This window comes from Channa argus, chromosome 19 (genome assembly GCF_033026475.1).
Source record: "Channa argus isolate prfri chromosome 19, Channa argus male v1.0, whole genome shotgun sequence".
NCBI lineage: Eukaryota > Metazoa > Chordata > Actinopteri > Anabantiformes > Channidae > Channa > Channa argus.
In genome coordinates this window covers 7,885,913-7,958,001 of record NC_090215.1, presented here as the reverse complement: position 1 = coordinate 7,958,001, position 72,089 = coordinate 7,885,913, and the positions used below count along the sequence as shown (strand labels likewise).

At 39.4% G+C, this 72,089-nt stretch overlaps 1 protein-coding gene and 1 long non-coding RNA gene across 3 annotated transcripts; one reads left to right on the top strand and one right to left on the bottom strand.

The window, feature by feature from the left end:
• Positions 1 to 31,146: 31,146 nt before the first annotated feature.
• LOC137104872 (uncharacterized) lies at positions 31,147 to 52,442 on the bottom strand. Its single transcript, XR_010911750.1, has 3 exons — positions 52,339 to 52,442; positions 41,330 to 41,433; positions 31,147 to 31,523 (listed from the first exon to the last, which is right to left on the bottom strand). It is a non-coding gene; the product is annotated as an uncharacterized lncRNA (long non-coding RNA).
• slc35b3 (solute carrier family 35 member B3) lies at positions 51,641 to 58,536 on the top strand. 2 transcript variants are annotated; one of them, XM_067486663.1, is made up of 11 exons: positions 51,641 to 51,782; positions 52,093 to 52,214; positions 53,381 to 53,617; positions 53,739 to 53,860; positions 54,104 to 54,258; positions 54,851 to 54,958; positions 55,404 to 55,501; positions 55,699 to 55,791; positions 55,981 to 56,092; positions 56,660 to 56,729; positions 57,610 to 58,536. In XM_067486663.1, exons 1-11 carry the CDS (start codon positions 51,656 to 51,658, stop codon positions 57,758 to 57,760), a joined length of 1,395 nt encoding a protein of 464 aa, XP_067342764.1. In that variant the 5' UTR covers positions 51,641 to 51,655; the 3' UTR covers positions 57,761 to 58,536. The 2 variants fall into 2 exon arrangements, with proteins under 2 accessions (XP_067342764.1, XP_067342765.1); XM_067486664.1 differs by lacking the exons at positions 51,641 to 51,782; positions 52,093 to 52,214 and adding an exon at positions 52,425 to 52,616.
• Positions 58,537 to 72,089: the final 13,553 nt, after the last annotated feature.

Sequence of the window (72,089 nt, the reverse complement as noted above, 5' to 3'; positions counted from 1 at the left end):
TTGTATATATATACTCAAAGTACTTTGAGTATATTTTTTAAATCAACATTTCTCACCGAGACAAAAGCGGTTTTGTCTCTTTTGTTCGGTTGCAGGTAAATGTTTCATTTCTTTGCGAGGTGACCAAGTAGCTGTCATTTAGTTCTGGCCCTTACAATAAATAAGTAAAAAGTTATTAAGAAAATAACAAAAAAGTCTAGTCTACTTTATTTTTTGTGTGTATTTTTTGTTGTTAATAATCGTGGTATTAAAAAGAAATACAAAGTCCATGTCAGGAGTATTTTGGTGTGGGTGAGTTGTAAAAATATATCAATAGCACTTTGTTACACGCTGATTTGCTCTCAATAATAGAAAGATTAGATCCCGCCATTCTGAATATTCAACCCAACACATTGTGCAGGCACTGGTCATATCTCGTCTCTACTACTGCCCTTCTGACGGCCCTAACACACTTTCACAAATCCCTTCAGATCTTAACACTGGCTTCTGCTAGCATCAGATTCAAAGCTTTGACTCTCACATATATCTTCCTACCTGATCTCCTTCATCCAGGTCCAATATCCCTCCCACCCTCCAACGAATGGTGGACCCTACATTGCACAGCAAAACATCCCAAGCAAAATTCTGCAGCTCAGTAGTCCCACGATGGTGGAAAGAACTTCCAAACTCTGCGTGGCCAGCAGCCTCACTCCCAATATTTAAAAAGTTGTTTTTTCTGCAACCTCCTATTTATCCTATCTTGCACTTGTGTCTCATGAAACAGAGACATTTCCTCTTATAGCTCTGTGCTTGAATGTTTTCTCCTTGACATAGATTTTTTGCTTGCTTTGGATTTCACTTGTAAGTTGTCTGAAACAAAAAGCTTCTGCCAAATGACTAAATGTAAATGTTAATGTGAAAACTGCAAAGTAGACAATATTTTTTCCCATGTTGACATGCTTTTACATGCTGATGATGGAGATAGCTGGCAGGTATCAAATGTCACATACTGTAGTGTAATATTTAAGTAAACCAATCCAATCAAAGCCTCTCCAGCCTGTATATATATGCTTTACTTCCATGTGTTTGATATGACCATATAAACTGTGTAGAAAACAAAGTCTTATAAGCCTTTATTCTGTGTGTGTGTGTGTATTCTGCATATAGCCTATGATACTGGCAGATTGTAGTTGAGCTTAAGTGTATTAGTGTGATTCTCCTCCGCTGTATCCCTGGATCTAGATGAAATCCTAGGTGTTGAGTGAACACTTGAGATGACATTAGCAGTTTATTCCATTGTATGATGCAAAAAAAAAGGCACCTTACATTGTAACTACTGCTGTCATCTGCATCCAATAGGGTTCATCATTTTTTTTCGAAATACAGAACGTTCACAAAAACTGGAAGCTTTGATGCTTCTATTGCTGCAGCTTACACATAAATTGTCTCTCCTCCAATGTAAACAAAATGCTTTTCAGTTCTCGTAAACAAGCACATAGCATGCTATTACGTTTCTTTTAACATGCTGCCACTTACAATGCTATGTTCAATGACAGGAGCCCAAGGCAAAGTGAAGAAGCACTAAATATATGCCACCGTGCTTAACAGATCGAACGAAATCCAAGACACTCAGAGATTATCTATTGAGACGCTGTCAAACCAAGACAATGCATGCCAGTGTGGTTCCCGTGCACTCTGCATTACTACAAACCTATAAACGCCCCTGTTGTGGGGGAAAAGGAAACATAGGGAACCAGGGAAAATGGGATAAATAAATAATAAATATAGGATAATGATAATCTGAGCGCAAGGTGAGTGGATGTAAGCGATCATTTGGCTCAGTTTCCTGCACTGTACTGCTCCACTTTTACTCTGCATCTGAATCCTAAAGTATGATGAAGTATGTGTGTGTGTGTCTGTGTATAAGATTCTGTTGGACCTTTAATAGCTTTGCAGGAAAGCTTGTTGGTTTCTTCTTAATAAAACCAAGATAATCTCCACTTTGAGTGGAGATAACTGGTATCGTGCAATGCGATCTCAATGACAGGAGTCAGTGGATGGACCATAGTAGAAACAATTTAATTGTTGGAAAAAGCACAATTGAAGGAAAGAGTATTGGAATAAATATCAGCTCTGCCTAGACAACAGCAGGCTTACTCCTCTTTCAGATGTGGTACAGTTGCCTCTCGGTGTTTTCATTGTTTAGGGAAGCCCATTGGTTGGCTAACATAACAGTAATTTGCTGTTCTTAATACATTGCAAAAATTGCAATAAGCCCTATGATTTTAGCTTTGGAGTAATTTAGTGCTTTGCTGCACTGTTAATATCTCATTGTATGTGCTTCATTAGACACCGACTGACTAATTGATTTTTTAAAAGTTTGAGCTCATGTCTTCTCCCCTATATGTAAGTATTCATGGCTTTCCACTGAAAAAAAACTGGACATGACATATTCATTTATAAACCTGCCCTGAACAGCTCTGCAGTCTGCTGCTAGTTGCCAAACTTAACATGTTTAACCTTTTGCTCAGGATTGGCCATTGTGGCTTTCAACTCAGCAACACAATGCCAGCCTAGTAGTAATGAAGACAGGAAAATCAATTGATTGATGAATGAAAGATTAGTCTATGGACAGAAAGCTAATTAGCGCTGTTAGGCCAGAATGATCCCAGATGGATGGATCGCAGCTCCATAATCAGGATATACGTCATTTGACACCTCAGGGATCATAATTGAAACAATGACAGTTTATCGATATTTTGGATATCTGTTTATTTGTAAGAAGAAGATATATTTGTGGACCATCTACTGGTCATTGTGGCCTTCTCACCGAGTTTGAATCACCAGTATGTGTGCATTGCACCAATCCCTTTAACACCACCTCTCGCATGCACACAGTAAACACTTAATACAGTAATGTTGATTATCACACCCACATACTGAATGACTGAGTTCATGCATTTCATTGAAAGTGTATGATTAACTATATTATAGTTGATCTGCAAAACAGGCCTCCTTAGCATGAGTAATTGATTTGTGAGAATTATGGCTGTACACTGTCTTTCGCCTATTCATTAATCACACAGGCGCTGCTTGAGTAAAACAATGTAGTGAGTAATTATATTGATGAAGTCTTGTCTGCACACAGTTGTCTGGGGAAATGGAAATATAAAGCTTAACAGAGCAGATGTCTCATAATACCGGAATTAAGTGATTAGAATAATCGCTTTTGTGCAAATAATCTCAAACAGCAACATTCCCTCTGCCACAGCTGATTGTGCGCCCGTGTGATGCTGAGAAAAGGCAGGAACATGCCTGTTTTGTTGCTGCTTCAGCTAATTTCCCATAATCCCCTCTGATAAGGCCCCGTGGTCCTCATCTACCTATGCTGCATAGCGATGTGATGCACATTAGTCAATTAATAGTGTGTTAAATGACAGAGGTTCCAGTCAATTGAGTTTCTCTCGGGAACAGGCTTGCCATTGTCCTACAACTCAAGAAAGAAAGAGATGAAGACAAAGACAGTGATGCTGGAAAAACCTTTGCTACTTTAGATGTCACTGCACCCATAAGATGTATGTTATGTACCAGATATTTTAGGTTGTACTGATTTAACTAATGTTATAGTTTTCTGGTGCGATAATTATATTTTACTTCTACTTTGACCACCGGTATTTGTACCTGTATATTCAAATGCATCTCTAATAAGTTGGCACTATGAATAATATGTAGAAGACTTTTTTTATATTCAGATATCCCATCCTCCCTAACCTCCATCCACCCACACGGTCTCAGTCAAGTGGGCTGTAGCCCACATATCAAGTAGAGATCTTTAGAACCCTGCATTCCCACTGGAGAAAACGGGGAAAATGGCCCTCTATTATGCGACCCTCAGTCAAAGCCCTACCTCCTGACAAGGGTATTAAAATGAAATAAATCAGCCATTAAGAAGCGGGCGCTGGCAATTGAAACCCTGTTAATGCAGCAGGCAGTGAGAGGGAGCCCCAGTGTGATGTGACAATGGAGGGCAACAGTGCCCCTTTAATTGCATTTTGGCCAGGTTTTTATTCTCTCAGAATGGCTGAGGATGACAGGTATATGCACAAGATGAGTGTGTGTGTGTGTGGACACACAGGCAGATGCAGCTATCACTGTGATGCAGTTATGGACACACACATACTGTACAGTTTCAGCAAACTAATTATTATAGAGAGTTTTGAATGTTTTGAATGCCTTCAAAAAAAGAACAAAATGTGTATCCACAGCATTTCGTTGTCCATTTTATATTCTGCAAAGCTTTAATAGTGATGGTCACTACCTCAGTCAGACATCAATACCACTGCCCATGTGTTGTTGGTGGCCAGGCCCCATCAATGTTGCATAGGCTCCTTTCTCATTACCTTCGCTGTTAGACTAGACACTGGGTGATGGATCATGGCCGCGACTGGACCTCATTTGGGTGATGTATCGCTAGTGTTCCCCTGTGAAGTGTGTAGGTGATTATACACAGACACAAAGACAAACACAAACACAGGGTGAAAGACAACAAATTGGTCCCCAGCACTTTGACACTCCCACTCAGGGTGTCCTTGATATGAGCAAATGGTAACGTGAACTATCCTTTCCATGACGCACAAGTTTGGTGCTATCATAGCCTGTTTTATTAGTATCCACAGGGAGCTCTGAGTGTGCAGGATGAAAAGGTCCAACACTGGCAACATCAGACAGTCACCAAGAACAAAGACAAGCAGGCAATTTAGAGTTTAAATCTAAGAGTCACTAGTGGTAACTGGAAAAGTCTTTATACCACGACTCCTGCCACTAATTGTATTGTTCCCTTCGACACCTTGGCAGAATATGTAGCAAAACAAATGAGGGCAACCAGGAGCACTCACCTGTCACTGGTAATTGATATATTCATTAGAGAACCCTATTCTCTTTCTCTGGTATCAGTTTCTCTTGACAGTAGCAATGTTGACAACATCAGTCAATAAATCACTTTACAATTATGATTGTTGATGGCCCATAACACAAACTTGGACAGGATGTCATTATATGAACATTAAACTGATACACAGGGATGCTAGGATGGAAAACCAAGGTGCTGCAACTCCCCACCCCCCAGCCCTCACTCCTCTGATGCCTTCGTTAAAAAAAAAAAAGTCTCTTGTATGTCTTTATCCCTTGCAATAATGTCTTTCCACCTTTATTCGATTGACACTTTTTCTACCATTTAATCAGATTGTACTTCATGTAAAGTAAGTGTGTACATGCATTTCTTTATATTTACATATATTGTACATGTTAATGTCTACTGGCTGTGTGAGTGTTTTTTCTTTGCTCATGTTCGTGATAAAATTATTAAAACAAGGAGCATCTGTGTAGATGATTCACTTGTACAGTTTGCACAAGTTAATTTTACAACAGCAAATCAACAAGGTACATTATGTCCACTTTGGTGTCCTATTCATAGATGAAACATCTACTAAAACAAAAAATTATTTATTTATCTACATTTTTAAAATAGTTAATATCTACCTTCTAATCTTTGTTTCAATTTTGGGGAAAGATGTGAAATGGAAAATTGTAAATAAATCTTTACAGTGCACATGTAATTGTTTTAACAATGTAGCTAATTACTAAGTTTGCACACATCTGGCCTGTGGCCAGTCCTACGTTTTCACCTGCACCCGCAATGTCTTCACAAAAGACTTACACGAAAAAACTGCACACATGAGGTTTATTTGAGTACTTTTATGTGTTACCCCTTTCAAAGCCTGTCGTATCTACTTTTACTTCAGTTAGTGAATTCCTGCATTTTTTCCATAATTAAGCAACAGGCTTGGTCTTGTAACAATCATTATGTGTCAGTAAGATCTGTAAGAAAGTAGGGGTGGTCATGTTTTCCATTTGAGCCTTCTCCCTCATTCAGAGTAAAGTATTGTGGTATATGTTAAATGTACTATCAGTAAGGAAATTGTTCTTTCTTCCTCTTCTGTGATCTAAAAAAACCACAAAACGGTGAGTGAGTCTCGAACAAAGTTCTTTGATTCTGAAAGACCAACATTTGGCCAGTCATCATCATGCCGGGTTTCTGGTTTCTACTTTTACATAGGAAAGAAATGAGCAAACCAGGGTTGTTCTAACCAAAATTTTCAATGTGTTGACCCAAAATCGAGTTCAGAGGGGAAATCTCAGTGTATGTAAACATAATCAGTGCTGTTGAAATATTCCCAGGATGAAAAGTTGGGTTCATGTGTTCAACATGTGATCTCTGTGGTGCCTGTATATTTTGTCTCGCTATTGCTGCTAGTGTGTCCTCCTTTGAGAGATAGACTACCATCCCCTTTTCACATTTCCAAATACTCTAACTGCAGCAGTGCCCAACCACACACACACACACAGAGAAGCACATGTGGCTGGCCTTGTTGTCATAGCGGGCTAACGGGTTGCAGTAGCAGCAGACTTGATTGCCTGCCTGGCGCTGAAGTGAAGAAGAGGAGACAGGACTAAATGAAACTCCATCCATCTTAATGAAACACAATTATTTTCCACTTATTAATCATTGAAAAATCAATATGTCTCTTCGCGGCCCAGTGTCGGCTGGATTTGTCATTTGAGGCTGAGCTGTTATGTATCATCCTCTGACGCCAGGACAGTCATGGGTTCAGTCACCTGTGTCCTTTAGGAGGGAAGGGGGGGGGTAGTTAGAGAAAAACGAGAGAGAAAATATCATAGCAGGTGATAGATACAGACATTTGTAGTGTGAGAAGAATGGACTTTGAGAGGGAAAGTAAGCAGGAGAAAAAAAGAAGTGGAAAGAAGGGATAAATGAATAAAACAGAGACAACAGAGAGGGATGAATGGCTGCTCAACTCTCTGTCTCTTCTCCACTCTCTGAGACAAATGGGAACTCATTAGTGGCTGTTGGTGATTGCGTGTTTCTTCACAGATCAATTTACTAAACACATTGTTTAATGGCTCATTATTAAAGTCTAAGGCCTCCTATCGACTGGGAGAATGAGTGTGAGGGTGAAAAATGAGCTTTTGTGATTTAATATGATATGTTATATTAAAATGCAATTGATTTAAAATAAAGGCAACCTGATGTCTGGTGTTTATTTTCAAAGAAACTGTATAACCTTTATTAACCAAACCGAGCAGTGAACTAAGAAGACATGAAAATAATAAAATACACTAAATACTGTTTACATCTACTCAAACCTTGGCTCCGACAAATATACATATATAAAACGTAAAACGAATTAGCAAATATGTGTTGGGACTGACGTAAATATTTTACGAGTGTTTAATCAAAACCCTTTTTTTATCCTTGTCTAAATTGAGCCACACACAGGAGTCAGAATACAAACTAACCCTGGCAGTTTCTGTCTGTGCTTTTTATGCCCACCCTTCATTCTGCCACTGTTCCTGTTGGTTCTGCAAGGTACTAAATTGTAACACTTAATTCCCTGGGAAGCCCACTAACTGAAACAAAAACCCTGGTGGGAGTTAGAAGTATATTGAACAAGTTCTAGTATTCAGCGTTGATCTACTCATGCTACAGTACACACTGTTAAAGGTAACCAAACTGTCAGGAAGCTGTTTCTGTGATGATTAACTGGAAATTATTGACAATGTGCATCAAAGCTAGGCAACGTAGAAGAAGAGAGAACTGGGTAAGTGTACAGCTTCTTAGCCAATATGTTTCACATGTGCTTGAGAAAACCTTGATTGTCAACTACTCAGTGGAGTGAAATTATTTAGTAGCCTTTAACGTGTTAAGAGAAACCGCTCTGATTTGCTGTTCAGTTTAGTGAGACAGTGCAAGAGTTCCATTTTAGGATGATACAAAGTACAGCCTACCGCCACCTCCTGGTATGAGATCTCTTTTGGAAAACCTCCCATCAGGAATTATGTGAAGACACAACTTGACTGAAATAACCAAAGCGCAAAGGGAAACTCTGAGAGACAAAATAAAGAAATGTGATGTTCTACTTTAGTATGATAAGACGTTGTTATCAAGTAAGTCTAATGTAAAATTAAGATGTCCCAATCCGATAATAAGAATTGGTAATGGTCTCAAAAGATTGGTATCGACCAAGGTAAAGCTGATCCAATACAACACTGTTGTTCTCAGTTTAAAATAAAAGACAATTTTAAATGAAGAAAGGTTGTTTCAGGGAAATAAACATTGTCCACCTAATTCAAATTTCCACAAATATAAAATTAATGTCAATTAATAGTAATATTTATTCCAAACACTGTGGCTAGATTTTATTAAGATCTTATGCCAAAAGACGTTTACTTTTGGGCAGGGCCACAACAGGTGGTAGTGGTTGGCTCCTTGGGAGCAACACTTCCTTCAGCAATTCCAAAAGCCTGAGTGATCAGACTTCTGGAAATGTGTGATTAAATATCTGCCAAGGTTCTTCCAGCCAAACACTAGCCATTAGTTTTTTTTATGTCAGTGGTGCTTGGAATTTTCACCTCCAGAAGTATGGCACCTAATATAGTCTTGAGATTCCCTTTTGGTTTGTTAACATAGAGCTGTATATGTGGTGACAGATTCTAATAAATGTAAAAAGTCACAATTATTTAATCAATATAATCACAGTACTTATTTAAGTCCGCACACAAAGGCAGGGAGAGTGGACATATGTGCAGGAGCCTAATACAACTTCTGGAAGATGTGGATTCCGTAGTTGTAAATGTTTTTTTTTCACTATGTAGAGCCATAGTGCAACCTACCAAATATGAAAAAAAATAAAAATAAAAATAACTAATATGAAAAGACAACATGTGGATGAGAAGCTTTAGTTCACTGCACACGCATTTCATGTGATTGTTCACAAGGGGACTTATGCAAGACGGAAAGGTTTAAACATTGACCACAGGCTGATACTCATCTGGAGAACATCCAGTGGACATGAAGACACCCCTGAAGATGTACAGGTTGGGTGGAACAGCAGACACTACTGTAGGCAATGAAGATCTTATGTATCAAAAGTCACTTAGGACAACATTTAACTAGTAGCTTCTCATTTTGAATCAATGCTGGTATTGCATATACTGGTTAGAATAGTATGACATGACTCTGGTGGGTGTGTGGCAGTCAATAATATGCCTACAGCATAACCAGAATTTCTGATTTCACAAATCATGAAGATGAGTTATTGTAGCTATTTCCAAAATGTAGGTATAGCGAAAAGTCTATTCCACTAATTTCAGTACCACTGGTCAGAAGCACTGCATCCTGCCTTTCTGAATTTTCTACATATAAATAAAGATGTTATCATTAGGATGATGAAGAAGCTTTGCTTTGATGATTTCAAAAATTTTTCAGTTTGAAATTTTTTTCAAAAATACATTTAAAAAAACTAGTCACTAAGAAACTGCTACTCTGATCACTTGTCCACGGAAATGTTCAAGGAAGCATCTTCATCTGTTATAAGTAACTTTCTCAAACTCTCCCAACATAAAAAACCTTATGTGCATCTCTCTTGTTTTTCTCCTCAACAGAGGAATGAAATCCATCAATCTGCCATTCATCAATTTTATCGCCCGTTCTCTCCTCCTCAGCCACCACAAAACCCCAAAAGGAAAGCTTTTGGTGCTAGTGTGAAAAATCGTCCAGAGAAAAAATGATTCCAACCGGCTCAACCCTCTGTTTTCCCTCTCAATAAAGCAAGCGACAAGGCCGGCGCTTGATGTACGAGCGTCGTGGGCGCCTGGGTGTGCAGCAGAGTGCATAAGCAAAGCCATGTTTCACAGCAAACAGAGTGTTCTTTACAGTCACCACGCCACCCGGATGAGAATATAATGTTCTACAGCACATAACTGCTTCAGGTCAATACTTGATTTGCTCCAGCATGTTGTAGAGCTTCTGCTCTGGTAGGGGTCTGGGGATGCATTAAGGGCCCCATAAACAGGACACAGATATGGTGGTGGGGGGAGCACAGGGCTGCTTCTCAGTGTCAGTACTGGGGCGTCGACTGGGCCACATTCCCTTGAGTCCTTGAAATCATTTCCAGGTATGTAAGTCTGCGTGTGTGTGTGTGTGTGTGTGTGTGTGTGTGTGTGTGTGTGTGTGTGGGCACGTGCGTGTGTGTGTGTGTGTGCGTGCGTGCGTGCGTGCAAGATGGAGATGTACTGCTATTGAGATCCATCCAGAAAAAGACAAAATGTTCCCCTGTGGCAATTTGCAAGCAGGGAAAATATTATCTGATCATCACAGACAGGTAGTGGGACAATTAACTCAACAGAATGAGCAATATGAATTTTATCATATCACTTGGGCCACATGTAGCCCCATACAAATGAATACCAAATAACTTGCTTACATCTGTAGGTCCCCAGCAGGGCAAGGAATCAGAACAAACTCCATCGGGAATAGACAAACTCCTGTGTGTCACCAATTGGCATCTCCGCTATTTCACTATATGGGGTAAGATTTGGATGGAGCTTATGGGTCACTCAGGGACAACAATCCTCGAGTGTCGGAAAGAACTCAAATAATGTATGAGGTGGGAGGCCACTTGCATTTCCTTAAATATTAATGTTGGTGAACTGCAGTCCATCTCAAGTCCAACACAGTAAATCAAAAGCAATGTCCATATGAGCCTACACAGTATGAGGACATGAGTAACCTCACCTCTCGTGATGACTGGTGCTGAGAGAAACCTTGCTTTATTGGAGTCAAAAGTCTAAGCTTCTCCTGAATTACCAGTGACAAACACACTCCCACAATTGGTCGAATAGCATACAGTCTACCAAGATCGCATTTGTTGCAGCACCTTTTAATATAAATACATGAAACAAAAAAAACCTAAAATAGCAGCATGGCGTCTTGTATTTCTTGCCATTTAGATGCTAAATTAATGAGCCAACTCTGGAACAAGTTTGCCTTCTGGAGGAAACTATTAATTTGTGGTGTTGGCCTGTAAAGTTCTTTTTTTTCCCTTTGGTTTCCTTTAAAACAGCCTGTCACAGTGGCAGACTTGAAGTTTGCTAAACCAAGTATGGGAGCCTGTTTTTATCATGGCACTGATCCAGAGCCCCTGGGTCCCCTTGCCACATTGACCAGATGAAAGGCCTTGCCCAGATGTTTACAGCCTGTGAAAGTGGCAGGGAGCTGGTGTCAGATGCTGGCACAGAGCACACAGACAGAAAAAAAGGCAGTAAAGCCTCACGCTGTTTATGTAGAGTTTAGGAAACAGGAGGAAAGAAAGAGTGTCAAAGGAAATGATGGAGTTGTAAGGTCTGCAGAGCATGCAGGTATGTGTGTTTTCTGTGGGTGCACCAAGGTGCACTCAGTTATAGCAATAGAAAGCACTACAGTACAACACAACATTGAATATAACAACAGATTCTAAGTAATCGAAACATATATAATAATCTAAATAACAAACACGTTTAGTGAATTAACTAAATTGATTCAAGCTACAGCTCCTGAAGTCGTAACCTTGACCTCAGTTTGCCAGATGGCACTTGCAGTGGCACCGCCACACTTAGCACACTGACCTCTGTGACAGTGATGAGAGATTGGCTGTGCATGTGCGTTTGAACCTGCTTGACTAGGTGTGTGTGTGTGTACATGTCTTTTTTGAATGTGACACCGAGAAGACTGTGCAGCCATGGCAGTCTGTCTAAAGCCCAGGCCATCTGGTGCCCTCTGTCAGAGCGCTTTCCTAGATACGATTCCTATATGTCTGCAGGAGACCCGACTGTCACTGCCAAGGCCAGGTCATAGCAACACGAGGTGAATCTTTACTCATGCTAGCTTTGGAAAGCATGAAGATTTAAGAGAAACTCCATCATCTACGCTATATTTTCTACCAGATTTCATTTCCATTTCACCTAATACTGATGTCTGGTCAAACCCAATGATGGCTGATGGATATGCATGATACACCATCACAGACAGAATATTAATCTAGTCTCCTGGATTGCATAGCAAAATCATATCCTGATATGTATAAACTAAGGAGTGAAGGTAAAGAGTGGGCTGGCTTCTTAATACATTAATTACTTTTCTATGTGCTAATTCTTTACAATTCATGTCAGATTGATGATTTACACACACAAATTCACTTCTGTAATAATAGATGCTTTAACATTGATTACATCTGTTTGTTCATGTTACCATGTTTGTTCCATACATTCTTAGCTGAAAATCTGCATCGTATCAGCGTTTCAATGTCCAAGCACAAAACGTCCGATATTGCAACTGATAGGTTTTACACTAGAGTCAATAGACACCCTGAACACTTGCTCTGGGCATCTAATATTGCCAAGGTTTGGTTAACACTGGAGTCAATTGAAAATCCTACATCAGTGTACAGACGCCACAGGATGCCTTGCACCCAGCGGGTTAAACAAAGAGTCAGCATTTGATGACCTGGGAATGAAAATGGGTTGACATTTTACATTTTATAGGAAATCTCTTGAATTGCTTTACAGCTCAAATTAATTCCTTTATGACATTAAACACGAATGGGGTTACCTGGTGTGTAACACTTCAAGTAAGGTGAAAGGTTTAAAAGTACGATTCAGAATATGCTCCTGAAAACAAAAAATAGGTGCAGTACACAGGTAAGCTGTCCATTAGTTCATAGTATCAGGATAACAATGATTAACACAATGCACAAAGCTGTTCTAGTGTTTGTTTCAGATTCAACGATGGATTTCCATGTCCTAAAATGATCGTTGCATAAATGTGTGTTCATTTTGTTTTTATCTTTTTTTAAAATTTGTAGTAGAAGTCATTGCAAATATTTTTGTATATCTTTAACTTTTTGAGCAACGAAGCCACAGCACTGTATGTGAAATGCAGGACATCTACACAGTTTTGGGCAAAAACACCCCGACCTGCAGAAGTGAGGTTACAATTGTGCTTTAATTTACTGTTTCCATGCAAATATTTAAAACAAGACAAGAAGTCTACAATCTTATCAACCTCCAAGCTATTAGTCTGATCGTGTGTTTGGATGTTTGTGCAAATCTTGGCCTCAGGGCCATTTGTTAAGTGTAGAATTATGTAGATGTTGCCTTATTATTGCAATAATGTCTTGTGTACACCGGGATGCTAATAAACAAATGAATAAATGGTCTTATAGGGAGCGTTTCTATGAGTAACACTCACACCCTTCCACTAACCCCAATTAGAAAGTCCCTCTAAATGAATGTGCTATGTGTTGCTGGAGCTACGCTGTCTCGTGACTTAATGTGAATTGAGCAGAGCACCCTTTTATTAGGTTACGCACGGCCGCAATGTGTCTTGTCACTTTGCACAGACAGCGGCCGATAAAATCTGTTGAACACAATTAGATTGTCATTGATGTGTCAGTGAGATCGCAGGAACAACAGATCGATGGCCGAAATCACCGAGCTATATGTGAAGATGCAGATGATGGATAAATGAACAAGAGGAATTCAGCAGGGAAAGTTTGAGGAGCTGCACACAGCCTATGTCTGCATCTCTGCCCCACTCACGCATGTGGAAACACACACATGCACGCACAAACAGGTCTTTTCTCACACTTTAGCTCGAAGCGATCCCACAACGCTGAACAACAGAGTCAGTGAGAAAAGGAGAGAGAAAGAAGACAAACCAATTCCAATACAGCACTAATGGGCCACATCGTGCCAATACAATAAATAATGGCCCTTTCAGCTCAGTCAATAGTGAGTAAATGAAAATTTAACCTTTCATTAAATGTGGTCGTATTATTTCCCCTGCTCGCATCCCAGCTCTATTTGCCTCTGACGCTTTTTTCTACCATGTACAAGAAGCATGTTCAAGTGTTATAATGTAGAATTGGCAGTAAGTGGTGTATTGTACTATAGTTTACTTTGTATGTACTATTAAAGTCTGTGTGAATTTGCAGGTTATCTAGACACTATCAAAGTACAAAAGCTGCAGCCAATATCCCTTAGTTCGGTTTTCATACTGTATGTAGCATTCCTGTTTCGAAATCTCCACAGATTTCTGCAAGCTGTGCAATGGCATTATTGGGAGAGGAGACGGTAAGTCTCTAGGCATCCTGTCTGGTAGTAGATGAAAAAGCTCTGGGCCTGCTCTCCACTGTGGCCAACCTGCCCTCTTAATTAATTAGCGCTAGCAGGAAGTGCTGGCCCGCAGGGGAGAGGAGGGCCCTCCAGAGGACTGGACAAGGTGATAATGTCCTAAAGGGGAGACCAAGTCCTGTGTGCTCAGTTACTGTAGCTAGTGGAAGCTATCCAGGCTCAGAAAGTACAGTCCACTACAGTACAGTAGCAATGATGGTTAATGTTTCCTGTCATGCATGTTTCTTCCATATGATGGACAGGACGTAACAAATCTGGACATTTTATAATGTCTGAGTTGTTAAGGATAGTGTTTAAGTTAAAGGAGTTTTCTCCGTTTGTCTTCCAAAACTATACAGCTGGATCAGGATCTTCTCAGACTGAGGACAGCACATTTTTAAGAGACTGGAGCACATTGATAAACATGCCTCTTTTAATGGGGCCAACAAGATACAGCAACATTCTAACACACCTGTGTCTTCATCTTAGTCTAACGTCTCCCTACTTTAATAATTGTTTAATAGTTTTAAATGCCTGTTCACTGGCCATCAATTTGTTATGACCATTTATATAAAGATTTGCCTTGTGCCTTTGTTCTGTTCGACTCTTGACACTTGAAGACAGTCTGCATGCACGTCTGCATGGACACTTAAGAGCAGCAAGTTTATCATTGTGCTCCAGTCTCTTCTCTTTTAAAATGGTGTCTTAGTAATTAACAATGTTCTTTTTCTTCTTCTAAAACACAAGACAGAAGTTCTGGTTTCTCAGTAGATATCTATTCGGCTCATGGCTGTTCACTAAACCTAAAACCTGTGATTGTACTGTGTCATATAACAGGGCTGCAGAAAACTAAAAGACATATCCAAATTGTTTCTTAAAAGGTTTAACTTTCACAAATTGAGTGACTTGTGTAAGAGAAAAAATATAAATACTTAATACATAAGTGAACAGTTTGCAGATTCAACCAATACCAACATTTTAACAAATGTGTTGATATTTGCTCATAGAGTATGAAATTTAATCTGGCAGCTGTTGTTTTTTTTTAGTAAGTTGGCAGCATAAGCACATGAGTATAACATAAATATGTGCTCATTTTGAATCTGATGCTAGTAATATGTTTCAAGACAGTTAACCACTTTTCACCATTTTTTTGTATTATAATATTTGGTAGTATACATTGTGAAATCCGCCAACTTATTACAATATACATTTTCTTTGCACTGGACTAAACTACTCATGCAGTCTTTCACAAGTGGTAAAACTTGTGACATTCCAATCATGATACTGACCTGCTGACAATTGATCTGAGAGGTTGTGAGATGTTCTACCATTACACAACTTTTCCAGTGTTTTGTTGACTGTGTCCCAATGTTTTTGAAATGTGTTCCTGGCATCAAATTCAGAATGAGCTTGAAAAAAAAATTAAAAATAACGACAACCCCATTTCTCACTTTCAACACATGATATCTTGTATTTGTATAACTTTCATTCAAACACAGGTTTAAATGATTTGCAAATTATTGCAATTGCATTTTATAGTGTTCCAACTTTTTAGGAAACAAGATATCATGCTCCTTGCTGTATAACTCTAGAGCTTGACTGAAAATCATAACATTTAACATTTATTGTATCATAATTGAATTAATTTTTGGCGACTAAAAGACTATCAACTACTTTAGTTATTTGGTTATAACGTAATATTTAGCCAATTTCATGGTTGCAGTTAATGAATGAACATGTTATGAACTTCATGCCCCAGTCACCACATCCTTGCTTTCTGCCCAGTTCAATTAAGGGCAAGACATTAGCACTAGATGTTGGTCATATATTGTAAGGTGAGGAAGTGGACAGTATGGAGCTAATTCCTAACAATATTTGTCTAATAAACCCATGGGTCAGTTCCAACCCTTACATCACACATCAAAGTATTTTAGCATCTAACCAGTTTCTTTTGGCATGAGCTGTAAAAGACAAGGTTTTAAAGAAACTCCCTGTAATGTGAGATGTTTACATGGTAAATCTGTGGTTTAATGGTCCAAATGGACAACATGAATTCACTGAGGTGTAGCTGGCAAATTAAATTTTGTAGCTTTGTTTACTCTTGCAACAGATAAGAAATGCTACAATAATATTAAATATAATGTTAAAACAGCATAACATGACAGCAAATATGTTCTCTGTTAATTTGCATGTGAAAACGGTTTTAAGTTATCACTTGAACTATTTACACAGATCCTCATGACCCATGTAGTCTTAGCATATGTGTGGTGTTGCAATGTATCCTTGTTTGGTTTGTGTGTGTGTGTGTTTGTGTGTGTGTATCTGTGCGTGTGTGCAAACTTCACTCTCTTTCTCTGTGTGTCTCCAATAATGAGCATGTGCACCTTTTCCGCCTGGGGCCTTCATACACAATTTAGCCAGAAAGCCATAGCTGATCATGATTTAGCTTTTGACACGGCTCGCCCCGAGGCAGGTGGGGACTAATACAGATATCTGACTCCCAGACCGCAATGAAGGGAAGGAGAGAGAGAAAGTGAGAGGCCTTATATTGACTAAATGATAAAGAGGTTGGTAATGATAAATAACAGTCATTTTATTGTGGAATTCCCAGAAAAGACACCTTCTACACAATATATAAAAAGAGAAATAATAGACGAGGAAGTTGCTTGCTGGGGTCTCACTGCACTCACTCCCTACAGAGCCACCCATTCTTAAACTCCAATATTCCTCTGCTGGGGTGGAGGTCACAGATTGTGTTAGAAGGACCGGCTGCTATGAATACTACATAATGCTAATGCAGAGTGGCAGCGTAATCCCTGTCTCTGGCACTAGGAGGAAGGCCTAGGCAAGACAGAACCAGTCTTGCCCATGGGCAGTTATCTCTCTCTCTGTATCTCTATTCTGTGGCTCTCTCTTCTCCTATGTGCAAGTCTTTTCCTTTTCTCCCTCAGTTTTTTTATCCGCTCCCTTTCTCCCTGTCAGCACGGTCCTTGCACCGTTTTTTTCAGCACATCAGGGTGGCATTGGAGCCTGTCTGTGCTGATTCCGCTCCCTGTTGCCTCCAAGTCGCCAGGGCTCAGTTACCACTAAGACAAGATGGCTGACCCTTTAAGGACAGATAAAGCACTCGGTGATGCAGCATGAATGACATCACATCTTCAGCTGGTTGGGGGAGTAAGACAAGGAGATGGCATTGCTGGCATTAATGCAATTTATCCGGATGTTTGAAAAATGCAGTCTGTGTAAAACACTCACAGCCCCCACAACCAGCTGTGATGAACTGTGTGTTCTGATACTTGTTGATCATAACCAGCATCACATTTTTCCCATGCTGGCACCTGTCTAACATGACTATGCATGCGATTCCTGTTGATGTGGATGTGTTTTATTTTTATTATTGAGAGATATTTCTGTTACATATTAGTTTTTGTTATTGAGCGAACCTGCGATGCAAAATGAATTTTAGTGAATAAACTGGCATAAAAGTTGTGCTTTAAATGTTGTTGCTGATGAGTCTATTAACTTCTTAACAACTCAAACCTGTGATGGACAAGAGTGTTGCCTGACCATCACCTAGATTTGAAGAACTGCACCTTACATTTTGTGTTACTTTATGTGTGATATCACACACACATCGAATGCAAAAATAAAAAAATAAATAAATCAAACAAATAAAAAAAAAGAGTTCCCAGCTTGGTTGGTGTGAGCGACTGGTGGCTGCTAGTGTGTGTGCTTGCCTCAGGATACCTCGGCAGCTCTGCAGTTGTTGAATACTGAGTGGAGAGTGGCCCAGAAATGAGCAGTCAAATCCAATTAAATTACTCAGATTAAATTGTACAATGGTTATGGAATACCTGATCGAATTACTCATATTCAGGGGATTTCGACAGCAACCAATTAGTTCAAAGTACACACGCTCAAATTAACACCAAGAGAGGACAGGGCCTTTATTTGAGGGAAATGATACATCATAATTACATTATGTTGGAAAAAATCACAAATTATACAGCATGCATTTAATAAAAAAGTGGAAATGGTTCACAGGTCTTGATAACACAAATCTAGTCCTGTCAACGGTGCTACGTGGCTAGGCTGTCTAAATTAAAGAGGAGAAGTTATTGTTTCGAAGGAGCTTAAGGGCCAATTGTTACTCAGTCAAAACACTGGTACTCTAAGCAACAATGAACACCAACATAAAAGAGGAGGGAGAAAAAAAAACGGTCAGAGCAGACTGTAGTTAACTCTCCTCCTGTGGTAATTGAGACATGTTGAGTCGGCTGCTCCAACAGTTAACAAGATTTAATTTTGAAGTAGGTCTTTCTCCATACATTGGCTAAAATAGACACTTTGTCATTTCCTCGATAATGATGGAATTCTTTAGAAACCCCTGGCTTAATTGTACAAGGGACTTCCTGACCTTTTTTACATTTTAAATTTAGCTTCTCAAGGTGCCTTTCCAAGGTGAAACATGTGAGTAATGAGATATAAAATCAGCTTGTTAATTGACTTTGAGCAAATTTAGATCTGCAAGACCAACATATACATTTTCCTCTTTTAAAAGTGAACCATTTTAGCTAATAAAGTTATTAATCTTGCCCATACAGTAATTATCTCTGTAATTATGCTGTAATTGCACATACATCAAGGCCACCTCTTATAGTGAGCAGGCTTGCCCTTACTCCTGATGATTTTCTTCACATCGTGTAAAGACATTACTCTTACTCAGAGAAACTGAAGTGGGAGATTTGATATTTCCATTGAAATCAGCTTTGGTGATTGGTTCCCTTAAGGATGCTACGGGTAAAACGCAACCTTTTTGGATGTTTAGCACAGTGTTTGTGAACATTAAACACAGCATCCTCTATAATCATATGGAGATTGTACAGTGTCAGTTGCTTGATCTACAACCGGCTTGACCATCCCTTCCCAGCCAGTGTCTGATTCATCTGTTTTTCTTCCTCTACTGTCTGACTTGTCGCAAGGCGCTACTTGCATCCCTGCTTCCATGGACGGCATAGAGCCACAGAAGTACCATAAACGGCGTAACATGATAATGCTGCTTTAATTACCCCTTGGTCAGCCCACTTACAAACCTATTGCCGCAGCAGTCAATATCCCTGAAGATCCATTCATGCCTCGGCTGATGGTTAACTTGGGAGCCTTTGCTGAGTGCTTTAGCCTAATTGATATCCTTATTTAGCAATGAGCCAGTGGGAGTCGGAGGGGAGTTAAATGGAGCAGTTTACCAGGCAGCAAGCACGCTAAACCAGATCTCTGACACCACCACCATGGCTTGCTGCAGCCCAAACTATGATTTATGCCAGCCAATTTAGGGTTTCAAATTGATTACCGCCAATTTTGTTTTCACTAATGATTCTTCTCTGTATTGCTTTCTTTCTTTTTTTTCAATTCACACAATCCAGAGAAAGTTTAGCAATAGATAGGCGCTATTGTTTTACAGCGAATTATACCTATTTATGTCAGTTGACTGCTCCCAGGCCACTAACTAACAGTGAGGCCAGGTCACGGAAGTCAGTGATTGAGACTTTAGCAGCCTGCTTGAGGCGTTTAGACGTTCCCACCACACACACACACACACAACGGTGTACACCTCACACCATGCGATCAACAGGACTTCTCTCTTTTAATATTCTCATACATTATCTCTGATTTATTTAGGCATGATGCAATAATTGAGACTTGACTGCAAACACCACTTCCACAGTTGCCCATCGTTCGCTCTCAGCAGAGCAAGACAGCAGGTATAACCCAACCTAGAATCACCCGTATGAGAACAATACATATCCAACAGGTCAAACAATGCCACCGGGAGCAATTGGAAAATCAGATTCTTCTTTTAAACTGGGTTTGTAGGTCTCTCCCTCCTGCCTGTCTCCCCAGATATGTCTCCCTTAACAGCTCAAAGTAATTAGCAACGACCACATGCCAAAGGTAGGGTAGCTACCATACACAGAGTAGGCAGACCTTATCTTTAATTTGAGACAATGAGATGCTCTGTGGGGGCTTGTGGAGAGCTGGGAGCTATAAGGTAGGCAGGCAGGTTGCCCCTCCCAAGGTCACTTCACTGAAACACGCAAGTCTGGGGACAGTGTCTCCCCACTGTATATGAGCACATGTTATGACAGTTTAGTTTTTAGAAGCAAATGCTTTTTGCACAAACCAAAATTTGTTTGCATTGGAAATGCAGCATTTACAAATGTTTGCTGCCACTGTGCATCTGTAAACACAACCCTCTCCCTCACGGCTTCAAACTTTGTTTTTGAGTGATACCTCGGAAATTCCTCCAGGGCACCCCATTAGTCACATTGTTGACCACAGAGCTCACCCACAAAATGGCCTCCAAACATGGGAGAGGGCCGTCAGCTCATTCTTTATACTGTCAGGATGAAGAAGAGCATAAAAACTCAGAGTCAATAAAGTCATATGAAATGCTTGATATCGAAACACGGCGCCTCCTATTGACTGATGAAGTGTCCAGGTCGTGTTGTGATGCACTCACATCTCAGAGGGAACAAAAAGGGGCGGGGGGTCAGAAAGCAATATAGAAAAGATTCCAAAACTATTTTCGGATGTTTTGTTCAGTTGTTTTGTGCATCAGAGATGATTTTATGTGCTGTTCTATTCTAAAAAGGACTAATGTAAATATTGTCCTAAAGTTAAGTCCTTATTAACCTGTGTAATCAATAACTGAAAGTGCCTTTATAATAATATCCAGATGAAATGTATGTGAACAAGTCCATTGGCTCTTGCCATATAGTTACAACTGTAACTTTAATTCCTTTCAAGCCAATACCGACTCAGATGTAGAGGGTGATGAGAAAAAGGATTGACAGAGATTAAAAATGTAAGAGTGTGCAGACAGATCTCCATAAGTTGAAAGATCTGGAAGTGTCTCCACATTGGCTCTGGCAAATTTGCCTTAGAACGTATGTTGGCTGCATCATTGGAGAAATACACTGTTACCACAATAAAAACGGTTCTTTACTGCAGGGCAAAAACATGACAGGAATTTAACAGTTTTAATGAGCCTGAGTCAAATTCAATCTCAACCTTAGAACATTTGAAACCACAGCAATAATCTATTTCAACACTCCAAGCTGATGCCATAAACTGATAACGAAGAACGTGGTTTCAACTTTGCCATGCCAGTCTTTGGATGGCATCTCTGGATGCATACACTCTGTGTCAGGCTACAGCTTCAGTTTGACATTAACTCACAGAAACATGCCTGACATGAGTGAACCACCAACTTGACAAGAATGTTTTTTTGCACATGCAGGGGAGAGAAAGAGGAAAGAGAGAGAGAGAGAGAGAGAGAGAGAGAGAGAGAGAGAGAGAGAGCGGTGCAGTTTTTGGACAGACAGTGTTAAGATCAGTGCTCGGGGCTAGGCAGGTTGCTATGTGCTGAAATGCTAATAAGCTTCCTGGCTCCTGGTGCAGGTCAGCTAGCCTGTTCCGACTCGTCTTGACACTTCACACACATGCTGTCTTCCACCCTTTTTAATCATTTTTGATTATGCCATCCATTTAATTTGAAAAGGTTGAGCCACCCAAACATTTTCACCATCTTTAAACAGAGGTACTGTTTCGACATGCCTTCCACATTATGATCCGACAAGGTGAAAAGCAGTGGAGTAAAATACTGTTTGCATTTAGGGGGATAATATTAGGCCAACAGTGGTAGTGACATGTCGGAAAGTTGGATGAGTGATGGTGTAGTGATAAATAAAAGAGTAACAGGGTAATTCTCATAATATGGAAAGAGCAGATGTGTGGGTGCAGAGCCCCCACCGAGAAATACACACACTTGCTTTTGTTAACCAACATCACATATTACAAAAAATAGTGGTTTAATGTCTGAATATCTGGAGGAAGGGCCAACATAAAATTAAAATCAGAGATATAAGGAAATATTAAGACAAAACGGGTAATTATTATAAAAGCTGTCATTACCAGTCAGTTAAGTTTCCAAATCAGTTTGCAAAATCATTTCTGTTTTTGAGAAGCACATGATGTCTATTCCCTGACAGAGTTTAACAACCGCTATCCAGCTCTATATATCTTATAATTCTCTGTGAAAAATCTCAGAGCCTGCAGCCAACACAGTATGGTCAGAAATGAACCCCGGCCATGTTGTATGATTCATAGGAAAGAAATAACATATTTTATTGGAGTCTGAGAGATTTATTTACTGGCGTGGTAGTGGATGTGTAAGGAACACAGTAACCAGGGATTTCACCATCCAATTTGCCAATGTACTCTTCTATAAACATCAGTCAAGAGAAATGAGACAAATTCTACAGAAAATAATCATAAACAAGCCATTACATCGCATTTTGGAAATTGTCAGGAGACACTCTCGACGATGACTATCTGCTCAGAGTTAAAGGCAGAGAAGCCCAAAAGGCAAGTGGGGATGTCTGTGTGCTGTATGATATTACTGTGACTCTAAAGATAAAGATATCATACATTATTGGTTTAGACTGGCAAAGAGAGAGAGAGAGAGACAGGGAGAGGCCAGTACAAACAGATAGCAGGGGTGAGAGACAGATGTATAGAGAGGGAGGGAGAAGGCACAGATAGAGGCTCTTGATGTCTGTGTATGTGAAACAGCTGGAGCTCTCTATGAAAACCACACTCAACTCCACAACAAGCCTGCTTGTTAGTTTTTTAACAGCGACTGTTCCCCTTTTATACCCTCAGTGCTCCACTTGCACCGTGTGCAACGTGTACAGTAAACCATCATTTACTCAAGTCTAATTTAGTTGTGTGCTTTTGCATGCAGAGAGGCACATTTTTAAGATGCAGTAAACGGAATTATTGTGCATGCTTTCATCAGAAAAAAAAAAAAAGAAACACACATGGCCACAAACCAGCATGTAACCAAAAGCTGGAGAGGAGGAATTGACATAATTATTAATTAGCCGATATTACTGAATGGAAAAAGTCTGTCTTTGGTTTCCTCCCTTGAGCTTAATCGAACGCAGCCAAGATGAAGCTAAGCTAAACAACACCAGGCAGTTAATCTCCACTAACATACAGTTCAGATGCTGATAATGTTCATGGGTCTTGAGTGAGCGCGCAGGCCCATGTTTTTTAGATTTACTTGTTTGCTGTTGTTTGCCATCCTTAAGTGGTCATTTATTAAAACCAGCCATATTCCACGAAGCCCTAGTGCATTTTACTATTCAAATGCTAATGACGGCCTAAGAACACATTATTCAGCATTAGTTCTATTTCCTTTTGAGCCACAGTTGCCTTATGCGAGCTTTGCATAAGGCAAAACCACCCGCAAAACCCTAGACAATGTGGCACAAAGTATTACGTATTTCTGTGTGAAGGCTGAGGCAAATGTATGAATCTGCAGTCTGTCAGCCTCTACCTGACATGAAAGGGTGCTTTCTTTGCTGCTTGTACGCATGTGTGCTAATACGTTTTCCTTCTCATGTGTCAAGTATAAAGAAATCTAGGCAAGTGAGCGTTAGCGTGTCGTCTGTGTTGGTACATGATGTTCTTGTATGTGAACAGGATGTTAGGCGTGTTTGTTGGAGTGCATTTGTTGGAAAAGTTAGATGCCTGCCTTGCTTTTGTGTTCAGTGGTATTACCATGTGTGAGTGTGTGCGTGCGTGTGTGTGTGTGTGTATAGGCTGAGGACTCTCCACTGACCTGCTGTTTGTCTACAGACAGACAGAGTAGAACTAGCTATATTACTGTTCTTACCCTGCCATCTGCTGGCTCACATCATTCTAGGTCCTGCATCCATCCCTTCGTCAACCCCCCCAAACATCCACATCCACACGCGCACACACACACACACACACACACACACACACCTCCCTCCCTTGCTGTTTCTCTCTACCTTTCCCTCCTTCTGTTTCCATCTCTCTGCTTTACTACAGTAAGTTTATCTTTGTCTCTTCTTTTCTCCCTCATTTCGTTTCTCTTTACACAGGAGCATCACCTTCCCTCCACGTCCCTTTACATGCCCCCCTTCCTCACAGAAGCAGAGATGGTGGGAGAGAGCAGAGGTAGAGCGAACTAAAGGGGAGCGGTGGACGATTGTTATCGAAAAATAAGCACAGTGTTTGAAAGGGATTTTAATTGAGGCATTTGTTATATTTGAAAAGGTGAACTCCTAAGGGGACGAGGGAGAGGAGCGGCGACCCTATTCATATCCTCAGACATTCATAAAGAATGGCATCTTTTGACTTTCCCTTTTAAAACCGTGCAACCTTAAATGACCTAAATATAGAGGAGGAGAGGCAGACACTGTAATTCCCTGCACCTTGGGGGGTGCCACCAGAGTACAGGACGGTGGGATACAGTCGAGGACTCCAATTAACAATGAGGGAGGGTCCAGCCACCCAAAATAGAGGGAAAGTGTCCTCTCTTCAAGCCTGAAAGGGGATATAAATCTCTTCTTCCTTAAACCCTCCTTACTCCGTCTACTAGCTTCATTCCTCAACTTCTTTTGTGTCATTTCTACACTTTCTTCTTTCTGCCTGCTTTGTTTTTACCTCTCTTTTACTTTGTTACTTTTTTCGCTCCCTCATTCTGTCTCTGTGAAGTAAGTATGTCATTCATAAAGCGAAGGCCCACAGATTGTCTAGCTAATACCATTTGTCCGGTCTGTATTTCTACAGCTTAACTTAGGAGGAAATGGCCAGAGTGCTCATTTGTTTTTGTTTGGTAAGGTCAGCTCTTTATGAGCCGCGATTCCAGTAAAGCAGATGGCCCCTCCTGTTTTCTTTTACTATGTTTTGACAGTATGACCATTAGGTTAAACTTAGATTGTTAGGTTATTATAAAATAGTTGTACATGGTCAACAGCTTGAGACAACATACAGAAGATTTGTAGGTTTTTGTCTTGGATTCTCTCCTGTTTCATTGTGTCTGCAGATCAGGCTCCTTTCCATATGAGCAGCTCTGTATTGACAACAGCGATCACCATTTACAATCAAACTTCTTCATCCTGTTATTTGAAATCTTATGCAGTTTTGCTATGACTAAATGATGAAGTCTCCCAGTATTATTAGTAAAAAGTTTTATCCCTACACTCTGGGAAATACCCGCAGGCACTTCTGCGTAGGCATCCTTGATGATTTATGCAATGTAACCAAGGCGGCACCCTTGATGATGAAGTTATAAAACTTTGTTGGAAGTACCAAACCCACAGAAGGTATTTATCGTGTGCTTTCATTTTTCATTGTCAGAATTTCTATGGTATCATACAACATCTCTGAGAACCGATTAGACCTTGAAATTCTACTAAAGTCACTAACAGCCACTTGTTGATATTTCTTTGTCCATTCTTGATAGGAAATTAATTTATTATTGCAAGGAATAAGGAGAGAACAATGACAGTTACGTGAAAGCCCGTGACTTCGCAATAATTTTACACTCCAAAACGTCTGCTCAGTAACTTCTGCATGTGTGGAGGCATTAGTTCAAATAATGTGCAGTAATCTCCTGCAAGACTGTTCAGCTTCCAAAATGCTATTTCACATTCCATGTTGGATGAGACGAGGCATGCTCTGCTTCATGACTGAGGTTTGACTGTGTGAAATAATGACAGCCACATTATGAAACCTGCAGAAGATAAGTATTCTAAAATTTTGCACATGCAGATATGAAGAGTTTGTGTGAATTTGTTGAACATAATGTCAATTCACTCATGATCATAACACTGTCTACAGTTGGATCCAAAAAAACGTGTGTTGCATTTAATTTTGACTTTTACAGAAATCATAAAAATCTCTAGTCACAATCAGAAGCACGCTGGCCAAATCTTACACCCATCACTAATGAGTGGAATGTTGTCTTGAGCATAGTGGGATTTAATTTAAAATTGCATGTCTAAAGAGGTTGCAGCTTAATGGTTGGGATTTACATTTGTATTTGAAAAATACAGTGTTAAAAACCACACACACAGATTACTGTGTCCCTCTGTGCACATGTTAGCACACATAAGCACGAATACACAACTGTATGCAACAAGACGCAGAATAATTTTCTGTATGTGCATAATGCAAACACAATGCAAATGCAGCACTTAAATATAAAAGTATTGCATTTGTCTCATATGTTAAATATATGAAAACAAAACTAGCAGCAAGAGTATTGTAGGGTACATTGTAGGGGTCCACGGTAATATCTCCATATTTTGGGTCTTATTTTGACATTAATTTTATAACTTTTATCAACTACTGAAATCCAAATCTGCCCAAATTCTAATCTAATTTTGTTTGTATTGATATAATACTACATTACACTTGTATAACAAAAACCAGCTGCAATGCCAGGTTGCACAGCGCCACTCATTTGCAGTAAAGGCACATTTCTAATATCAGAGAGCACGTTCTGAGCAAGTGACCAAGTTGAGGTGTGATCTGTTATTTAGACAGGTTGGATGCACTTCCCCACAGCCTGAAATTTCCCTCAGGGCTCTCTTCCATTTCTCACTGTCATGGATTTGAATCTTTTTACCACTGAACTTCTACAATTACTGAACATTCATCACCTGCCTACCTTCTTAGCTACCTAGATACTGTATGGAGACTAGAGATATGGGACAGACCGGTGCAGACAGGAATACCAAGTAACACTGCTTCAAACAAAGTAATGAATTCTCATATCCTGATATGTCGGGAATCTTTCCTTCTTTTTTTTTTTCTTGTTTTGGTGTCTGCATGTGAATGTTTTTGCAGTGGGGGAAAGCTTTAGAAAGGTTAAAATGTTCACTGATGCATTTGATGATTTAATTATTAGAAATATTCATATTACACAACATTGTTCTTGTACTCTCAGTCCCCTATATTTAATCTAACCCACAAATCCTATAAAATAACTAAAAATGCTTCCTGATATCATTCATGCCCCACTGCCACTACGGAAACGTACATTCAAATGCCACTGTATATCACTGCAGCTTTCCCCTCATGAATAAAAGGCCTTCTTCGTGAGGTGAGAGGATTTGCCCCCTATGGCCCTCTCAGCTGTGCCCTCCAGTCCCTTGTGTTACTCACACTCACTTGTTGAAGTCCCTTAACACTAACCCAGAAAGCATAAATATGTTATAATCTCATCAACTGTCCATTTATACAGGTGTCACCCTGCCTCGCAACTTGATTTCCAGAAGGGCAGCAGTTTTTCCTGTGGCAGCGATTGAAGTCACAGCATTATTATCAGGCAAAGTGTATTCATGATAGCAGAAGTCCGAGTGCCCTGTGGCTTTGTAATATAATACCAGACCTCTTTATCAAATTTAACAGTTTATTGGAAACAGCTTTTACACATGATTTAGACATGGGGTGGTAAGGCAAGGCTCCGGGTATGCTCCTATCACACCTACACACACTCAGACACACAAGCCAGTATACACATAATAAAACTCACAAACACATGCCATACACTGGCTCACACTGTGACACTGAAACACGTGCACATTTAATCACACATCTCCCTGCTCCCCCTGTGCAGCCGTTCTCATCTCTTCTCCGCGTCGAATCTGAAGCAAATCTCTCATTGGATGAGGCAGCTTTTTTTCTGGGAAGGGCCATTCTGCACATTTGTTGTTTGTTTTGTCTGAAGAGCAGTGCAATGACAAAAGCGCGACATGACAATAAGTTTAAGCAACAAAATGTTGTCAAACTTCAGTGACTTACTTTCACGCCCTAAGACAAAATATATATTTTAGATATTGGTTTACTATTTCATGTGTGTGTGCATTTTCTGGACTTCTTCCACTCTTAATATTGTTACATTAAGATCAATATTGATTGTTTTCATACCAATAATCATGGAAGTGAAGAACCATAATTAAAATAACGCTTCTATATGTAAGTTGATAATTTATGATTTTAAATAGTATAGAAACTAATTAAAGATGACATACATCCAATTTCACAAAATTCTCATTATACCAAGTCTTCCTCTCCCCGGTAAGGTCTCCTTTGGGGATGGCAAATAGAAACCATCAGTTGGCCGGTTAATGATTTAAAGGGATGGTCAGAGGTCATACACAGGCTATTAATGATCCCTTTTAACAAAAAGCACACACAGGAGCCGTCCTATCGGAGGGAGTCAAGAAGTCACCTGGGGCCTGCAGACGAAGATCTGTCTGGTTAAGTTTAGACTGAGAAAGAGCAGAGACTGAGCGATGTGCTCTGATATCTGTGTATGCATGTGTGTGCGAGGGTGCGAGTGTGTGTGTGCGTGCAAGAGAAAGAGATTGTTTGTGGAAGAGTGTGTGCAAACAAGAATCAGGTCAACTGCCTATCAAAGTGTGTGAATGCATGTCTGCCTGTGTGGAAAAACTGTGTATTATTAGGATTTGTTAATTTTGTTTTACTTATAACATTATATATATATATATATATATATATATATATATATATATATATATATATATATATATATATATATATATATATATATATATATATCATATATCATATATACAATCATCAGTAGGAAAATATTTGAATTAATTGCAAACCATAGTTTTGCTGTAAACACATAGCAAACTGCTGTTGCATTATATGTGAGCAAAACTGTTGTAAAAATGTTTAAAGTAGTAAAAAAAATCTGTACCGTATTAGGATAACATCTCTATGGATTTGGACTTCCTTTAACTAGAACTTTTAAATTGAGACCTATAACTATTAGTTTGAGTAGCAAATAAAAAATACTCAAGGTCCTCTTTAACCAGCCAAGAAAGCCTCTGGATAAAATTCGAAGGCCTTAGGACAGAGGATGTCATTGCTGTGCATTGTAAAGCCTACTGAGGCAAATTAGTGTTTTGGGAATTGGGCTATAGAAATAACATTTGATTTGATTTGAATTTAAAATGTTTCTGGTGTGGTGGCTTAAAGGTTTCCACCATGTTCAGCTACTGCAGAGCTTTAAGTATAAACATTGATTAATCCTTTCAGCCATTTCTACCCTAAATAGAAGTTTGCTGTATGACAGAGGTTTATCGTGCAACAAGGAATAAGCTTCAAGCATGACTGACCCAAGACCTCTGTCACGTATAATATTTATAAACTGACAAAACTCTCCTCCTTATAGCTTTTTTGCACCTATTCTGCCCAGTTTTATTGTATTCTATTCCCGTTGCCTCTGACTAAGGCAGCCATTAGTCTTGTGGAAGTTAATTATGTGAGCCAAGCTGTTGAGGGGTTGAGGAAAAGCCTTTTTGCATGAATACTGGATACAAACCAAGTCTGGCAACGCCACCGAGCATTGTCTGCCATGATAAAATATGGACGGAAGTGCTGCTAGGCAAATTGTTTATCAGCCAGGTTTAGCATGCACGTGTTAAAATGAAAGACTATGCTATCTGCATAGGATGTGCGAGGTTAGTTTAGTGTAGCCAGCACTGTTTGTTGTGTATAAATGGCACGCTGGCTGTCGCCCTTTGGGACGTGATCAATCACACATTGCCTGCTTTGCTCTCCTGGCAAATTTATTCTAAATATTCAAACTAACATTTCAGTCCCACCTTAACTGCATGCTCTTTTGCTTTGTACTTTCTGTGCCTTTGTTTGGCAATGCTAGAATTTTTAAAACCTGTCTTAACTCTTGTTACTGACTGCAAAGTAAAAACTTAACTTAACTTTTGCCTAAACTTGTGGCGCACACTGCAAAACCTCAGCAATTTAGTATCTTAGCAGTAATGGTCAATAATGATAATTAAATGTAACCAAACAAGACAAGCAAAACTGTCTGTCCCAGAAATTAAGTTTATATCGGACTAATTTGCAGCAGCAAATACTTTTCACAGAAACATCAACTGGATTTTGATTCTAATAAGAATATGCATTAACTAGGTCAAAATTGTTGACTGTGACCTCACATTGTTTAGCAGAAGTTTCTTCAACCAGCAGTTATTTAGATAGTAGATATTAGATCTGATGATGTCTGTCTCCTCTGTGAAATATTCCACTAATTCCTCACATGTGGAGACAACAAACCGGGTGCTGTGGTCTGGTGGAGTAGGATTAACAAGATTGTCCATAGTTTTAAACAGCACTCCGGGGTTGTTTATGTTAGTATTTATTAAATTTGAGAAGTAAAGTTGCCTGGCACTTTATTTTTTCTAAGTAAACATCTTTAAGGACATGTAGTACATTTAGTTTTGCACTGCCTCAGTTCTGCAGTCCTACAGTCCCCCTTACACTAAATATCTTAATCCTTTTTCTTAATTATTTTTCAAACTGAACAACTGCATAAATGTTGCAGACAACCTGCTATTGAATTTATTTACCTGCCTATCAAGCGGGGAAGGCTCAATGCAGTCTGATTTTTGGAAATCGGAGTCAAACCCTTTCTCACAAAGCAGCACTCTCGACTGCAGCTTGTCCTAAAAATGCTGCTGCACGTCTTTTAACGGGCACTCGAAAATATAAGCACATTTCTCCTATTGTATCTTCACTTCACTGGCTGCCTGGGCAATTTAGGCTCCATTTTAAACTTCTTCTTCTTGTTTTTAGAGGTTTGAATAGGGCTGCCCCGCTGTACCTCTCTGAGCTTCTGCATCCACACGCTTCACCACGGTCGCTTAGATCAGTGTGTAATGTGTGAGTGTAATGAAAACTAAACGTAAGCTCAGAGGAGACCGAGCTTTTGCAATGGCTGCTCCAAAACTGTGGAACAAGTTGCAACCCACTTGGCCTTTGACACAGCTGACACAGTTGTTGACATTATTTTATCTGTCAGTTATTCCATTCTGTTCCTTATTTATTGTTATCTGTTTTATTGTATACGTTTTATGCTGTTGTATACTTCCCGACTGTGTTATTTCTGTCTCACTTTATGTTTTTAACCTGTACAGCACTTTGGTCAACCTAGTTGTTTTAAAGCGCTTAACAAATAAAGTTACAAGTTACAAAAAATATGTGCTAAGAACTTAGAGGTCACTTCAGGAACAAGAAGGTGTGTTTTCATTTTTTCTGTAGTAGTTAGTATGATTTAAAAAAATAAGTAGAGGGATCCACATTACCAATGAAGGAAATGCTAATTTAAACCCATATGATATTATCAAATCAAAGATGTCTCTTGTGTTATTACATGGCTTATTCATTTATTGTTTACTCCATACATTCTAATCCAATAACACATTTCACTTCAACTTCATTTCAGTGTTTGTCTTGCAATCAACATTTATATCAAAACTACCAACCACATTTAGCCTGAATGGCTGTGAGAAGTTCAGTGAAGCAGATTTTAAATATTGGAGCTCCAGAGTTTATGTGGTCTATACTGCATGTAGTTGCAGCCAACAGAGGAGGCTGGCACTTTAAAGCTACTGCATTATACACAATTATTATCATACTCAAGCAGAGAAAGGCCCAAGGTCAACATCATCACCCGTTAAAGATTCACAGCATCACAATGCAGCAAATTTGCAGGGCTTGATAGTACAGCAGGTGAATCCATCCTAAGCCAGGTTTCACTGAGAAGAAGACAATATAAGATCAGTGATACAAAACAAATTGTTGGATAAAGCCTTTACATTATAAAGAGCCACAATCATCTTTGCAGGCGTTACAGACTTAATACATTGAGGATGTATATATTTATGCAGAATAAGTTGTTTCTTAATGACAATAAAAGTCAGCAATAGTCTGTAAAATATCTATTTGTGACTACAGCATTCAGCATTTACAACACTTGGCAAAGGTTAAGCAAACAAAGTGGTCTGGTTTAAAACTCAACGGTGACTTCAGAGGCAAACTTACATTTACATTTGACCAAAATTACAAACCATAAGCGAAGTGTACTTGTTGCCTAAGTTTAACCACAGAGTGTGGTGGCAAGCTCCAGTCTTGGGAGTCACAACTTTGTGCCCACTGCATGTCTTTAATAAATGCAGGTTTTACTGATTTAAAAAATGTTGCTCATGGATATAAGCCAGCCAACCATTATGTTGCCACCACAGCATAACAAGTTGAGTTTACGAATGTAATTTCAGAAGACAGGGTTGGGACAAGCTATTATGCGGAGCATGAGCTGACATGTTTGCGCTGTCGCAAAGCGGCCTCTAAAATAACTCTGCATGCTCAGTTTAGTCTCACATTCCCAATTTGCGTTAATGAGCCAGTTCAAGCTGTCAGCCACTGAGAGAAAAGTGCCCTGATGACTGTCAACCTGCGGTGAGTGAAGGGGAAGACGGGGATGAGTGCATGGAAGGAGGGAGGAAAACAGAGAGTTTTAAAGAGGTAGAGAGGGGTCAGGCTGAGATTACACTGGCTTCACCAGAGCTTCAGGCAGAAAAATAGAGAAAGTCAGACTGTTAATGGCTGGTGTTCAAGGGATAATCTATCTACAGATGTTTGAAATATTTTCTTTAATAGTTCTTTAATAATATAATTAAAAGAGCTGATCTACTGACATAACACACTCACCAACAGATTATAAAAGAGTTTTCTGTACAAACATTTAGTATTTACAGATATGAACAGCACAGGAAGACAAAGCCACTTAGGTGTAACACATCTACATATCACTTTAAATCTCCTTCTAACTATCTTAATGGCTCAATCATTGACCGAAACAATGTCATTCTCATAAAAAGCTAAATTCCCAGTGTTTTTGTCAAATGAGGGGGGGGGACCTTTAATACATGGCTATTAACAGGTAATCAGAGGAGGTGTAATAATGAAGAATGCCCTTCATTTTTGCAGAGGGCAAGGTAGTCACTGGTGTCCAGCCCTCGTCTTCAGAGGAAAATATAGAAGGAACTTAGGTGTTTGATGATGCGTTTAATTCACACAGGAATGCATTAATATGATAGTCAGTGGAGCGGCAAAGCCCTCAAGTAAGGTTCTCTCATTAGTATGTTTCTCTATTTCTTTTTTTAATTATTCAACACAAAAAAAAAAAAGAAAAGAAAAAACGAGGAGCCACATGACAGAAGTATTGGCTGTGTCAAGAAGAGATGATTTGAATTTGAATTGTGCATAAAATCATGCAATTATGAGGGCTCATTTGTGCATGTGAACAAACTATGTGCCACTAATGAGTATTGTCTCAAATCGTGGGGGTATATTTTAATGCAATATTTATTCTCTTCTCAAGTATATGGTCACATTTGGTGTGTTTGAATATCATGAATATAAAGTATCCAAATTATATAAATGTACTTCCACTTTATCCTGAGCATAAACAGCAAGCTGCAATTATGCAACAGAGTGAGGTGGACCAGACAACGTCTACTACACCCTTTGGTTTCTCCAACTTCAAAAGCATACCATTTAGAGTGTGCAATACCCCTTACAAGCTTGATGCGTGTACACGTCATTTTCGATTCATCTTACTGGGCTATTATCTCACTCGGCCATTGTCGCAACTGGTTGGCGAGGCTTTCATCATACTAAGAAGGTGAACACCTGATCTGCACACACTGGGGTATTGTCTTCTGGGCTCTGATTAGACAAAGATCACAAAAGCTGACTGTGTGAAGATAGAGAATTATTAATGGCACTTAGTCATTCAAGAGAGAAAGTTTATATACCTAAGATTTGATATCAAGATTTGCTGAATTTTCTCAGCACATGAAGAAACAAGTACAAACACAAATCCAGGGTTGTGTTTATTACACTTTAAACATTTGGGATCACTTAACACCATTGAGCACTGAGCTGATAGGGTGTTTGTAGTGTATTCTTCACCACCCTTGGCCTTGTTTATTGGAGCAAAATGTTATAAATATGTATTCTAGTAGTTTTTATTTAACTTGAAGTCTAGGGTAAAAATTTGAGCGGGTGTCCTTTTCAAACACGATTCTCATTATTGTCTCCACTTAACTTTCCTTGACACAGTTAACCACTCTGAATTCCAGTGCTTTGATTTGAGGTAAAAACCAAGTTCCTGCAAAAGGTTAGGCAGGTAATTCATTGCTTGATTAGGCTCAGCCTGCAATTAATCACGCTTAAATGCATACCCTCACAGAGTGATCATTCAGGAATGATGATTAATGAAAGTGTCAAACATTTCTCATGTTTTCCTACCTGGGCTGCCACCTTAATGTGGGTCAAGTAGGTACATTGCGGTAACCCGCAGCGGCTACTGCAATCGTGCTCCTGCAATCATATGTTGACAAGATAATTCAGTCCTTTTGCGCCGCTGTTCTTGTTGTGTCTTTGTTCCTCTTTGAAAAGCCAGCTGCAGTTGCAGCGGAAGCGATTTCTGGGAAGCAGCACATATCAAAATACAGGTGCAAGGTCGAGAGGACGAGCGCCACACCTTGTGGGCATGGGGGACGGTGTGTGAGATAGTTGCGTGTCAGTGATTGTTGAGTCAATTAATTATTGAACTTGGCATGAGATCAATCGTTCCAGTAAGGTGCTCCTATTTCCAACTGGCAACATATTGAGACAGTAACCTATGACAATATTAATCACTAGCACAACAGCAGGCTAATTCCCACATGCAATTAGTCTACATTTTAATTCATTGAAAACTAGCACTTTTCTAAACTCGCTTAATTATGTACTTGCACTTAATTATAGTCCCTCCCCCTCCCCGGTTTGTTTTCAGTGCCACAGATGGAAAACATATTTATTTTGGGGAGAAAGAGATAAAATAAGAACTCCGCCTGGGAAAGAAGCAGCAGGTCTCTCCTGAGTTGTGCTGCGTCTGGTAGGAATTTACTGGATTAGCTCAGTCACAAAATGTGAGATGAACCACATTGTCAATCACCCTCAGGGCAAAGCAAGAGAGGAAGAGCTGTCAATCAAAGCCAGTCTTCAATCGTCCTATTCACATCGCCTCCTGGAATAAGTCTCTCCCGCTGACTGCTCTTTGACATTTAACGCACTGGGGCCATGAGGATGGAGAGGAGAAAACATCCTCAGATCCTCCCTTTCTTTTTTCTTTCTTTTTCTCTGTCTGTCCTCAATATTTGTGCATTTGCAGAGGCAGGCAGTGTGTTGTTTAAAGTAATGAAGCTGTTCATTTAACAAGATCCAATGTAAAAGCTGTGAGAAATAGTGGTAAAAAAGTAAGTCGAGACAAAAAGTTGTACCAACTTCTGAAGTGCAGGGACAACGTGCAGCACTATGGAGCGTGCAATAAAAACAAAATGGATTATACATGAAGAGTGCTGCAGAGTCATGTATAGTTTTCATTCTGATAAATTGGTTATAATATTCTGTTGCAAGGTGGAAAACATGACTTGCCTGAACAGTATCTCTTCTGGCTTTCTACTTTTCTTGAGATGCATTATGAAACTCACACTGAGCCCATTAATAAAATACAATGCATTTGCTAAAGCTCAAATAAATGCACTCCATTTGCCAACACAGTCCATGAAAAAGAAAAGAGAAAAGAAACTGAATAACTGCTAATTTGTTGAACAGATAATACCATCCTCCTCCGAAAGATGCTGCGGGATGAAAAATCCCGCTGCAGTTTGTTGTCGTTTTTATGTGTTTTCTCGCCGCTTGTTTGTATTCCAGAGCAGCCACCTGGCTCCGAGTGAGGTATACAGAGTCATTGCTCTTTTGGCTCCAGCCCTGACACCTTGTGCCCTCAAGTGCGGACTCCTTAGCCGCGATCTGATCAGCATCTTTATAGTTTATCAGCCTTGGGGTTCAATTTTGGCTTGGATGCTTTTACAAATGAACGCAATCACTGGTGAGCCTTCGCATCCTGATTGCATTGAGAGAAGCGGGTGGAGGAAAGTTTAGTGGATTACCGTGCCACTTGAGGATGGAGCACAAACACACGGCGGCAACCGCAGAGGGGGCTGTCAGTGCCCCCTCCCCCCAACCCCCTGCCTGGGCTATTGGCACTTGCTGCTTGTACTCTGTCTTATTTCACTAAAATAATATAATTGTCTCCCATCTTATTGCTTGTAAAGCCATCTTCTGTCCGCAGGCGATGTGTGTGATCAATGTACTATCTAACAGAATCAATTCTTCCAGGAATACCTTGTGTTTGTGAAATGATCCCAGGCAGCTGCAGCAAAAGACGAGCCTAGAAGTGGGATGCTGTGGTGTTAGGATTAGTTTAGCGACTTGGACCCTCCAGTTCACACTGAATAGTACAATGCTTCACCCATTTCTCATGTTTAGTGTGTGTCTGTGTATGTGTGTGCGAGTGCATGTGTGCAAAACAGGCTTCCCAGGGAATTCACATTCATATTGCCAGTTATGTGCATCATCCCTCAAACATCTGCTAAGCAGTTTATCCCACTTGTAACTGCTACAGTATTAGGTCCCTTGAGATGCTTTCAACTGTGCTGGGAAGTAGTAATAAATGTCATGTCATTTGTTTGGGAATGTAAAACACATTTCCAGAATTTTACAAGAAAAGGAATCTGTACTGATCACTTTTAGTATTTATGCTTTTATCACAACCATGTAAGCACTCGTTCCATCGATCAGCAGTGTCACCATCAGTGTCAAATACTGTGTGTGCTCCAGAAAAAAAGTTAAAAATAAAAATATTAAATCATACCTTAATACGGGCAGTAAAATATTTTGAAAAAGCCCCACAACCGCGGTAGAAAAACTGTAAATTTGAATCCCATTTAAAAACGGTGTGAACTGTGGTAGCAGTAAAGGAGTCTATCACACCAAACTACATCATCACCAAACTACAATGAATAAATTAATGTCTTACTGCCAATCTTGATTGCATGCTCCCAATGTGCACCCTTCCTCTAATTCTACAACTAAACAAGGATATCAGAAGTGAATTATGGGAGACCTCTGGGGTGGATCGGCGAGAGTAATGTGCCAAAAAACTATTACAGAGGAAAACTTAGGGAATAGAGCCCTATGGAGGAGCAAAACACTGAGCATGAGAGGAGAGAATTGAGGAATCAAGCCAAAAGGGAATCATTTGGCAGGTCAGGTTGTTAGCGATCGTCATTAGAAAGTTCTGGGGTGTGCCAGGTTGGGTCTTATGTATCTTGGGTTTTTGAAGATTCACCTAAAAAGACACCAAGATCGTGCAAAAGGCCTGTAAAAAAAACGGCGTGATTGATGATCGGTGTAAACTACTGGCTTGGCGAGGCCCTTAGCAAAAGCCGTGTCTGACTTAATTGGCATGAAGAATTTCCCAGGACGTAACGTGGCATATAAAGGACACTTTATGCAAATTCACGTATGCCTTAGCAATTGTCATTCAGTTGTTCAGTCCAGTGGTTTAATTCGATTTAGGGGAAAACAGCAATGCTAAATTATGTATTTTGATAACATCGCTGCAATGATTGAGTTATGTGTTATTGCATTTGTGACTTGAGTTCAGGTCTGTTGCTCTGCAGTTTCAGCATTTACCTGAGAACCTTTCAACCAGCAAGAGTCAGATCCAAAATCCTTTCATTTCCTTTGTAAACCACATGTCATGTTCTATATTAGATGGATAAAAGGACATATGTGCCTTCATGTCTGGGCACCTTAGATGTGGCTCGAGATTTCACCCTCCTGTTTTCTGCTTTTCCTTGACTTTACTTCCCTCTGTTTACGTCCCAACAGTCTCATCCTCGTGTTTCGTGTTTTGTCTCTCTCCCTCTCTTTATCTCTTCATTCTCTCTCTTTCTGTCCCTGTCTCGTTCTCTCCCTTCCTTCATCCTGCCAGGCTCTGCAGCGCCGGCCTCAGTCCATTCTTTGGGTAGCACAGGAAGTGAAACTGTAACACAGAGTTCACTGGTAATTGGCCACGGTCACGCTAACCAAACAGGAAGGAATCTGCAACTGATTAGAATTCTTCCTCCTGCAATAATAGTCCCCCGCCAACCCCCAACCCCCCTCACCCACTATCCCCCACCCCAACAAAATTAATTACATTCCGGGGTCTATTCCCACTATTGGTTTTCCTGTTTTGAAACTGCATTATAAAGGGACAAATCCCAAGACAACACGGCCTAGCTAGTTTTTCAATTACAGAGAGACGGGCTAAGTCATAAAGGACTGAGAAAGCACAGACAGGCATCCATCTATCCATCTCTTTATCCGGACAGGGAGCTACCGGCTGGTCAGATCAGTCAGCAAGACACAGACTGCTGAATAATCTCTTCGTACTCTCTCTCACACACACACACACACACAGACACACACACACACACATAGAAATACACAGACTTATACTGACCTCTCTGTTTCTCCTACTGATCATGATGTTTTATTTAATATTTATAGAAAAACAGATAACTTAATAAAAGATATGAATTAGTTGTACCTTCTAGCGAAATACAGTTTTATAATGTGACTGTCTTTTGAGTCCAGCTGCTTTTAAATCTCTAGGATTTAGACGAGTCACTCAATAAATGCCAAAGGTGCATCAATAATTATGAATTGATGTCAACACAGGAAATAACATTTCTGTTAGTTTATAGACACACTATATTTAGTCTGTCAAATGTTTTTTTTTTACGTTTAGCTTGAAGGTCATTTTTCACTACTGTTTTCAGATTAGGATGCTAATAGAATATATATTTATCAGGCATCAGCCTTTCGTGATGAGAGCAGAACATAAAACGTTCCTTATCATTTTGCCTTTATCATACAGTTCCTGACTGGTGAACTGTAAAGTTTACTTATTATCCCGCTCACCTCAAAACACAGCCCATGTGTCAACTGTTGGGTGTAGTGAGTTACCAAAGTACTGGTAAAAATTCATATTACTATACGCTATTCGTATAGTATATAGTATACGTATTATAACGTACCAGTATAAAGCGTTACCTCATCCATTTAATATTATGACTACTACTGTATGCATTAAGATTTAACTATTTTCAGAAATCAAACAATTTTTATTTATAACTAATGTTAATTCATGTATTTTTTTCCAGTCCATTACAATACCAAAAGTTAAAGGTCAATCCCCACTGTTGATACGTAGCTGAATATGTTTCAAAATGCAAATTTAGCCACATTCTGACCAAGTGGACTCAGCTGAATGAAGAGATGATCTACAAGTGAGCTACTGTAGCCTGAGACAAAGGGGCAGGTAGGTTTGTGTATAGATGAAGCTCTTTAGCTACAGGCTTTATAAGCAGGGTGGGGCCAGAGGGGTGACCTGGGGTGGCACTGGCATCCCAGAGACTCTGAGTGGCCAGGTTCCACACAGGAGCAACAAGGTGGAACTGAGGCTGAAATAAATCACTATTCTTATAGATTGGTACACTTTTTACTACCATTTACATTTAGGGTGGTTTCATATCTTCTGTCACATTAGAAGTTTGCAGTTGCAGCCAGGCACAGCATCCCTGCAAAAGATGAAGTTTAATCTCTCCACAGCTAATTATAAATGGCAAAATAAAAAATAGTAGATACTGTAAGGTACTTATTGGACATTTCTGACGATAGACAAACACTATAAACTCCACTACTAGCCTATTAATAATAATTACTATGCCGTTTTTATTTTCAAAAACATTTAAAATTTAGCTTTAAAACTCATTCTCCAAATGTGCCACCCTATTTTGAGCTTGTGCCCCAGTCGGCCACCCCAATAAAACATTTCTACATCTGCCCCTGTTTGTAAGAATTTTGTATTGCATGTTTGGGTGGTTTGTGTGTGAGCACTGGAGTGAACAATATTGACATAAATGATGTAACCTAGACATGTGTAACTATTGTAAAATTGTTACTTTATAGTAGGGCCAAATCTTAGTTAATGATGACACTTTGAGAGAGTATTGAAAGTTAACTGAAGGTGATAATTTACTGTCTTACAAACAGCAGTAAAACTAGATCCAGGCTGATCAGTACCCGGAACAAAAAATCTTGTATCTTCAGTCAGTTCCTCAGAACCTAATGGACCCATGCTACTAATATGAATCCTTCAAAATAAAACAATGGCCTTTTTTATTGAATCAATATGGAAAAATAATTACTTAGTCAACAATTAAAAGTAACAGAACATGTAAGTAAATTATGTTGGTTTATGCACAGGCCATTTCCAGTTTCAGCTCCTGTGAGCTCAGGAGTTTTCACCCATGTGAAATTGTTTTTGATGTATTTTCAACAAGTGCATTGCTTGATGTGACTTATTCATTTCACAAACAAGGTTAACCACATGAAAACAGCGGGGCACCATGGCACACATGAAATGTTACAAATACTGTGGTGTTCCTTTCAAAATAAAATGAAAATAATTTTGAAGACATGCATCTTCACAGAGAAACAGAGAAAGCCAGGCTGCTTCAAAAATAAATGGATGCCTAACAATGTTTTTGATGTCCTATATTTAAATTTGTACGCTTACTTACATTACTCCTACTTCCCTGGTCTTGGAACTAATCCGATTGATATGGAAATGCGGTGCTCTGTTTCATGACAGAGTTGGGGAGAGAGAAAGAGACACAGAGAACTCCCAGGTTTGCTCCTACTCAAAATGTGGTGAAAACAGATTTTCAGACTCCCTCTGCTTCATGGTGCTGGTTATATGGGGATTTACACAAAGCTCTGAAAGTTTGATGAAGAGCTGCTCTTTTCAAACAGCATGAAAGTCCTTCATGCTGGACACATTCTCCACACTCAAGACATTAATCAGGAACAAATTAAGGCAAAATTGTAATTGTGTTGAACACCATGAACACACTTTTTCATTTAAGGTAGGGGAAAGTTTTACAGTCATGATAGAAAATTAGATATTTCTATTTTAAAATAATTAAAATTAATAGTAATAATAGTTTTTTTCAATCTACAGGCTTTTCCTACAGTATTATGAAATAAATAGAGAAACAGAAAACTGTGGCAATAAAATTATATTACAAAACTTATATTTTACCTTGCTAAAAAATAAAATTCTTAAATTTACTATTAAATTGTATTAATTTATTGCACTTAAATAATTCTTTTAAAACATTTTTGTTGTTGTTTCATATTTTATTTAATAAAAACAAATATAATATACTAAATAATGTTATACTTTCAGGGATCATAAACAGCTAATTATATTTATTGTTTCTTAGGAAAACAATAAATCATTTTTACACTTAAATAGCTCTTTACAAAAATCAACTTTTGCATTATGTATTGTTACACTTTTTGATTAACACATACAGTCTTTTTTTAAACAGGTTCAGGTTTGTTAAAAACTAAACTTCTTCCACGGAGGTAAAAACTGTTTGCCTTCTGTCAATCTAGCAGTAGTCTAGAGCAGTGTTTCCTCAACAACATAACTCATACTGCTACTGTAAAAGCACAATTTCACCGAGCCTCTCGCTCTCTACCCAGGCAAATCCTTATCTGTTGCAAACTCCCCTTTTTATCTTAAACAGCATTTAAAATCATCACTTACCAGTTCCCCTCTGTAGTTAAACAGCCATTCCAGCATGTGTTGCCTGTCATTGGGGTTGAAAATTGGGGAATGGGTTGGAAATTGGAACCATCGAGAATGCTGTCCTGGAAAAAGAGGAAATCAAAGTTAAATGAGATCATGCATGCCAAGAGAATGTTTAACCAAAGGGCAAAAAGGAAGCTGGAGATAACAAAGAAGAGAAAGCTGCTTAATGTTGTGTTACTGCAGCCTGGTTAGAGTCGTGCATGCTTGTGTCTAAGTTCGGAGGGGAGAAGGGGTATCACTTGTCAATTCACATTAAACTGTCATTTTATATATCTGTAAATGTATGAAAGCACAACCACGTTTATATATTACTTACGGAAAGGTTTCTGTAGTTGATGAGATACAGAACAAGGATCATGCATAGAGATGTATGTGTCCATACATTACTTACTGCTCTTACCAAGTGTTTGCATGTGCAGGTGTGTATATAAGTGACACTGCAAGAGTTAATCCCACAATGAAATTTCTAAAATTGTTTGAAGTGGTGAACCACAAACAGTTCATCTTGAGCCTGTGACTGTACCCACTGATGCAGATTTCCAATGACAAGTACACTTCAAAAGACTCGAATCCTGCTCCACCCAGAGCGCCTATGGTTACATGATAGACAGGCAGATGCTTTGTTTTAACATGAGAGACATCGGAGCATAGGGAGCAATGAAAGGAACGGGGGGAGGGGGGGGGGGGGGGTTACTCTTTATTTTTATGTTTAGGCAATTTTCAGACATGCATGAAACACTTCTAAGGAACTATTACACTGATGAACAAGAGTTGCAGGGCTACAAGTCAGGTGATCTGTTCAGTATTTACATTTACATTGTAGACATCCATCATCAAAAGATAAAGGAAGAAATGAAAGTAAAGTCACTGATTATCTGATGTTTGATTAAAATCATGTTTTTCAAAAGAGCTGAGAATCCTCTTTTATCTGATGACCTTTCAGCTGCCATCTAATCTTTGCACTTCTGCACTGATGGAATCATGGGATCTCTGTGTAAGACAGACAAGCTGGAATTGAGCATGTCTGGATACTGTTTGTTCAGTTTAGCGGAGCATTTATCCTCCCAAGTATTGTTGCCAGCGTGCTGTGTGTCTGAGCTGAGAAAGCAGAGGGCTGTCACCCGGACAGAGAGGGAGGGATGACAGGAGAAAAGTTTCCAGTTCATGAGCTAAAGGGGAAACATGCAGCTAGCCTGCACATGTCAAGGTCAGATGCCCCTTTCTTTCCTAGGATGAAGGGAAAGGTAGAGAAAAATAGGTCATTATCCAATCCATACATTACATAAATATCATAACCTTTTAATATTTACAGTAATTACCTTAAAATTCATGTATTTACTGATTGGAGCTGTAGATTGATATTGTCCAAACTTTCTTTTAAAAAGAGATTTTTATGAACTTGGAGAACCCACCAAGTTCAAAAAAGATTGAAAAAATATGAAGTTGTCAATTTTACACAGGGTGATGTCATGTGAACAGAATACCTGTGGGTGTGTGCCATCTTTTCACTGAATCATTTGGCACTGTGCCTTATTTCTTAATTCTCATTGCCATGACACACTTCAGAAAGAATATCACCCCAGAAGCAATATTTTCTGCAAGCAAAAACTAGTTCAAAGACACTTTTTCCTCCCTCACTCCCCCCCAATCTTCAACTTACTGTCCCGGCATCTAGTCAATTTCAAATTGAAAAGATTTTTTTTACTGACTTTGTTGCAGCACTGCAGCCCCCAGGCCAGTGGGTCATATAATTATTATGTGCAGAAAATGATAAGCATGTTTTAAAACTGAAAATTAGCTTTAATTGTGGTGTTTGGTGCAATGTGAGCATGAAATCACAAAAGTCAGACTTATGAGACATTGCATTATTTAAACAATTTGGGCTAGCTTATTTATGCATGGTATGATTTCCATTATACAAGAAGGTTGAGGTAAAATTCTGCACACATTTTAAAATGTGAATGGTAATAATATGAATTTTTATTTTCTCTTAGGTACATAAACTATGTCTTCTGTATCTTTTAATATTACATGTACTAAACCAAGTGAAATGAGAAGCAAAGTCTCAACAAACAGCTTTTAATTTAGTTTTCAGTTTGAGGAGCTATTTCTAGTCATGTATTGATTTTTTATTTACAGAAACACTTATGTCAATATTCCCCTAAATATTTTTTTTAAGTTATTTCGGTAACTGCCATTTCCGAGTACATAAATCCTATATATTGCTGTACTATATATACGACACATAAGAAACTCCTGAGAAAGCTGCATGTTTTACCTACTGTAACACACTATAGTCTTTGATTTGTACATCAGCACCAATCAGATTACCTGGTGAAAAGACAGCAAATAAAAACTAATGTGCAAGGTGTCATTTGAATAACCCAAATGACTGGAAGTCCAATTTCCTCCTATGTCACTTCATGCAGGCTCCGCACTCAACCTGAGAGCGAGCTGAGAAAAGAACGTGTTGTCGGCCTGACTAAAACATTGGCAGCTCTCCTGCTCATGTGTAAAGCTGACATCTAGTTTCCTGAGTGAAGTCATTTCCTCAGTAGACATTTTGCACAAACACAGGACTAACATCCAGGTGGGGGGTGTTCATGGTTCTTGTCTTATAGAAGAGGGCTGACGGCAAACATTCACCTTAAGATTTCATTTTATGTGTTCTTCGTTGAGCACAGATAACAGATTCGCTAGCCACACACTACTGGGAAAATATCATGATACATTTTATTAGTAGTTTCCCCCATTTTTCATGACAATAACAATACAGTGTTTTTTCATGTGTCTGGCTGCATCACTGACAAATGCAGGGACACTTATTATGGAAACAGTGTTATGATGAATGTAGTAGAGCAGCTCAAACTTAATCTAAACTGCATTACATGTTGTTTTGAATATACCTCCGTGATATGACCATCTTTAATGCACTATCAAGTGCAGGGAGCAGAATTACGTTAGTCTCAAAACTCTGAGCGTCAAAGAGAGAGACTTCGAGGGAGAGAGAAAGAGAGAGAGGGGCTTTAAAATACTGTCTGTGAGAAATGCAAAATTTATGAATACCCCCCCTCACATCTCAGCTTGATTTATGTGAAATAATAATACACTATTTAATGCTTAAACATAGCTGGGAGCAATCCTTGGCTATCAAGATGTACAATGGAGTAATGGGGCTGGAAGACAAATCACCTTGTGGACTTGTGATGCTTATTTAAAGGTGCTCAGGCAGATATATTAAACTATATGTAATTGTACACTAACTCTGTGCTGTAGGCAGAGGCGGCAAACACAGGAGGAGGCCAGTCATGATGCAGATGGAGTGGTGTAATCAATTTGACTCAAGCATCAGCATCCGCGGCAGAGAGATGGAAGAGCGGAGGAGGAGAAGAGGGAAGACAATCTACTATACTGTCATCTTATTTAGGATTTTGCCATCATTCACACGTTCTATATGTCTATCTGTATTTTTAAAAAGAAAGTGAAATTGGTCAAACCGGGCTTTTCAAATGGGAAATTTTAAATGGCTCCAAAAATATTTGATAAAGTGGGCATAATACAAAACACACTGGTTGAATGGTTAATTCTGACGTACAGTAGCCTGTGTGTGTCTATTGTAAGTTTTAACATCAGGTGTGTCGGCTTTAAAGATAATTCCAGGTTCAAACATAACTTGGTCACACCAGTAGTGATTTATGATTCAGTGATTGCCTCATTTAATTAAAGTAAATGGCAAAGCCAGGCCAAATTGTCCTGATCTGATAAATTGGCCCCCATTTTACCATCAAAAGCAGGTAGGGTAAATAAACAGGGTAATTACAATGGTAAATGAAGCCTCTGTGAGCGAGCAATGTGGGCTGTGGGCGACTCACCCAGGATGTGCTTAAGAAGTGAACAACAGGCGTTCCCGTAACTTTCTTTTATCATCTTCACCCTCTCTAAAACCCAGCCTTGCCAAGAAAAACAAATGCATGCATGCAAACAGACACCTACTAGGTGTACACACTCTCACTCACATATTCAGTGACACGCAAACCACAACTCTCCTCCCACCACCACCTCCCCCAACCTAGTGCAGTTCGTGTACAATTATAGCTACGGTGATCCACAGGTGTTGAATTCTTCTGGCAAGCCATAAAACATGATATGCATGATTTGTGCAGTCAGCCAGGTCTGTAATTTCATTCTCCTTTTCTTTCATTTTCCCTTCCTGGGCCGCATGATCCATTTTCTTGCTTTATGAGAGTGTAGACACCCAGAGAGACTTTCAGGATGATTACATGCCCCGTGCTATGGGGGGTCTGTGGAGCCAACACGCCAGCCTGAGAACCGTGTCAAACACAGGTGAAAACATCTATTTGAATAAGGTTTTGAATATATGAACAGCTGGAGGTGCGTTTCATTTATCCTCCCAGACATATGGTGATCCTCATGTGAAGCTATCAATTTCCAGGCCAACAATCAAGTGTTTCTAATACATGTATTTTTGAACCACTGAAGAATTTAGAACATATTAAATATTTTTTGCTCAGGTGTGCAGCCTGCTGCCATAGTAGCAGCACAGATTTAAGACCAGGACACCAATATGCCCTTATGGTCCTGTGAATGTCTGGCAAAATAAATCAAGCATACATCACATGGCTCATGTATTTAAGGCGATATTCATATACACAGTCGAGCCTGATGTCACAGCTCGTCGGTTGGTCTGTTGGCAGAGAACAGCAATGTCCTCCAGGGGAAAGAGAGAGGTACTTCCTCTCTCTCCTTCTCTCTCTCTCTCTCTCTCTCTCACAGACACACACAAACACACACACACACACACACACTCTCTATTTATATTATTTTTCCATATCCTTACCTACAGTGTAAACACTAAGGGGGAAACCCAAAAATTGACTTAAAAATAAGTCATTATTATTGTATTTGTATTATTAGTATGAGATTTACAATAAATACGTTGTTATTATCTATGGAAACAACTACTTCACATACAAATTTTATTCTGTTAGTAAATAGGTGCATAAGCACACTACTGTAAATAGACAATGGAGCATACAGTACTTGCACAATTATGTTCTTTTTGCAAACCCGTCAACTCCTCCAGCTTCAACCTATCAGTAAGTAGCACTAAGACAGAAATCATGGCATTAATCCTAGTATGATTGACATTTCATATCTGCGACAATACTCCAAATAATTAAAAACAGAAATCTTGAAAGGTAATAGCTTCTCAAATCCATTAAGTAGTTAAAGGTTAGGAGAAAAAACTGGATTATTGCTCACAGCAAAACTCCTAATTAAATGACACAATGGAATTTGTTTCTCAATTCCTTTTTCTTCAGCAGCAGAGCACAGGTTAAATGAATGTGTGTCATCCACCGTCACTCTAAGAAGAGAAACAATCTTTTCTTTTTTTTAAACAACAATTTCCTATCTATACGTATTAGAGCGAGAGTGAGAGTGTTAGACTGGATGGGTAAGCACAGAATTCCTGGTAAATTGTTTAATTACTTTTTCTTTAATCTACACTTGCAAAGAGAGATGCTTCCCCCTCCTGGCTGCTCATAAGAAGAGACAAAGACTCTCTGGGCTCCTGTGTCTGCCCTGAGAGCCACATGTGTGTATATGCAAGCATTCTCCCAAGTTTAGCGGCTGCCGGGTTGACTTTAAGTTCACTCTTAAGTTTGTGTTTTACGCTTTTATGGTTTCTTGTGTGAGTTCTTAGGGGGCATTATTGTATACACACTACTCAAGAAAAGTTAGGGATATTACTTTCGAGTGAAACTTCAGAAGGCACCTAAAATGCACTATAACCTTAACAGGTGAGATTAATTTGACCTTCTCTAAACTTTTAAATGCACGTGCCCAACTGTTCAATGTTTCAGTACTTATTGCCTAACATTCTCATTTAGAGAACATTCAATGTTCTCTGAAAAGGTGATTAATTGAAAAAACAAAAAATCACAACGCAAAAAATTACAATTGACTATTAAATTTCAGGTTCAATGACAATTTGTATTTAAACAGTCCTCTTCATCATGCTGTTCACATTTTGACATAAGACAAAGGTGACACGTAACGATCAACGCGTTATTAAGACATTGACATTTTTTGTTATTTTTTGTTTCAATAAATGGTTTTAGATGACGAAATGACCATTGCATGCTTTTACCTAAATGCCCTACTTTCAAGAGATAATATCATTGTAGCATGATCATAAATTTTACCTGAAAGTCGAAAATCACTAACTTTTTGTGAACAGCACGTATTATGATTCATGGTCATGAGTAAAGATTGAGCTATATGGTGCTTCATAATTTATGTATTTTTTTAAGATTCTGACCCGTGGCACAAAAGCAGTATATTTGAAATATTCTATATGCACAAAATATATTCTCATGAAATATTGTCACTAAACTGCAAAGAGGCAATTAGTGCCCCTGTGAAACAACCCTTAATTGCTCAGTCATCCTTAACAGCCATACTATGGCAGGGAAAGCTACAGTGCTGAAACTTGCTTACATGGTGGGGAAAAAACATTTGAGTTTCAAACAAACTGAACAATAAATTTCAAATTCAGACAGCTTCAAGATCAACTACTTATTTTGCAAAAAAGTAGAAAATCATCTTCAAATCTTCTGCTGTCCAACATATTAGGTATTACAATCATACATTCTATCGTACATCACAACATCAATAAGTAAAGAATATTTATTGCATTAGACGCAGCTATATAAAAATTACTTAACTGGTTAAAAAGGTGATCATCTAAAACAAGCTAGACTAATGTAATTCAAGTGCCAACTCAAAAAACACTAACTAAAATAGTTATTTTTAATAACAGGAAATATATTAGGGGGGAAAAGCATAAAAGCTAACAAGTAGTTATAAATACTTTCATTATTGTTTAGTGTGATAAATGTTTTTTTAAGATTTAAAACAGTAGAAAGTCCAAAATCAAACCAAGCTCACTACAAAACAAATCCACAAAATCCATGATTAACAAGTGAGACCACTGAATTTTTGTAATGAAAATATGAATTTTCCTTTCATTCGATCCAATTAATAGACACAATGGATTTTCTGCAATTGGTAAGAAAAAAATGGGTCTTTATAAAGCTGTTTGAAGTACCTGCTGAGCTGTTTACAGAAGGAGTATTGACCCTCACCCCTGATATGAAGGCCTCATCTGATAGTAAACTGTATTACAAAGAAAATGTAAGAGCACTGCTCTAACATGCACCCCTTGCCCACTGATGACAGAGAACAGATGATTTGAACTTGAAACCTCCACAGCCACAATGAGCCAACTTGGCTGCTCTACTCTCTGGTCACTGGCTGAGAGGAGGAGGGAGGGAGATAAGGAGGAATAGAGGAACAGTGGGAGGGGGTGAGTTAGAGGAGGTGGGGGTGTAAAAGAGCAGCAAGCCTAGCAGATCAAAGAAAATAACATGGGAGAGGATATGAGTGCTTTGAGAAGTAATATAGCCGAGATGGCATCTGCTTTCTGTAGCATCCAGGAGGATTGAGACAAGCCCATGAAAAAAAACAACAATGTGCGGGTGCACTTTGGCCGAGAATATGACAAAATACAAATGGGTTATTAATAAGCCCTGAATGTAATGTCTGGCTGATGTTAAAATGTCTGAAATGATCCACAGCTGGTGATAGGAAAACGAAAAAAAATTATATCAAAGATCATCTAAAGGTGTATGTGTGTAGAAAAACAGACTAAAGAAGAAAAAACAGGCATTGTCACTAATACATGGCTGGAGAGTTAACTAGGGAAAGATATTTTCTGTAACAGATTATTCCAAAAAAAAGGAACATTTTTGATGATTACAAAGGAACAGACCCTCAACTCTACAATAATCAGTATTTAAATGGGTTCTAGTGAAGGGGTATTGGAGGGATTACTAAAGCAACATTACATACACTGCCATAATGTACTAACTGCTTTAATGTACTTCTCAAATGCATTGAATAACACTTTGAAATAAAACATTAAAATGCATATTATATTTTCAATTTTTGTGGACAAAACGTATATTGTAGTTGAAGAATATGGTGTGTTCAAAAAAATGTTAAAACCTGAGAGACAAAGTGCAGGGCCCAGTTGTCTATTTTAATATCTATGGTCCATAGACTATATCAAAACCATTCATAGGTTGTGCTCCCATATGAGCCTCCTGAAGATTGAATAATGTCCTTCCTGATCCGCACTGCAAGAGGCCATATTGGATCCAGATTTCACTGGTTCAAAAGTCATTTCATTCCCCTTCATTTCTCTTTCTTTCTCAGCTTTCTTTCCTCTCCGTCTCTCTCAAACACTCCCTCTGCCTGCTTTATTTATTGCAGGTCCAGTTGTGTGGTACAAAGCCATTACCTGCACATGCATGCATGTACCTTTTTGAATAATCAATAAATAATTATTTTATTATTTAATAGGATCATATGGGAAAAAGAAATGGGTTTTATTACATAAATCCATCAGGAATGATGAAGGTATACACTTGTAAAGTTGGACAGGGGAGAAGGGAAAGTGGTTGGACAGGCCAGTGCCTGCGAATGGCTGCTGTGCACGTTCTCCATGCAAGGTTGTAAATATGACATTTTTGTCTCTTTGGGACTGTCAATTGGAGTGCAAAGGGAATGGGGGAAGGGGGATTGTAAATTCAGGGAGATTAATTAACCTTTTTCATTTGCGATTCAGCTCTGCATCTTTCCCTGTATATTGTGACCCCAATGAGCAGAGGGGTTAGAGACCTGGCCGCACTCGGCCCAGGGAGTGCAGACGTCTCATTCAAAATGAGTTATTAACAGAATTTTTTGAATAGATGGAAAAATTGTAGCCTGGCCATTTAGTGTCATAAAGGCTGGGCTGGTGAGGCAGCAGGGGCCTCCCAGGGACAGAAGGCAATACCATTACAATCAAATCTGAGATGGAAGAGGGATTGAGCTGTCCATTCTGAATTTTTATATTGTCGGAGAGCCAGAGAGGAAATAATGCCGTCCTGGAGTGTATTAACCTCTGGCTGGGGAAAGAGGACAGGGAAAGAGGTGGGGGAGCAGGCAGGCAAAGGGAGGGCTCTCAGATTGGACAGTAGGGAGAAAGGAGAGCTAGAAGAGGGAGGTGGGGGATAAGGGAGCAAAAGAGAGTTTCATGCCTTATGCTACGGAAACCAAAGAGGGAGAGGCAGGGATATGAGATGGCTGAGAGACAGAGGCAGAGCAGAGAAGGTGGAGTAGGGAATAATACAATAAGGTTGGCTAAGAGGGAACTGTGAGGGTAGAATATGGGGGAAGGAAAGCTCATATGGACACGAACAGTGGACAGATGAAGAGAGTTGATGGGAAAATAGGGAAAGTGGAAGAAGATGGAGGTCTGGAAGGAATGTTGGAATGACAGGGACAGAGGAAATGTGGACTGCAAAGCGGACAATAAAAAATTATTGCAGGCCTCTGAGCTACAGACATGCCCTGCAGTGTATAACTGGCAACAATACATGGTAATGACAATGTTACTGTGTTGTGCTACTTCTTTCATTTTTTTCTTTTCATCACTAAATGTGGCTACTGCTTCACACTAAGATTTTCAGGGGTGAAAGAAGTACTGAAATACTTTAAGTATCAAGAAAGCAGTGAAAACCTTTTCTATTTAAGCTGAACCACAAAGTACAAGCTATTTACCAAAGTACTCCACTAAGAAAATAATGTGTTATTGAACTTGAAGCTGTTGATAATATTAAAAATGTGGGTGTGTCAGGAAGCCTTGGGGTTACTGCAGTGATAGATGTTTGAAAATTACTGTAGTTTAGTGTTTATGCTTTTCACCAAAATTGCATGTCCACTGATTTTTATGGAGAAACGGTTTTATAATCTGTGCATTATATAAAGAGCAAATAAGTGTAACAACAACCTGGGAACAGGTGAAAATAAAGTTACAAAAATATTCAGCAAACTGGGGCCTGTTTGTTACTTTTAGCCCTTCGCTAACATCAATGGTGAAGACATTTTTTTACAGGTAAATTAAGGCAAAATGAGACAATTCTTTATTTTCTGAGTTGTGTTATCCCACCACGTACTAACACGCACAGAGAAAAAGTGTGTGCACAAACATATCACTATTGATGATTAATATTAATCATTAGAATACTGGCAGTGTTTATTTAGTCATACATGATGTTAAAAACTTTCGAAACACATCTCTTTTTATCACCGCAATGGTTTACTTGCCTAAGTACTGCATATTCATACAAACTTCCTGTTTCAACACAAATAATGGATCACGTGTGTCATGTCAATCAAATGTTAGACTGTACCAATTTTCTTTGTCTTTCCCCACCCAACCAACCTCATCAAACAAGATTTCTTACAGCTTTTGACTGTCTGAGCTCATCTGATCCAGGTAAGAACAGTAACTCACTACAATAGCACTTTTAATAAAGTTTTTGTTACCAATGCTTGTTAATTTTGCAGCTGTTTGAGAGGGAAATTATTTTATGGGATACATTTTGATGGTTTCAAGTTACCAATGCGCTGATACATTTGCGTCTTTTGCTAAATAAATATGCAAAGCAAATAGTATGGGAAGGTTGTCAAACAACAGTGTAAAATGGAAACTATCAAATAAGCATTGGTCTAAATATGTTTTTTACAATATTAACTGGATGCATGATGCCACTGTGAATACAGTAAAAATACATATTCTTTTGCAGGACAATATATGATTTCTTCTGTGCTGGGCTCAAAGGGGACACAGGAGGAACCCACGTTGCTAAAACCAGCTTCACCAGAAAAACCTGTATTCGGGAAACGAAGTATGGACTCTTCTACTCAGGTAAGGTATGCACAGTCTGTACCCTCATGCGTGAACAAAATGCACTTAGTAACTTAGTAACCGGCACATCGATAGACCATACAGACGGATTTTAGGTGTTTTTGCCAGCTGCTGGGTGACTCACCTGCGACAGCGCGTGTAAGTCTTGACCAATAGCATCACAGTTTAGAGGTCGAACCAAAGCGGAAGTTGTTGGCTGCTTTTGCCACTGCAGCGAGTGCAGCATCCTTTAGCAGGCTGACATAAGCCTCGGCTTGAATGTTTGTCAGTGACAGGGAGAAACATGACGGCGTTAACGTTGCGCGAAGGATGAAGCTGCAACGTGTAGGGAAATGTCTTTTCACCGACATCGCCTCTGTAGAAGAGGATAAGCTAACGTAAAGAAACCCGGAAGTGCTGAAGGTAGCTAAAAGGTTGCTACTGTACACTAGGTTAGCTTACTTGTTCGGCTGAGAAAGCAACGCCACTAGTTAAACAAGTCGCTAAAAGTAATCGTATTAGAAGATGGCAGTATTTATTAAGATTACCACGTATTTTTAGGGGCATAATCTGTGTTGATTCACATTATGGCAGCTTCTACTTAAGCTAAGTTGTTAGCAGCTGTCCAACGTCACTACTTTTAGTGAAGAATCATCGTTTAAATATCCGGTACTAACGTTACAAATGTAGCGATACAGTTTGGCGCATGTTTGGGGTTTTAGACTAGTGTCCTGTGTTCAACTTCAGGCAAACGCTATAGAGCTCAGATTTTTAGTTGTTTTTCCTCCCAATTTCCCCTCATATCAACAAGTTAAATTATACTGCGTTCCATGTTATTAATCACCACCACCAGTCAACATGCAATGTGTAGTTATATACACAGAATAGTTAATTAAAGTGTGATAGTGAAAGTAATTGAAAAAGGAACAGATAACAACATTTCACGGTTTTATTTTTAGCAGAAAGGCTATATTGTATATCTCAATAATTTATAGCAGTCAGGAATAGTTTACAGAACAATTACAGTTAAAGCAATGCATAAAAAGGTGTATCAATCCCCATTACCTACCATCAACAGCAATGTTATGCTTCTTTTTTAATCCAGATCCAGGCTCTGCTTGATACCTAGGACATAATTTACTCTTGCCCATCTGATCATTACCTAACAGTTTTTTGTGTTCCTACAGCTTGCAGAAGCCACAGACACAATGAGTGGCAAATATGGCCTTGTAGGCTACAACAGTTCACGGAAGCACATTTCAATCTCCATTCCATCATCCACAGAGGTGATGTCTCCCCACATAAAGTCTGTGGAGGAGCTGAGAGTTCTGGGAATCAACCTGAGCAGCTTCAGTGCTCCCACACAGTTCTTTATCTGTGTGGCTGGAGTTTTCCTCTTTTACCTCGTTTATGGATATCTGCAGGTAACATGAAAAGAAACAGCCTGAGAGATGCATACATGCAAACATTTTGCAGAAAATAATCAGTTGAGATATGCCACAGTGAAAGGATATATCAGACGCTGATATTTGTCCATCCATCCAGGAGCTGATATTTTCCATGGAAGGATTCAGACCCTTTGGCTGGTACCTTACGCTGGTCCAGTTTGGGTTCTACTCCATGTTTGGACTAGTGGAGCTCCAGCTCACACAGGACAAACGCAGAAGGTACAGCTAACAAAATCTCATTATACAAGGTAACATTACACAACTTTTTTATGTATGGGGGTCAGTCATTACATTAATACCACTTGCTGGAAACAATGTTGAAGTGGACAAGAGTTCTGCATTGGTAAACTTTAATTCTGGCCATGATCAAAAGATATCAGAACAAACTGTGCATGTGCTGAAGCAATACAGCTACATAACATGTAAAAGTGATTCTCGCCTGCTTTTTCTTCTATTTATTAGGATCCCGGGGAAGACATACATGATCATAGCCTTTCTAACTGTGGGAACTATGGGCCTGTCCAATACCTCCCTGGGCTACTTGAACTACCCTACACAGGTCATATTCAAGTGCTGTAAACTCATTCCTGTCATGATTGGTGGAGTGTTTATACAAGGTAAGCCTATTCTGCTGTATATCTCATATACAGACCTTAGAGATGCAACTACAAACACATGCTGAAACAAAGGTTTAGACTCGGGATTTTGAAGTCCCACTTTTCTGCCTTCTGTAATACCCCAAAGTCCTAGATTTGTATTTTTTATTTTTTTCTTTATGTGACATGAGGCCCTTCAAAGGTGAGTAGGAATCAAAGCCGACCATACTCCCGTTGCCAAGCTTAAGGCTCCATCTGTCAGCCTGCTTTTCAAAGACTTTCATCCTGTTGTTCTTTTTACTCATGGGTTTTTTGTACATTGTTACATTCATACTTTTCCCTAGGTCCCCTATCAGTGTTCAAGATTTTAATTCAGAAAATAAGATGTGTTTACTAAGCGTTTAGCTCAGTTTGCCTGTTATGTTAATGGTTTAGAAAGTTTAACCAGTATTTTGTACATTTCATTTGTAATTCTTGGTGGCATAGTTTCTGAAAATAATCATAGATTTAATTTGTAAAGTCAAAACAGACTGTACAACATTTTAGGTGTTTGGACTTTCTGATTTCAGAGTAGCAGAAAAGAATGATTCAGGGTCGTTTATTGGTTTTCCAGGTAAACGCTACAATGTGGCTGATGTGTCTGCTGCTATCTGCATGAGTCTGGGACTTATCTGGTTTACGCTAGCTGACAGCAAAGTGGCTCCCAATTTCAACGTCACAGGTAATTTTTTTGACGATCCCACACAGGCTACACTGGTTCCACAAAAATGCTAATCACAATCACTGCAAAATCCCACAAGTATGAACATGCATTATTTTCAAGTATGGCTCGTGTCTAAAAAAAAATATTTTATTATAGCATCTGACTTTTGTACTTCCTGTTCATAATGGGAACACAAAGGGGTTTATGCTGTTTTCTGACAAAATTTACGTCAGTGCATCTTGGTAGCCCAGGGGTTTTGAAGTACCTGTTAGTGTAATTACCTAACAGTAACAATATTATTAATAGTGTCTACCTTGCTTACCAAGCTAGTGACTGTTTCCTGTTCTCTTTCTTCCATCAGATGTGGCAGATAATCATAGAATGTGGCTGAAAATGTCAGTATTTAGTTTGCTCGCGTTTTAATGTCCACATTCTAAACAAAAGTGTTTGTGTTTGTGTACAGGTGTCCTCCTTATATCCATGGCACTGTGTGCAGATGCCGCTATCGGAAATGTGCAGGAAAAAGCCATGAAACTTCATAATGGCTCCAACTCTGAAATGGTACTGTATATAATGTGTACAGGTGCACAAAACCTAATACATCTGTTGGCCAGTAGATGTGTGCACAGTTATATTAGACATAAATGCAAATTACTAATCGTGATATATACATATAGAAATGTTTTGTCTGTAAGAATTCTGCTGTACAGTATGTGTATGAGATGTCTCTGACTGGTCCTGCCATGTTGTGTTGACAGGTGCTGTATTCATACTCCATTGGTTTTGTGTACATACTGACAGGCCTGCTCTGTGCTGGTGGGCTGGGGCCAGCTGTGGCATTCTGCTCAGAGGTGACTATATCTTAAGACAACATGAATACATTCTAATTATATTTTAAGTAGCTGTATACTGTACATACTCTATTATAGTAGAGGTCATTTATTCATTATCTTTTTTTTTTTTTTACTTGGCTTTTCATCGCGATGTTGCCATGCTCAGTAAAAACTTAAAAAATTCTTATTATTACCTATTTCTTTCAGCATCCTGTGAAGACATACGGTTATGCTTTTTTCTTCTCTCTCACGGGTTATTTCGGCATCTCCTTTGTGCTGGCCTTGATTAAGCTCTTTGGTGCCCTGGTTGCAGTAACAGGTCAGAGCAGTTTGTTCAACTTTAATTTCTCTTTTTCATATATTAATTTACTTTCCTGGTTTTTACAATTTCCTAATAATTAACTGATATTTAGTTATTAATTACAAATATATCTCAAAGAAAACCATTAACAAAAACGGTTCCTTCACTTTAATTACCTTTTCATTACTAAGTTTTTATATGTGTGATAGAGGGAGAAATACATATTAGAATCTCTAAATTGAAAACACCAGGCAAATATAGAGTTAGACTGGAACCAATACCACAATTTAGAGTTGCCATTCATTATATTATTGTAACATGGTTTCCAGCACTCAAACAAGTTTTTACATGGAGCAGTGCCACATATAAAAGTATGCAGTTTGTTTTTAATAGCCACTGGTGTAGAAAGCAAATAGTTTCATAATTCACAGTATATTTTTAAAATATTGAACTGTAAACTCTATATTTTCCAGCCGAAGACAACACATATTTCTTTGACCATAACCCAGGTTGAGCAGTGTTTCTTATTTCTTGAAGAAACTAACTGGCACTGATGGTACCGTTTATGTTTTCTCTCCTTTGCAGTGACCACTGGGAGAAAGGCCATGACTATCGTACTTTCCTTCATGTTCTTTACAAAACCTTTCACTTTTCAGTAAGTACTACCACCTTTTGACTTTGATCACTTTTGTTTTGTTCAAATCGAGTCTACAATGTGACCGATGACCTCTCCTTTGGCTAATGAAACTTGATTTGGATTTCCTGCCCCCGTTTTTCATGTCCTCAGTCCATATAAAAGACCTTGGTGACTACACTGCTCTTTCTCCTTGTCCTTCACTCTCTTGTTCACCCTCTTTACTCCTCTGTGCTGTCAAAGGGGTCTCATTTTCTGCTGTGCCTCTCCTGATTTGTTTCTCCATCGTGACCTTTCACAGGCATACACACAATACACACACGATGCAAAAAAACTTTGGTTATCCTAATGGCCAACTTCATTCTCCCTCCAGCTGGTGTCTGCCCTTCACCTTGGCCCCAACACATGGCTACAGTTTACGTTTTTCAAACAAAGAGAATTATGTGTTCGGTATTATCAATAAAAAGCTAAGTTGTGTCTGGTGCTCTACTGAAGAACTGAAACACAAAGGGACTTCCACATTTAAGGTTTTATTAAATGTGGCTGGCTTGCTCACCATTCCACAATCTCCAAAAGGTGTTTTACTGAGTTGATATATTGTGAGTGGGACAGTTGAACAATATTGTTGACATAATTTTCATATGTATAAAACCATTTAGTGGCCTATGTATTCTTCCTTTGTCACCTTTCTACCTTTCTCAGGAACCTCTCGCTCCTACAAAAGTTAGGCAGGTGACAGCAGAGAAACTTAAAATAAATGTTTTATCTGTTTCACAGCCTTTCTTGGCACATTGCTGCATTCCTCAATTATTTCCATTTCTCATTTTAGCATGTCCCATTGTTGGTACCCCAATTCATTTCCGCAGTCTTTTCAACATTTTTTCTTTGTGTTCCTCCTCAGGTACATCTGGGGTGGCATTCTGGTTCTATTTGGCATCTTCTTGAATGTTTACAGTAAAAACAGCGAGAAAATGAAGCTTCCCTCCATCAAGGACCTCAGGAGTTGGCTGCTGACAGGAAAGAAAGTTCGATTTCTCTCACAAAACGTATAGTAGGGGGGACCCAAGGGCACCGCTGAAGTCCTGCATGAACAGACTGCACGTCTGTTGAGATGTAGACTTGGCCCACCTGTCTCAGGGGATATGTTGTAACATCTACTTGAGCTAAAGGCCTCATCACCACCTACATCAAGCCAAGGATGTGTGTACAGGGTTTGACCACCAGCCAGTCTCAAAAGTGGCTGACATAATTCAATTCAAATGGCTAATGGAGTCTCCGTATCTTTATCTACCCGTGCACCACTGGTGTAGACCTGACTGAAATCACTCTATGCGCAGAAGGACCAATGGCAAGTGGGTTCTTGTAAAGCAGTGCTTCAGAGCCCCAGAGAAACAACAAACCGGATACTGAGAACTGTAAGACTCCCTAAAAGGAATCCAGCGCCTTAGCACAGTTTTGCACTGGAAATGAATAATGACTTAAATCCTTGAGTAGACAAGAGGAAAAATAAACAGAAATTTTGGAAGGAATGAGTACATGATGGTGTGTCATACGTGAAATGAATGTTTGCACACACTGTAAATGAAGTAAAAGACGCATTTGTAACGCGTGCCAGAAAGAAGAAACAGAAAGTTCTTTTATGTAATCGTTGTCTTTGTGGGATTTTCATAGTTTGTAATTTATATCATACTCTGCCCAAATACAGTAACATTGCGGCAAAAATGGACAAATTTGCCCAATTTTACCTTAACGTAAACTGCCATAATTTACTAATCATGTTTGGGTGAAACTGTATGATTCCTTTTACAATAAAACAAACTGGCATTTATCGTGTGTGTGCGTTGTAACCTGCTGAAGACCAAAACTATTTTGCTATCAAATTGACTGTGGGGAGAGGGGACATTTTGGCCAATCCTCACATGTCAAAAGCTTGTTTGGGGGTTAAGACTAAAAAAGGTTTTACGGTTTAATTGAGATGACTGAGGTTAGAGCGAGCCCCCTCCCAAAGAAAGACTGTCTGTGTGTAAGCATGTATTTGTCACATTGTTCATAAACTCATTTTTGGGGGACTCATGGAGTTTTAGGGTTACAACTTCGTTAACGTTAGTGTCAGGTTACCCTGACTTTAGGGTAAAGGTTGGCATTTGTCGAACAGTGGTTATGGTCAAGTGTAGGAAATAATGTAAGTAAAGCCCCATGGGGGTCATAAACAATTGTTTGTATGTGTGTGTGAGAGAGAGACTCATCAGCCAGCCCTTGTTCTCACCCCCTGCACCACTTGAGAAAAGAGTTGAAATGTTGCCAAACTGTGTGTGTTTTATCCATCCACTGGCCTTGGGCATGTTTGATTAGGAGTCCTGAAAACAAGATAGCACTGTTAGACAGAAAATAAACAGCAGACTTCACTGTGCTTATGCTCTGCTATTCATTACCATCTATCCTGTGTATGCGTGGATGTCATTCACACAAATGCAAGTCTGCATTCCCAGTAAATGGTGATGGTGAGAAAAGCCACACCTGCTTCCTCAGGAATGCACCTCCGTTTTCTCTTGTTTGGCCGTTCAGACAATTTATTTTGAGATTAATGTGTTGAATTCCTTCTGTAGTTGTTAAAATAGCTTCCTAATTGATGATAGTGTTACTACTGGTGTGATTTTATACTGGCTTTCTGTGTGATAATGTCTTTCACACGAATTCCAATTTTTTTGTGCATCTGGTTCAACTTGTAAAAATACTATCCAGTGCATAGGTTGTCATTGCCCAGGAGATCTGTGCTTGTCCAGTCTTATTCGCTGTTTATTGTTCACTGGTATCTGTTTAACAGTGGGGCTCTTTGATGTGCTGAACTGGATGTGATGGGAACAATGCTGGTGTCTCTAAAGGGGACTTTTAAAAGTCCTTTTGACTGGGTGCAGGAGGTAGAGAGGTCGTCCACCAATCCCGCAGTTGTTTATTCGATCCCCGAATTCTCTTGTCACAAGTCAAGTGTCCTTGAGCAAGACGCTGAACCCCAACTTTGTAGCTCAAAGCAGCTCCCCCATTGTTGTGTGTGTGTGTGTGTGTGTGTGTGTGTGAGTGTGTGTGTGTGTGTGAGTGTGAGTGCAAATAGGTGAATGAGAAGCAGTTTAAAGCTCTTTGAGTACCTATAGGTAGAAAAGCACTATATAAGTGCAGACTATTTATTATTATGTTTTTCTTTTTATTCAATGACACTACTTCACTTTACAGGTTGCATAGTTCAACGGTGGGTTTTAAGCATTGGTCTACTAATCTGTAGTTTCATTCACTAAATATGTAAATATCTAAAGATGAGAGTGTGTGTAAAGATTGACAGTGTGTCAGAACCATTAATCTTTTATTTTCTAAAGGGGAAGCTCACCTAGTGATTACAGACTCTACCTTTTAACCTTGGACCCAGAATCCTTCCTGCTGAAGAGCCCTGAAGCAGAAATCCAGAGCTGTTTTTTTTTTCTGCTGACAATGCAATTTGACCTCTCAATGGAGGTTTTTCATGTAACAAGAGGATTCAATGAGTCATGAATGTCCAGTACTGAAAATTTCATAAAGTGAGTATTTAAGTGTAGGGTGGTAGTACATGGGAATTGTTTGAGAAGTGTTTTGTCCTTGATGATCGGGTGTGTGTGAGAGAGAGACTGTGTCACTGCCATAGCATGGTGTGAAATGACAGAGACTTGCCAGCTCAGCAGGAGGGAGCTGATTGTGGCTCTCTCTGTGATCCTAATAGAGGCCCAGATATTACAGTGTGACTTCCAGGCGAGAAACCTAACACTGGGCCAATTAGTAATTTGGTATTTCATAAAATTTGGCAGCTTGTGTCTAATGACAAATTGACAGAGATCCTCCCACCTCCAGGGAACCTTTGTCAGTACAGCGGTGTACATACATACACACACACACTGAATGCAAAGTTTTTCTTGCAAAGTGACAAGTGTTGCACAGATTGGGAGCTCATAATTCAATCTACTAGAGAAAATGACTGGATGCATTGTTGTTTGGCTGCAGATTCAGGTTTCATACAAGCACAAAATGGGCAAAAGATTTTCTTTTGTATGATATACAGCGCCCCGCTTAACTACTGTGTTTATATGATTGATGAACAATGAAACAGTCCATTAGAGGTTGAGAGGTCATGTTGCAGTGTTAAAACATTAGTTTGCCATTATATACACCTTTGATGTGGAGCGTACTGTACTGCCTCATCGCTATGGGAACGGCTGTTCTGTTTCAGCTCCCTGAAAGGTCATTATGGGATGGGAAAGCCCAGTTGACCCAAGGCAAAGTACATCATTTGTCTTTTAGCACCGAGAGAACACACCTCACAAAGCAGGCTGACCCCTGTTAAAATGCTGAGGATTTTTGGCCATTTTTCAAAGCCACACAGGAATTTGCCTTCCACTGAAGTCAGCTGTTTTTATTGTTTTAGAAAAACATTCTTTCTTTTTTAATCACAAGTGACTTTAGGAGTTGTGTCTTTGGTGAAGCTATGAAATGATGAAGTATAACTGTGTAGGTTAAATAAGTAGTATACACACTCGTAAAGGTGGGATTATAAAGCTAACATGATAAAACATCTAAGATATTATTTAATTCACAATTGACAATAAGATAAATTCACAAAAGCCTTTACCTGTGATAGTGGTCTTATCCCTTGTCTTCTCCTGCTTCCACACACGTACACACACCTGGTAACCTAGGTCACCCAATCTCTGCTCTCACATGGCTGCAGCCCTTCGTAATAAATAATGGGAGATGTCCAGAGCTCATCATCCCAGTAAATAGGCTGCTATATAATATGCCATCCACTTCAGATAGGTTGCTATATAACATATGAACTGACCTAGGATGGCCACAGCAAGGAGGGCTGGCAGCCCATTCATTATCGGTGCAATTGGTTCATAGGGGCAGGAGGTGGCTGCGTGAGTGGTACTCTCTCACTTAGATGTATATACACACAGTGTCTCATTCCAATGTTGCCAGATTCTGCAAACAAAAGAATTGTACAAAACCTGCAGAATGAATGTATTTTAAGACAGACTATTGTACATTCAAAATCAAGACTTCAGCCTGGGTCTTAACATCACAGACCAGCTCACATGAATTTGACTGCAGTCTCCTCCAATTACTCGGGCTTCAGGTCTCAGCTAGTTTTAAAATAGTTTGTAGATTAGTATTTCTTGTATATGACTTGAAACAGCAAGTTTAGAAGAGGCTGTAAGTGGAAACAGTGCCTGTCTCATGTCAGGAGGGATGTAAAGGTATCATTAATCAGATCCCAGGTCAGTTTTCTTTAACGCATTACTAACAGTGTCAGCACACAATAAATGACCAGGCTGGTTCAAGTCACTTGGCATCTGCTAAGTGGCTAATTGTACAAATAATTTGTAAGTAGGAGATACGCTCACATAAGCAAATATAGCTAAACTTCAACATTCTGAGTTAAACAATCTATTATTAAAAGCAGTTGTTAGTATTCATAGGGGCTGAAGCAATAATTTTAATCTATTTTCATATTTTTAATAAATGGTTTGACATTTAACAGAGAAGCCATGTTCACTGTTTCCCAAGAGTTTTGTGGAAAGATTGATACCACTCATAAACGGGATAAATAGGAAGCTCAGCAAGCAGTTGGCTCTGCATGGCACAAAGACTGTAAATAAACTGAATGAAATGAAATAGAAAGTAGCAACATAAATACCGGAAATAAAACCTTGGAAGAGACCAAATCTAATATTGTTTGTTTAATAAACTATTTAGAGTTGGGTGCAAAAGTTAGTGCCTCCTTGTATTGAATTTTCTCATCGAAATATAATTTCTTTGTAAAACTAGCTTGTACAAATGTTCCTTCATCTGAAATTAAATTTTAATTTTAACTAATTTATCAAGAGGAATGCAAAAAGGTCTCTTTGTACTGGCTGAATCAGTATCTTTGTACTGGGTTTAGGACTAATTTTGCATCCCCCCTCACTTAAAGAGGAAGCAAACTTAACTTTAAATGTATCATAATAACAACGCACTCTTTAGCTTTATAACTTTTAGCCTTCACTTTCTTTTAGCTATCTTCCCCATTCCTCCCCTTCCCCATCCACAGCAACCCTACTCACCACCTCTTCCTCCTCCTCCCCCTACCTCAGACTCATTACACCCCACCCACCCATAACCCAGCTTCTGCGAGAAGCTTGCCTCGTATAATATGATGGCCATCTGCTAGGCTGAGCCACGCTTCCCAAAAGCCCTGGGGCTAGATGTTTATCTGTCGTCCCCCTCTCAAACTCCTTTAAGGATGCAAAACATATCAACGATCATCACTGCTGCGATTAGCACAGGTGCTGCTGAGCTGTAAAGTGATCAGGAGAAATGGGAGGAAACATAATTGAAGTGGATTAGAGCGAAGAAGTGGGAGGGAAAAAAATTAAATAAAATTCTAGAGGCTTGGACAGCGGCCCTTCTCTATACTGCTGTTTGATATTCACTGTGCTGTGATTAAAATTGGTGCAGAGCGGTGGAAGTCCTGGCAAAGAGTGTTGGTTTTTAACAGCTGCGTAATGTTTTTCTAGCTCATTGTTTCAGTGAATGTGGTCCTGTCATGTTCAAATATGGAGCTAAAGAGTGTCATTGTGCACTCTGTAACCAGTCACCTGAGGGACTTGTACGGCACTGTGTGCAATTATGTGTGTGTGCGTGTGTGTGTGTGTGTGTGTGCACCTGTATAACACAGGGTCTCACACATGACAGTCTTAACCGTCTTCAGCTTGTCTGCATCTACTGACAACATGGCAGCAAACCTTTGAGCACAAATGCATAAACATGCCGTACGGACACATACACACACCCTCTCACACACCATTTTGGCAGCTCGAGCAGGGCCAAAATATTCCGCAGCAGTCACTCATGAAGAGAAATTCTTAATAATAAATATCCAGCCAATAATGAATGTGCTGCTGGCTGCAGTTGTCTTGGGGGCATAATATCTTATTTCCTCCCAATGTTTCATATCCCTACTCCTACATGTCGACACAGTCCATCATTACACGCCAATGCAGGTTCCTATCACTTTTATTTATTTTTCAAATCACTATATAAATCAAAGCCTGGACAGATGAGATCCAATAAATTACAGAGTGCTGGACAAATGCAGAATTTTAACTGTGTACCAGGAGAGGAGATTCCCATGGGTGCTGCCTGGTCTGCGCTCGAGGAAAATCTACTAAATGTCATATTAAATCACAGCTAACTTGAATATAACTCAGTGCTGTTTTTAATACAAGTGTGAAAAACCCCATCCATTGCCTTATTTGGGTTTTGTGGAATTTCAGGGTGCGAAAGGCAAGTTGATGATGTATATTAAAGGAATGCTATTTTGCATCCCTCTTTACTAGGACTTCATTTAAATTGAATTGGGATTCAAAATAGAGCAGCAGAGCAGTGCTCTTCTGCAACCATCCACAGAGGGTGAGTCACCACCCTTCTATTCCAAGCTCAGTCACGTGAAAAAATAGGAGGGATAGTGGAAGAAGGGGAAAAATGGGGGCAAGAGGATAGAGAACCATGTGAAACAGAGCATAGAGAACAGGGGGTGAGGCCTGGCATACTCACAAACCTGCAGCTACCATGCTGGAATCCTCACTGCGGACTCACATAGGTGCAGGGGGCTAACCAGTCAGCTCAGGCATAGACCCATAACGTGAAGGGCGGGCTCAGAGGACACACACACACACACATACGCACACTCAGAGATTTACCTGAGAGTGGCAATCACTGCTATCAGCAGGAAAAACTGTATGCTACCATCAGGACCTATAACATCAGAGTGCACCTTGGTGCTGACACCACATGACATGCATATGTGCGGAGGCAGCGTGAGGCGATGCCAGGCCTAGCAGCAGCAGGGGTTTGAAGGAGATTCCCACTGACAGTGGTCCAGTGGGGGGAGACCTCCACTGCAAAGTGAAACAGCAGGCCTTCTTCACTACATGGAAGAAACACAAGGAGAGAAGTAGATCTATACAGAGAATGAGAGAAAAAGAAAGGATAAAAAAGGTTAAAAAATATATTTGGATCTCCATAATATAAGAATATTATACCTATAGGAGTGTGATGGCTGTTTTTTGGACTTTAGTTTACTTGTATTTAAGAAGTAACACTGTTTTACAAATTTTTTTGTCAATTTAGGTTTTCTATATGATTTGAGTGACTATTTTGAGTTCGACTTCCAGCTATGGCAAAAGCCTGAAATATCACAAACCAAGGAAACCAAGCAAAAAGATGTCTTCTGCCACCTACTGTATCCGAGTTTGTGGAATCATGGCATTAACCGATTTAGCTGTTAGGGGTTAACATAATAAATACAAAATACTCATGCCACACATCTCTAACTGTATTTACAATAATGTGCTCATTGTCTTCTATAGTTTTATAGCAGAGGCCCAAACCAAGGACCAGACCAAGAGCCCTGACAGAACAGATGGAACCTGGTATTTCTAGTTCGGAGATTTTGTATATTTCTTAAGATTTATTGTATCAGTTACATTAAAGTCATTTTTAATTTAGAACTTACATTTTCCAAATGGATACACTAGCTGCCCTTTTAATTTGTATTTAATATTTAGTAAGTAATGGTTGTCTTTGTATTCACGTCTCTTTTCAAAGTGGCCTATAAAATAGTAAAAATGCATATTATAGTAAATGTGTTTGTTTATCTTCATAAGAAGAAAGAAAAGCTTGAGTGGCAAGAGTGACTTAAAAATACAAAGTGTGAGCGTGTTGTTTAAGGTCACATGGGAAAAGTGAATATTTTATGAAATGAGTTTAAAATATTATATCAGCCTTTTGCTTGTCTTTAGATCTTACTGCGGATGTGAAGCATACCGCTGTGTAGTTTATGCACAGAGAGGATTCGTCAACACTTCATTACAGTAGACAAGTATACAATTGAAATGTGTGAGACAAATTATTAACAATAAGAACATAAATATTAACCCAATAGATTCTCATTTTGCATACAGTGAAACATGTCTAGCATTTGACTCTTTAAAGCTGTATCCTTGCTGTTGCGTGGTTATCTTACAGTGGTTTATGAAAGTTAGAAATTTGACTGGGAGCAAAATTTGCCCTTTTATTTTACACTTTATTTCATTTTGTTATTCATAGTTTGGGCATGAATTTATTCACTGGGGATATTCATACCCAAAACAAAATGATATTCTGATCAAACATTATGAGATAGAAAAGCAAACCTCCAACTAAGTGACGGTTTGGAACAATTACATACACTATCTTTTAACACTACACTGGGAAACAAGATCTCATTTAAAAACAATAGCAGAGCAGAAGGCAGTTGTTCTAATATGGAGAATATAAAGAATAAATAATCCAGTTTTCTGCACTGCCCAACGCAAAGCAATTTAACGCATCAGCGGCAGCTGTCTATTAATTTCCTGTAGAAGGAGAGAGGGGGGAGCCTGCGAGCACTGATTGGAGGGACAACACAGCCGCATCATGTATCACTTCAGAGCCAAACAAGACTGACACACAAATAAATACAGAAATGCATGCACCTACCCATACGCAAGCAAACCTTCTTGCATCATAGCTTTAATCACACAGTTTACCACAATGGCTTTGGTGGTGTGGGAGTGAGGGGGCACCATATACCTAATGATAGTGACTTAATAAGAAAAGCCTAGCAACAGAGAGGCCCATATGTGACTGTTGTCCTTAGGGTGCTGCATCAATAATATGCCCTCCAGGCAAACCATCCTTGTTTCTCCTATGCATTCAGTGGAAGTCCCAGTCCACTTTAATTAGATACCCAGTCACTGACCCCTCCCCTGCTTTCCAAATAACTAAAGAGGGTGTGGCAGCACCAATGTCTTTGGCACTCATCCACACAACAGCACTTTTTCTGCCGCTGGGGAAGAAAAAGAGGAGGCAGTGGTGCTATAAATCCAGACGTATTTGGACCCAGGCCACCATTAGTCCCAAATGACCGCTGTGGTGGTGATAAGCATGCATGAGCCACATCCAGAAAACACCAAAAAGCTGCTCTTATCAACTTCATAACTGCTGAACTTGTCACTGCGTCCACTGCACTGGGCATGTGCAGGTTTGATGCAGAACACAGTCTCTTATGCTCCACATCCTACGAGCCAAATCATTACTTCCCTCTCAGTGACAGAGGACTTATAAGAAGAATTATCATTCATACAATGGTAATGTGTACCAAAAAAAAAAAAAAAAAACAGATTCTGTTTGGCAGACACATAATATTACCATTCTTGGTAGAACTGTACTCTGACTCTCTGTCACTCTGCTAGCTATTCATTTGACCTGTCTCAGAGAATCAGTGTGTTTTGTTTGATGCATGGTTTTTCATTATCACTATGGCCCATCATTACTTTCCTCTTATTATAGTCTGGGGGACATTCGAGACAGTTCAGAAGAGCTGTGGATGAGGGACAACACACACACATACACACACACACACACACGCACGCACACACAGCCATTTCTTTCTTTTGGGGAAAAAAAAAATGTGCCCCACAGACATAATGTCTGTGTTTTCCTGCAATTAATTAATGGGTCCCCAGCTAGTTAGCAGTAGGCAGCACTTGTTTCACCGTGGCTACTGAGAGAGGGCAAAAGGGGTTGGAGCCAGGCTCGCCTCGGTAGCTGCAGGCTTTTAGTTGTGAGCCACTGGATTTGGACTATTTTTAACAAAATCCTTTTATGGATAGATAAATCTGATTTTATGCAAGAAGAGTCTCCTGGGTTTCAATTAACTGGGGGTCACGCTGCAGATCTATCACAATATAAAAAAAGAAGGAGAGAAGGAAAGAAAGTGAGAGAGGAAAAGATAAAAAGAAAGACAGAAAAAGGGAAGAGGGAAGCCTTTAATTAATACAGTCTAATTAAACATTTGTGAAATGCATTATCTGCACTGTTTTTGTGTGTGTGATGAGCTACAGTTGACCAATTTTCTGTATACCCCCAATAGTCTTCTAAAAGTTTTTTTGTTGTTGCATCATGAGTGTTAATAACGTAAAAGAGCCGTTGGAGTCTCTTTTAACTGCAGTTTGTCTTTCCACAATTGAGCATTCAAAAAAAGAGAAAAAAGAAATTGTAATTGGGAATGCAATGTTTCTCGCCTTTCAACAAGATTCCTCTGGGTGCTTCTAAAAAACATTAGACTATAAGTGCAAAGATTTGGTGGCTGAGGCGGGACTGGAAGGGGAGGGGGCACACTTCTGCAGGAGACTCTGGAAACTAATTTGATTCCTAAAACATGCAAGATGACAGCTTCCCGCTGCACGGTGGAGGTAGATTTGACTTTGAATCATGACGCGTTGTTTAATCACGGGCCACGAGGCATGGCAAGTCACTAGACCTGAGGAGCGTCGCATAAAGAGTGTCAAGCATGCGGGGTGAGAGATAGAGAGGGGAGGAGAGAGGGCGAGAAAATCCATAACAGTTTAAGCAGTGTTTGGTCAAAACGCGCAGCATGATATGTGCATCTATCACCTTAGCGCTGTCTCTGTTTCACTGCGATGCATATTTCTTCCCAGCTAGCCCGCTCTCTCATTTTTAAACTACCCACAGGGCACTTCTTAATGTGAAGTTGATCTCAGGTTGTAGTCACTTACACAAGCACACACATGCACACACCACACTCCACCCCCATTGCTGCAATGACATTTCTTTCCCCATTCAATTCTCCACATGTGCAGCAGTAGAAAAACGTATTATGGCCATCATTTTTTTTCGCTCTCTCTCTGCATAGTGGGGGAATGATTCAGTTCATCAGACACAGAAATACACTCAAATACCTTTGGCTGAAACACACACGCATGTTGGGCAGTCACTGAACAGTACATGCCAAATACCAGAGATAAGACTGGGGAATACTGTCTTTGGACTTATTGGGCTGATTAGGTGGCAGGTCATTTAGAGCATCAGTGACTGATTTCTCTTTCATTACCTTTGATTATCTTGAGCACACGTAACACATTCAAGCAGCTGTTGCTGTCACGCATATAAAAACAATCAGACTGGTAAATATTGGTGCATTGACACCATGTACAGATAAAGCTATGTTTTCTCTTAGTATTGATTCTAACAATAAAAACAGATCAATCTCTCAGGTCTTTTTACCAATAGTTCCATCAAACATTAAAAGATTTATATGAGATTAAACTTACATCTTCCTTTGATATATTTAAATAGGTAACTGCTTGCTAGTGAGTTCTATGTCAGTATCAACATCTATATTAATTATAATACCATTATTTTTTTAAGGATTTGTTTCAACAAAGTAAAAAAGAGACATTGTTCTGTCGCATGATTTGCAGCATTTGACTTTAAAAAGAATGGTTATTGTTGCTTTAGCTACATGTCATATTCCAGTTCTCCCCTCATGTGTCTGTTCTCCACTATCTAAAAAAAGGCAAAAATGAATAAATAAAAAAACATATTCACACTCACTGGCATCTTTATTAGGTCCACCTTTGGAATATTTCTGACAGTTTCAACTTTAAAACCGATAAATTATAACCTTGTAAGGTAAAATTCATTACATTGGATTGTATTACAGTACTTTATTCTTGAGTCAGAGATCTGTCACTAAAATGCTTCTCTCCTTCTTCCTTCACCAATATTTGCACCTCTTTTGTCTCTTTTAACCACCAAGTCCTTGTACACTACTCCTCCCACTCCCCAGCTCTCTCTCATACCCTCTACCACCCTCTTATATTAAAGCTTGTCATCTCTGCTTCCATGTGCTCCAAGTGGCAGCAGTGATACAGCACAAGCAGGGTGCAAACTGAACTGAGCATGCCCAGAGAGTCAGTCTAATTAATTAGAAAGCCAACCTTGATGAGTGCTCACTCTCTTTCACTTTCCATAAGCATTTGTATCTGGACCCCAAAATTGCTTAATATGATATATAAACTTTTCTGGCAGGTACAGCAGGAGGAGGGGGCTCATTGGAGACAAATAATCCAAATTAATTTCCAATTTAAATCCTAGGGATTTTATTATAAACTGTGGGCACCCTTGATACCTGAGACACCATGTGAAAGGCAGATAGAGAAAAGTCACAGGATGGTAGAATGCAAGGAAGAAGGAAGAAGGGACAGAAGGAATAAAAGGGAGGTTTATGAGGAGGGGATATGAAGACACAGGAAGGATTTAACTGTGCCTTAACGGCTGAACTCAGCCCGGCTTAATGCAGTCATGAGAGAATATCCCCAGGGTGGAAGACGAGAAAAAGGGCCCAAAAGTTTGAGGCCCTAATTTACCCTAATTAGTGGCCTAACACCTCACTATGGCTGAAAAGGAGGAGAAGCCCATAGCCACAACCACTGGTCAAGCTTTTAGACATTGTTGTAAATGTGCACGACAATATCCCTAATGGGAAATGTACATCTGAAAGCACATCAAATGGTACTGAAGGACCAATTAGGCCATTTTATTATGGTCAGATAATCCAGAATCAGACGGCTTCCTCTATTTTTAAGTTGTCCCTATTGTTGAGGATTATTTGCAACTTGTCCTTTCAAGGGTTTTGAAAAGTAATCCATGTAAAACAAAAAGTATAATTTTTATAAAGGTGAATGTACTGATGTGTAACAGATCAGCATTATTATATATTGTTTTTTTTCTAAAACAAAGCTGTAGAAAAGTAGAAAAGTGACATCATGCATCCACTGAAGATATTAAAAAACATTGTGGTATTTTATACAGAAAGTCTACATCCTTCACTGCCACATATGTTTTTAGTGGATTTTATAACAGCAAGTTTATTGTTAATTTTTGTATCCTAAATCTTTCCTGACTATTCTCTAACCAGCTGTAAAGTTTACCTTTAAGAAGAAATGAAAAGACAGCTTTGTTTAGTAAAAACAGGCCCCTCCCTAGTCACATCACAATATAAATAGTGAATGTATCAGTCTTTCCATTTCCTTGTTACGCCACTATTGTATCTACTGATGCACCGCGTGCTGCACACGGACTTGTAATTGCATGTTTAATCACCAATCTACCCAGAAGCCTTCAGTTTGTTTCAAATAATATCAAATAATAGCACAGTTCACCATATAATGAACAAACACCCGCTTCCCTATACACAAAGACAAGCACACAGCCTCACTACTGCACCCTCCAAACATGGTGCTGCACAGCAGCGGACACGGACATGTGTCTTCTATTTTGGCTCTTAGGGACGAGGAGGTTTTGTGGGTTTCAGCGGGGCTTGTTCTGCAACTCTGGGTGCTGTGTTGGCTCAGGGAGAGGCATGGCGCTGTAATTAAGGACAGAGGGAGGAGGATGTTAGTTAGATGTAGTGTCCTCATTAGAGTGTGTTCCACCCGGAGGTGATTCTCAGCAACGGACACTTAATGAGACGCATATTATAATGAAAGAAGGGAACTAACAACCGCCCAAGTACGGGCATGGGCTCTCACATTGGGGAAAGACTTCCAACATGTACTGCGCATAGAATATGTCCCTTGTGCTGAATTTGTATCTTTACAGGGGATATTTATGGGGTAGGTATAAAATAGTAACTTTTATGACTATCTTCAGTCATAACAACAATTTACAAGACTTTACAAAGACCACCATGGCACAATGTGCTAACAACTTGTGATTCGCTGTATAAGGTAAGCAGTAGATGTGACTAGTCTATTATATTCTCCTTTCACTGTGTTCGTTTAGGCCCGAGGTGATGATCTCTGCATTTGGATGAGACTACAAATCATTGTTACATACTGTAAGCAGTCAGCCAGCCATACAAACACTGTAGGGGCTCACCTGCCCTGTGGCTAAGACAACTGTAGCTACTGTATCCTGAACACACACACATGCACAGATAAACTGTCTCACAGCATGCTTCTCGCCACTAGTACTGTACAGGTAATCTCACTTAATCATATAAGAGGTCACCACAAAGTGAACTGGGATGATCATTCCTGTGCTGAGCACTTAAAAGTGACGGACTGCGGGGAGACGGAGCACGAGAGAGAGGCACAGATGAATGGAGGAAAGAAAAAGAGGGAGGATGAAAAGAAAAGAATAGGGATGGAGACAAAAAGGAGAAGTGTGTGTGTGTGTGTGTGTGTGCGTGCATGTCTGTGTGTGTGTGTGTGTGTTTGCCAGAGGGCATATTCAGAGACAAAGCATAGTGGTGCTCCAAGGACAATCTGAGGCCCTGATGCTTCGACAAGGAATATACATAAACAAAGTCTCAGAAAGTATTTTAATAAAAGTAGTTATTTCAAAAATATGTGTTGGTCTGTGATAAACAATATGTTGAGCAAAAGATTATTTTATCTTTACAAGTCCAGCAAACAAGCACAATGTGCTAGT

Excerpts from the sequence above, each read along its gene's own strand:
- slc35b3 (XM_067486663.1), top strand. The coding sequence starts at position 51,656 with ATGGATCACGTGTGTCATGTCAATCAAATGTTAGACTGTACCAATTTT. Across the intron at positions 51,783-52,092 it reads TCTGAGCTCATCTGATCCAG|GACAATATATGATTTCTTCT; the intron begins GTAAGAACAGTA and ends ATTCTTTTGCAG. Across the intron at positions 55,502-55,698 it reads ATGGCTCCAACTCTGAAATG|GTGCTGTATTCATACTCCAT; the intron begins GTACTGTATATA and ends TTGTGTTGACAG.